The 72,089-nt window shown below is 35.3% G+C and overlaps 3 protein-coding genes and 1 non-coding gene across 4 annotated transcripts; 1 reads left to right on the plus strand and 3 right to left on the minus strand.

The window, feature by feature from the left end:
- Positions 1-640: 640 nt before the first annotated feature.
- LOC149541885 (Nucleotide-sugar transporter family protein) lies at positions 641-58,384 on the plus strand. The gene is made up of 7 exons (XM_089796956.1): positions 641-1,132; positions 27,901-27,949; positions 28,102-28,328; positions 55,761-55,956; positions 56,059-56,202; positions 57,581-57,655; positions 57,784-58,384. Exons 1-7 carry the CDS (start codon positions 990-992, stop codon positions 57,943-57,945), a joined length of 996 nt encoding a protein of 331 aa, XP_089653082.1. The 5' UTR covers positions 641-989; the 3' UTR covers positions 57,946-58,384.
- Positions 31,697-42,798, minus strand: LOC149541886 (uncharacterized). Its single transcript, XM_089796501.1, has 3 exons — positions 42,431-42,798; positions 42,019-42,296; positions 31,697-31,780 (listed from the first exon to the last, which is right to left on the minus strand). The coding sequence occupies exons 1-3, from the start codon at positions 42,780-42,782 to the stop codon at positions 31,697-31,699; spliced, it is 714 nt and encodes a 237-aa protein (XP_089652627.1). The 5' UTR covers positions 42,783-42,798.
- On the minus strand, positions 42,952-55,295 carry LOC149541887 (uncharacterized). The gene is made up of 4 exons (XM_089796502.1): positions 55,180-55,295; positions 43,788-44,020; positions 43,520-43,672; positions 42,952-43,379 (listed from the first exon to the last, which is right to left on the minus strand). The coding sequence occupies exons 1-4, from the start codon at positions 55,293-55,295 to the stop codon at positions 42,952-42,954; spliced, it is 930 nt and encodes a 309-aa protein (XP_089652628.1).
- Positions 58,385-70,689: 12,305 nt separating the features above from the next.
- TRNAY-GUA (transfer RNA tyrosine (anticodon GUA)) lies at positions 70,690-70,784 on the minus strand. Its single transcript has 2 exons — positions 70,748-70,784; positions 70,690-70,725 (listed from the first exon to the last, which is right to left on the minus strand). It is a non-coding gene; the product is annotated as a tRNA-Tyr (tRNA).
- Positions 70,785-72,089: the final 1,305 nt, after the last annotated feature.

Below are 72,089 nucleotides of genomic sequence, written 5' to 3' on the forward strand. Positions count from 1 at the left end.
ATTATAACACTTTTCCATTTGTGCATCAATTTACTAATTTGATGATTTGCCATCAAACCTATAAATTGAGCCAAATCTTCATTGATTTGCTAATCATTATCTTTCAAATCCTATTGCCATTATCAATACTTTCCCTTCATACTAAGTGCATTTGTCATGGGAGCTACATACCAAGTTTTTTAGGAGAAAGCACATTGAAGTTTAAGGGAGTGCTTTTGAGGTTACTTATTTTCACTTTGTGCATTCTTTGTCAATTGCTTTAATGGTTAGGATGTGTTATTTTTTGTTCTTCTAGAGGCAAGTGGTTGCCTTGACATGCATTTTTATTTGTTTTATTGTCTTACAAGTTTTAGGACAAGACCGACTTTTAAATATTAAATAATATGTCAAGTTAATGTAAGTGAATTTTGTAGTCAATCTAAAGTTGTCACTTCTTGTGTTGCATAAATATATGAAAACACAAATTATTAATTTTTCATCTACAACTCTTTCAGACATACATTATGCACCTAAATACAATTCCTAATATAAAATAATATGATTTCAACAATTTCAATATTATACTTAATTGAAACTCAAGTGTGCTAACCCACTCCTCCAATGGAGCTAATTAACCTTGAAGAAGTCAATGAAATTTTGTAAAGTGAAACCCAATTAATGAACTTGAAAGGCAATCCTAGTAGCCTTTGATGCCAAAGCAAAAGGAACCTGAAGCCAAGCCTTTAGTTGAGATGCCTAAGGAGAAGGGAGATGAGGAAGGCAAGGCAAATAGGAAAGGATAACTTGCTGACAAATAAAAGAGAAGGAAGGATGGGCGGCGACGGCATCAAGAAAACTTGTACAGAAGACCGAAAATTACATATTTAACTTGACCCGTTCCATTAAACTGAAAAGCCCCTATTTTCCACCGGGTCAGAAATAAGACGGTGAAGCCAATTGAGGCTCTGTGCATTTAGCCGCCACAGGAAAAGCTCCGGAGAGCCTGGCTCATGGCGATCAAATCAATGGCGAGGAAGAAATCTAATGTTAGGAGTGAAAGTGAATGGGGGCACCAGAGCAGGATATGGATTTATCTCTTACTCCTCACTCTGCAATATGGTGCACAGCCATTACTCTCCAAACGCTTTACCGGGTAACAATTTTTATTTTCTTGTACTTTGGATTCGAACTCTCGATCTTCTGCTTGGTTTTTCATAAGCTTTTTAAATTCGCAACCTATTAAAGGTGTAAAATATCATGGGTTTTGGGGTCTCTGCGTAAATGTTTTTAAATCTCTTAGCATTCCTCGGAATCGTACCCGCCACACGTTAGGTTCATATATTGTAAGGTCTTATGGGGTTCGTCTATGCTATTTTGACTTTTCATGAAGAATTTAAGCTCGGGCTTTAGACCGTTTCGATGTTTTATATCCCATTATTTATTTCCAGATAAAAGTGTAAAATATTAAAGGTGTAAAATATCATGGGTTTTGGGGTCTCTGCGTAAATGTTTTTAAATCTCTTAGCATTCCTCGGAATCGTACCCGCCACACGTTAGGTTCATATATTGTAAGGTCTTATGGGGTTCGTCTATGCTATTTTGACTTTTCATGAAGAATTTAAGCTCGGGCTTTAGACCGTTTCGATGTTTTATATCCCATTATTTATTTCCAGATAAAAGACAGTTGATTTCAGACATATGAGAATTTTGTGGGAACAACTTTAGAAGCACAGTTCTATTGTCTTGATGTGGGCTCGACTGCAGTCCTTTTTGGGCTTTGAAATTCTTTCACTTTTGGTTTTCAAAGAATTCAAGTTGGTGTTAGAGAACTTTGATGTTCATGTGATAGTTTGGAATTGAACTGTGGTCATATTATTTTGAAATTGCCTAGAATTTTTTATGATTGTTTGCTATATTCACTAAGTGTTGAAGAATTCACGTTCTGCGCTGATATTTTTATCGTTCGTTTTCCATGCCATCTCAAAATTACAGTTTATTAGGTTCAAGTGCCCTACATTTTGGTCGTAGAATGATATATTCTTCTATTTGAATTGGCTTCACACTACAGAGGTTCGAATGTACTCTTATTAGTTTTTGAATTTCTTACACTAAAGTTTTCCCAAAGAAATCAAATTTAGAATAGAGAATTTTAATGTATTTGTAACTCTGGGGAATTGAACTTTGAATTTGTTAGTTCCTTGAATTTTTTTTAAATTTTATGTTTAAAGACGTAACTACAGTGATAGCAAAGGGGCGGAGTGCAATGGTGTCAGAGTGTTATCAAAAGCTATCAAGAGTTGACATAAAAAATAAAATATAAAACAAATAAAACGTGTGGTGAACGCAGATTGCTTTTCCTGTTATTGCGACATCTTTCTTCATTGCAGGAGTTTGGTGATTGGAGTGAGTTACAGAATGGGTGGTGAGCCAAGGAAGCAAGAGCCAGCGAACTGTAAGCATTGGAAAGAGAAAACTATGGTCTGGAATGTTCTTCATAAAGGTAAGGTTACTGATTACCTTGAAAGATTTCATGCCTACAAACCCCATGTTACTGAAATTTTTTTTAGAGACTGGGCTAGGGATGTTGTGGCTTTGCATGGGGTTTTTGTGAATATTACGGAAGAGTTTAGCCCAGAAATAACTGGGCTTTCTGTTGGGGGAATAAAATTCAAGAAAGAGACTAAAATCTCGAATACTGCCTTGAAATTTTTTCCGAAGAACCCTAAAGAAGAGAGAAAACTGGTTAAGGAAGGGGACTTCTTCGATCTTAACCAAATGAAGGTTTTGCGGCAAGATGTTTAGTCATACATTCGCAAGTATTTCATCCTTGTTGGGAGATTTAAAAGAGTGCATAATTTTCATTTTGTTTTTTTAAATCACTTCAGATACAAGGACATGGTTTCTTTTCCATTCTACTTGAAGTATTCCTTGTTAAACAACCTCAATGCACATAGGAAAAAGATTTCTAGGCTTGTTCTTCATGAAGGACTGATACTTCTTATTGAGGAATATTGTAGGGAGAATGCTATTAAGCTCTCTCCGTTAACTGGTAAAAGAAAGAAGACTTTTGGGAAGGAGATTTTGGATAAATCTAGTATTGAAAAAGACAAAATGCACAATGTTAAAATTGAGGAGATTAAGGACATGGATACTGAGTCAGATAACATCTAGGCTAGTGAGAAGGAAAGTGCAGAGAAAAAGAAAAACATGAAAGTTAAAGGAGAAAGAAAAAGTAAGAACAAACTCAGGGTTAGAGAAGATAGCTCAGTAGAGGAAAAGGGCACCATGAAAGCAGAGAATGAGAATGAAGAGGAAGGAGAAACAAAGAGTGGAGATTTTAGCTCGAACAATGATGGGTACTTGAGTAGTCAGGATCATTATGTGGCTAAGTCAGGTGGGACAAGGAGTAATGTGGGTTCTCCGAACCCTGAAATTAAGAACTTCATTTGACATCTCCTGCTCTCTCATCCTGATGATGGATCACGTAGTGTGATTCGAAACGTTGATGACAAAAATCTCCACACAATCTAATCCAGAAAACTGATCAACATAATTAAGAACCTAGACAATTCTTTGATTTCAAAGGACAAAGATTTTGAGGTGACAGATATTACACCCACAAATGAAGTTGTGGAGGAAGAGGGGGCCCAGATGGAAACCAAGAAGGATGATAATACAATGCTTACTATCCACGAGCAAAATACTATTGATTCGACCCAGATGATGGATAAGGAGGAAATGTATTTTGTTGGGGACACAAAATCTAAGCCAGAAGAGGCTACACCGGAAGAGACCCACATTGATTCTAGTCACCATGAGTTGAAGAGTGTGAACGGGGAGACTGGTATGAAGAATTTCAGTGGAAGGCTTTTGTTTCTTGACAAAGCTAAAATGAAGGCGAATGTGACTCTGCAGGTTGATACATGGCTCTATTATGAAATCATTTCATTAAAGAAAAACGTTAAAGAGTTGCAGAAGAATCTGGATAGTGAAAGAAACAAAAGAATTGAGCTTGAAGGGAAAATTGGGAATATTCCTGAGAAATTGATGGCCTATGAAGCTGGCCTTAGGCAACTGGTCAAGGATTGCGGAAACCAGATGGACATGATAACTACCAGTTTATGTGTGGCGGTGGTTAGTTTGGGTAGGAGGAGCAATGAGGAAATGATCTCTCCTATGGATACCAAAATGATTGGTGGCCCTAGTAGAAGGACAAGACAGAGTACTAAAAGGGCCATTGAAGCTGCCCTTGTTTCCATTGTTGAGGATCTCCTTCAAAGGATTGCTGATACCACCAAAGATTTGACTAGGTTGTGGAGGAGCTCTACTGATAGGGTTTTCTTGTTTTTCTTTTGCTGGTCATGATCATTGGTTTGGGTTTCTGGTTCTAGTTCTGTACCTTTGCACCTCTGTGTTGGTTGTCTTTTACTGTGTTTTTACTTTCCAACTGGTTTTTTGTTAGAATGCTACTTGTACGTTTCAGGTCCTTGTAAAACTTGGTTTTTCGATGTTGTTACTGTAGGTTTCCAGTCCTTGTAAAACCGGGTAGACTCTTTCTCATTGATCTTTTTTATTTGTATGGGGTTTTGGGTACCCTCACCTCAAGAAATATTTTTACCTTAATCAGTTAATCCAAAAATAATGTCTATTAATTAATTATATACTTTTGGAAATAAAATAAATAGCAACATACTTTTGTAAACAATACTTTTAAAATAATTGTAATTGTATGTTTAGCCATTCATGGCATAAAGTGATGGTTAAATTTCACAATGTTGGCATTATTGTTGTAGCCAGCAAGGTTCAAATCCCTGTTAGGAAATTGCAATTGTGGGTATTGTGACCAAGTTAATCTATTTTGCTTGTGGTTTTAAAGCATTGAAATTGTTGGCACCCATGTTGGTGACTTCATGCCCCAAACTCTTAGTGGGCTAGTGTGCACATGGGTTTTGTGCACCTACTAGGCTATTGAGTTTACAAGTTTCAACTATTTGTTTTAATGTTGCACATTCATGTTGAGAATGAGGTCCCTTATTTGTCCCTCCCTTGATAAAACTATATGATCAAATATTATCATAGTAACACGGGGACGCGTCCCGCCCCCCTTTTGCCCCATGTCCCGAAGACTTCAATGCACTGGGGAGTTGGGGACACCGTCCCCCCGTCCTCGGCAGCGCTACCTCCATCGAGGATGGCGGGCATCCAGACGTTGACTATTTGCAGATTCAACTATTTATGTTTAATGTTCGATGTTCTAGTTCAATGCAATGTTCAAGTATTTACTCTTTTACATCTTTATATCTTATATTGCAATACATATTTTCATAACTAGCATTTTAAGTACCATATATATATATATATACCCCTCCTGTCCCCCGCCGCCGTCCCCTTGCCTTCCCCTACTGTCCCCAAACTAAGGCTCCTTTGTCCCCTTGTTCCACCGTCCCCCAAGGTGGTGTAACTATGAATATTATTAAAAAATTTATTTGAGATTATTGTAGAATACTTCTTAAATATAAAATGTTAATTAAATAATTCAGCTCTTGAGTCTTAAGTAAATAAAATTAATGCAAATCCTCAGCAGAAAAAATTGGCTCTTCAAATGCCATTCATGACATAGAGTGATGCTAGTGTGCACATGGGTTTTGTGCACCTGCTAGGCTATTGAGTTTACAAGTTTCAACTATTTGTTTTAATGTCGCACATTCATGTTGAGAACGAGGTCCCTTATTTGTCTCTCCCCCAATAAAACTATATGATCAAATATTATCATAGTAACACGGGGACTCGTCCCCCCCCCCTTTTGCCCCATGTCCCGGAGACTTCAACGCACCGGGGACTTGGGGACTCCGTCCCCCCGTCCCCGACAGTGCCACCTCCATCGAGGATGGGGGACATCCAGACGTTGACTATTTGCAAATTCAACTATTTATGTTTAATGTTCGATGTTCTAATTCAATGCAATGTTCAAGTATTTACTCTTTTACATCTTTATATCTTATATTGCAATAAATATTTTCCTAACTAGCATTTTAAGTACCATATATATATATACACCCCTCCCGTCCCTCGCCGCCGTCCCCTTGCCTTCCCCTACTGTCCCCAAATTAAGGCTCCTTTGTCCCCTTGTTCCACTGTCCCCCAGGACGGTGTAACTATGAATATTATTAAACAATTTATTTGAGATTATTGTAGAATATCTCTTAAATATAAAATGTTAATTAAATAATTCAGCTCTTGAGTCTTAAGTAAATAAAATTGATGCAAATCCTCAGCAGAAAAAATTGGCTCTTCAAATGCCATTCATGACATAGAGTGATGCTAGTGTGCACATGGGTTTTGTGCACCTGCTAGGCTATTGAGTTTACAAGTTTCAACTATTTGTTTTAATGTTGCACATTCATGTTGAGAACGAGGTTCCTTATTTGTCCCTCCCCTGATAAAACAATATGATCAAATATTATCATAGTAACACTGGGATGCGTCCCCCCCCCCTTTTGCCCCATGTCCCAGAGACTTCAATGCATCGGGGACTTGGGGACTCTGTCCCCCCGTCCCTGGCAGCGCCACCAGATTTCGCCACCTCCATCGAGGATGGGGGACATCCAGATGTTGACTATTTGCAAATTCAACTATTTATGTTTAATGTTTGATGTTCTAATTCAATGCAATGTTCAAGTATTTACTCTTTTACATCTTTATATCTTATATTGCAATACATATTTTCATAACTAGCATTTTAAGTACCATATATATATATATACCCCTCCTGTCCCCCGCCGCCGTCCCCTTGCCTTCCCCTACTGTCCCCAAACTAAGGCTCCTTTGTCCCCTTGTTCCACCGTCCCCTAGGGTGGTGTAACTATGAATATTATTAAACAATTTATTTGAGATTATTGTAGAATACTTCTTAAATATAAAATGTTAATTAAATAATTCAGCTCTTGAGTCTTAAGTAAATAAAATTAATGCAAATCCTCAGCAGAAAAAATTGGCTCTTCAAATGCCATTCATGACATAGAGTGATGCTAGTGTGCACATGGGTTTTGTGCACCTGCTAGGCTATTGAGTTTACAAGTTTCAACTATTTGTTTTAATGTTGCACATTCATGTTGAGAACGAGGTCCCTTATTTGTCCCTCCCCTAATAAAACTATATGATCAAATATTATCATAGTAACACGGGGATGCGTCCCCCCCCCTTTTACCCCATGTCCCGGAGACTTCAACGCACCGGGGACTTGGGGACTCCGTCCCCCTGTCCCCGGCAGAGCCACCTCCATCGAGGATGGGGGACATCCAGACGTTGACTATTTGCAGATTCAACTATTTATGTTTAACGTTCGATGTTCTAATTCAATGCAATGTTCAAGCATTTACTTTTTTACATCTTTATATCTTATATTACAATAAATATTTTCCTAACTAGCATTTTAAGTACCATATATATATATATACACCCCTCCCGTCCCTCGCCGCCATCCCCTTGCCTTCCCCTACTGTCCCCAAATTAAGGCTCCTTTGTCCCCTTGTTCCACCGTCCCCCAGGGCGGTGTAACTATGAATATTATTAAACAATTTATTTGAGATTATTGTAGAATATCTCTTAAATATAAAATGTTAATTAAATAATTCAGCTCTTGAGTCTTAAGTAAGTAAAATTGATGCAAATCCTCAGCTGAAAAAATTGGCTCTTCAAATGCCATTCATGACATAGAGTGATGCTAGTGTGCACATGGGTTTTGTGCGCCTGCTAGGCTATTGAGTTTACAAGTTTCAACTATTTGTTTTAATGTTGCACATTCATGTTGAGAACGAGGTCCCTTATTTGTCCCTTCCCTGATAAAACTATATGATCAAATATTATCATAGGAACACGGGGATGCGTCCCCCCCCCCCCCCCTTTTGCCTCATGTCCCGGAGACTTCAACGCATCAGGGACTTGGGGACTCTGTCCCCCCGTCCTTGGCAGCGCGACCAGATTTCGCCACCTCCATCGAGGATGGGGGACATCCAGACGTTGACTATTTGCAAATTCAACTATTTATGTTTAATGTTTGATGTTCTAATTCAATGCAATGTTCAAGTATTTACTCTTTTACATCTTTATATCTTATATTGCAATACATATTTTCATAACTAGCATTTTAAGTACCATATATATATATACCCCTCCTGTCCCCTGCCGCCGTCCCCTTGCCTTCCCCTACTGTCCCCAAATTAAGGCTCCTTTGTCCCCTTGTTCCACCGTCCCCCAGGGTGGTGTAACTATGAATATTATAAACAATTTATTTGAGATTATTGTAGAATACTTCTTAAATATAAAATGTTAATTAAATAATTCAGCTCTTGAGTCTTAAGTAAATAAAATTAATGCAAATCCTCAGCAGAAAAATTGGCTCTTCAAATGCCATTCATGACATAGAGTGATGCTAGTGTGCACATGGGTTTTGTGCACCTGCTAGGCTATTGAGTTTACAAGTTTCAACTATTTGTTTTAATGTTGCACATTCATGTTGAGAACGAGGTCCCTTATTTGTCCCTCCCTTAATAAAACTATATGATCAAATATTATCATAGTAACACGGGGACGCGTCCCGCCCCCTTTTGCCCCATGTCCCGGAGACTTCAATGCACCGGGGACTTGGGGACTCCGTCCCCCCGTCCCCGGCAGCGCCACCTCCATCGAGGATGGGGGACATCAAGATGTTGACTATTTGCAGATTCAACTATTTATGTTTAATGTTCGATGTTCTAATTCAATGCAATGTTCAAGTATTTACTCTTTTACATCTTTATATCTTATATTGCAATAAATATTTTCCTAACTAGCATTTTAAGTACCATATATATATATATATACACCCATCCCGTCCCTCGTTGCCGTCCCCTTGCCTTCCCCTACTGTCCCCAAATTAAGGCTCCTTTGTCCCCTTGTTCCACCGTCCCCCAGGGCGGTGTAACTATGAATATTATTAAACAATTTATTTGAGATTATTGTAGAATATCTCTTAAATATAAAATGTTAATTAAATAATTCAGCTCTTGAGTCTTAAGTAAATAAAATTGATGCAAATCCTCAGCAGAAAAAATTGGCTCTTCAAATGCCATTCATGACATAGAGTGATGCTAGTGTGCACATGGGTTTTGTGCACCTGCTAGGCTATTGAGTTTACAAGTTTCAACTATTTGTTTTAATGTTGCACATTCATGTTGAGAACGAGGTCCCTTATTTATCCCTCCCCTGATAAAACTATATGATCAAATATTATCATAGTAACACGGGGATGCGTCCCCCCCCCCCCCCCCTCCTTTTGCCCCATGTCCCGGAGACTTCAACGCATCGGGGACTTGGGGACTCTGTCCCCCCGTCCCTGGCAGCGCCACCAGATTTCGCCACCTCCATTGAGGATGGGGGACATCCAGACGTTGACTATTTGCAAATTCAACTATTTATGTTTAATGTTTGATGTTCTAATTCAATGCAATGTTCAAGTATTTACTCTTTTACATCTTTATATCTTATATTGCAATACATATTTTCATAACTAGCATTTTAAGTACCATATATATATATATAAAATACCCCTCCCATCTCTTGCTGCCGTCCCCTTGCCTTCCCCTACTATCCCCAAATTAAGGCTCCTTTGTCCCCTTGTTCCACCGTCCCCCAGGGCGGTGTAACTATGAATATTATTAATCAATTTATTTGAGATTATTGTAGAATATCTCTTAAATAAAAAATGTTAATTAAATAATTCAGCTCTTGAGTCTTAAGTAAATAAAATTAATGCAAATCCTCAGCAGAAAAAATTGGCTCTTCAAATGCCATTCATGACATAGAGTGATGCGTTAAACTTTAAAGCATCAAATTGTTGTTGTTGCCACTAAGGTTGAAACCCTTGCTGGGCTATTGTGTCCTAGTTGATCCAATGTGCTTGCAGATTTGAACTGTCACATTGATGTCAGACTTTCAGCGGGCTAGTGTGCTCATAGGTTTTGTGCCCATGCTAGGTTATTGTGCTTGCAGGTCCAAACTATTCATATTGATGTGTACATTCATGCTGGGGATGATGTCACCTGTTTGTGGGCTCACTTGGATTGGCCCTAGCTGAAAATCTCCTCTCACTGAGAAAAATAGATAAAACATTATCTCTTCAAATACAAATAAACTAAAAATGTAAATAAAATAATGTTTTTTATAAAAATGGTTCAAAAGTAAAAAATGCTGAAGTAAATAAAGTTACTCAAGATTGATATCTCAATATTAATAAATATATTTACTATCTACCATGTGTTGAAAATTGAAGTTCTGTGTAGGATATTTTTTTTGTTCTTGTTTCCATGCTGTTTCAAAATCACAACTCTTTAGGTTTAGGGTCCCACATTTTTCAGAAATTTTTCCTAGCTCAACTCTTTAATGAAGAACTCAAGTTTGGCGTAAACTTTAGTCTTGAGATTGAAGCACCTAAGATTTTTGTATTCCAATTTTCTATTATTACTGTTTGATAAAGGATTCAAGTTTGCCTTGGTGTTTATATGATACATCATTTATGACGTTGTGTTACCAAGTAACATAATTGTGTTACCAAGTAACATAATTGTGTTACCAAGTAACATAATTGTATAACAATTATACTTTTTATTTTTACTGAACGTTAAAGAATTCAAGTTTGTAAAATTTTCAGCTCTATAGGTTTAAATACCTTAAAATTTTCAAATCGTATCCATTATTTTTACCTTCTGACAAAGAATTCAAGTTCAAGGTAAAAAATTTCATTATTGCGATTGTACAAGATTTTTTGTGTTTTGTTATGCATGCTACTATGACCTTTTAATAAAGAGTTTAAGTTCAAGGTAAATAACAATATTTTTCTTGTTATTGTGCTGGTTTTAAGCCACCACCAATTAGGTTTTAAGATGTTCATTATTTGTAATAAATGATATTTTGATCTCATATTAAAGAATATAAGTTTGGAGTGCCCTGCACGTTTGGTTAAATCTGTTTTTTCTGACCTTCTTACTATTTAATTGAGTTTAATATTGAGAGAATGCTTGTAGATACAAGAGCCACAAATTTGGGTATATTGCATAGTTACACTGCCCTGGAGGACGGGGGGACAAACAAGGGACAGAGAGATACCATAACTAGAATCAGGGAATGGTAGTTAATGTGTGTGGCATATATGCAAGGCTCATCAATATTAATTTATAAATGGAAATAAGAGGGTTCCTTTTAGTTATTCTATGTTACATGTCAGACTTTGTGTGATGTTCGCACTCTAGGCCGGGGGGAGTGAGATTGAGACCTTGCATTTAGTGCCAGACAACTTTTTAGGGTTTTCTATTTTTCAAGAACTAAGTGAATTATTTTGACTTAGTTCTGGATTCACTGGGTGGACTCACTGGGACTCCAGCATTTGATGGATTCAGTTTTCGAGTTGTTTTGAGGGAGTCATGAATATTTATAAAGTTCTTGCAGGCAACTATAGTCTTTTTAAATAAATTAAAATTAAAATGACTTATTAAGTCATTTTAATTTTTATAACTTCAAAATAAAGTTCTCCTAAGTTGGGTGCCCAAGTAGAAAAACGAAATCAGGGTGAAAAAGGTCTTTCCAGCCCTAATTATGTTGGACGCCAGCCCTATATGGGCTGTTTTTGTTCTTGGAAAGATTATTCTTTGCACACTTAATATTTTTGTTCTCATTCTTTCATCCTTGCTATGGTGGCTAGGGTTTGGAGTCTTCCTTGGAGCGCATACTCTGCAGGATTATAGTGACTTTCAGTTTTAGAAAGATCAGACGAATTGTTGCAGCTGGTTGGCTTCATTTCAGAGGTCAAATTGGAACTATTTTATTGCAGATCTGGTTTTCTATAGGCTGAATTTTGCTGTGGTTTCTCATTCAATTATTGCTATTGTTTTTTTACTGTGGTTGGAGGTCTCTTTTCCCAAAGCACAGTTGGTCAGTCCTTGATGTCATCTACCACTGCTTGGGCATCCTGCTGTTTGAATAAGAGCAGATCTTAACGTTTGTTGTTTGCTGGAACTATATCAAAATTGTAATTTCCAACACTTCGATTTATTGCTTCTATAAAATTAGGCTATGGACACCGGGTATGTTGGAAATAAGCCTCAACTCAGTTGTTTTCCAGTGTTCAATTATTGTATTTGAATCTCAACGTGTTATTGTTTGGACAACTCTAACTGAATTCCAAAACCAAAAAACCTCATTCTGCAATTTCTGTCTAATTCTAAAAGATCACACAAAAAAAAATAAATGCAAAAAGTACAGCAGCAGTTGGGTTGAACCAATTGGGTTCATCATAGTGGTATCAGAACCAAAATCCTGCCAACCTGGGTTTGAAATATGGGTGATAGAGATATGATGAAGTGTTAGAGGCCAGGGAGCTACTAAGTGGACTTTTTACAGGTCAGGAATGGGTAGCTGATGTACTTCAGCAGTTGAGTGCAGTGGTACAGGAATTATCAGGACAAAGAAGATTTGGTCCAGATCTGGAAGAGGGCAGCATTCATGGCATACCATGCAGGTCAATAACACCGGCACTTGCCTTTGATAGGCCCATGTGCCTGAATTTCATTAGAAATGAACCACACATAGAGGAGGAAGGTAATATTGACTTTTACATGATCACTGGGATGCTCTACCTCAGCTTGTTAAGGATCAGCGTTACTTTGATAGGTTCATTAGCCAAAGGAGAGAGCACGGTAGAAACTGTAATGATAGGGGACCCAGGAATGGGAACTAGGAGATGAAACAGGCTACTAGTAAACTCACATTGGTCAACTTTGATGGCAGCTGTAAGTTCACAGCTCGGTCCTGGGTGAGTAAGCTAGACACCTTGACATTGCGGCCAATGGTAGTAGAAGATGCCATAAAATTTGCAGCCCTGCATTTAGATGGTGTAGCAATTGATTGGTGACACAATGGCATGATTACTTTGCATCATGATCAGATTCATGCTCATCACGAGTTTCCAAATATGTTGGTGGAAAGATCTGGCAGTTTGGATCCTTACATAAGTGAATTCCAGAAGTTATAAATGATGGTTACAGGAATCTCAAAAAGGCAGTTGATTATACTTTTTGTGGAAGGGCTGTATGAACCTATGAGAGGCTGGATCAAGGGTTTTGATCCCCCTACTGTGCAAGAGGCAATGAAGAAGGCACAAAGCATGGAGCTCACAACTCCACGGAATAAGTTTACTCCGAATGCATCATCCTCATCATTTAACAACAAACAACCAGAACCAAGGAATCTGATAATGAAGGTGAGAAGAAGAAATTTCCAGCCCCTTTTGGATAGGGAAACTTTGAATGACTTGCGCAAGAGAAAGCAATGTTTCTACTGCAAAGGTCCCTATGATCTTAACCATGAATTAGTGTTTTTATGAAGAAGAGGACATTGCTGTTGTAACAGACCAGCAGGCTGCTGGTCACAATGATTTTGAAGCTGAACATGTAGAAAATAGGGTGGAAGACGAAGAAGTTTTGCACCTATAGGAAGCCCACCTATCTAGTATGGCACTGGAAGGGTTATTTCAGAATACAGAGACTCTTGGCTGGTCAAAGAGTCATTTTGTTACTGGATACAGGTGCAACACAAAACTTTATGGATGCATGCTTGTAGATAGAAGGGGTATATACAGACACAAGGATTTGAGGGGTTCCGGGTAAAGGTTGCAGATGGCTGCACTCTCCAGTGTGAGAGAATAATTCCAGATTTACCAATGAAACTCAACAATTTTGAGGTTAAGGCTGATTTCTATGTTGTGAATATGGGTGATATCGATGTGGTCCTGGGTATGAGATGGCTCCATGCTATTGGCGAGTTCACATTGAACTTATATGAGAGGAAGATGAAGTTTGCGATTGATGGGTCTACATATATCCTTAAGGCCATCAAAAGAAGTAATCTGAAGACCATTTCACTTAGGAGGATTGAGAGGTTGATTTGGCATGACATAGTGGAGTGGGCAATGAAGTTCAAAGTGATGCCTTATACAAATGAAACTCACGAAACAACATGCCATCCAAATATTTAGGACCTTAGAATTAAGCATTCTAAGTTGTTCAGTGAAGTATTGCCAGGTAGACCACCTGACAGGGTATGTAAGCACATCCTCAAGTTGGAGGAGGGTGCTAGGCCCGTCATGATCACACCATATCGACATCCTAAGCGGTTGAAAGATGAGATTGAGAAGACATTTAAGGAATTCATTGCTATGGGGCATATCAGGCCAAGTAGGCCCCCTTTTGCTTCCTTAGTAGTTTTTGTTAAAATGAAGGATGACACACTTAGGATGTGCATTGATTACCATATGCTGAACAAGAAGACCATTAAGAAGAGGTACCCCATCCCTCGCATTGATGAGTTACATGAAACTTGTTATTTCTTCAAGATTGATTTGAGGACAGGCTACCACCAGATTAGTGTTAGGGAACATGATATTGAGAACACTGCTTTCTGTTGTCATTATGCGCATTTTTAGTTTATAGTTATGCCGTTTGGGCTAACTATTGCACCTGCTATGTTCTAACCCATCATGAATAAGGTTTTTCAGCCTCAGTTGAGGAAGAGTGTCTTGGTGTTTTTTGATGACATACTAGTTTATAGCAAAACATGGGAGGAGTACTTGGCTCATTTAGATACATTTTTGGGAATCCTAGAGAGAAAATCCTTGTATGCCAAGGACTCCAAATGTGAGCTTGGTATGGTAGAGTTGTTGTACCTTAGACATATCATTAGTGCTGTAGGATTGCGCATGGATCTTGACAAAATTCGTGCTAGTACAGAGTGGCCTACACTAGAGACATTGACACAATTGAGGGGCTTTGTAGGGTTGTGTACTTTCTACTATTGGTTTCTTAGTGGGTTTTCATGTCATACTGCACCACTTATAGACTTGACTAAGAAGGGAGCTTTTATTTGGACACCTCAAGCATAAGAGGGTTTTGAGAAGTTCAAGCAATTCATGATTGCGTGCCCAATGCTAGCTTTATCCAATTTCACCAAACCCTTGAGCTGCAACGTGATGCTTGTGGAGAGGGTATTGGTGCAGTGATTATTAGGGATGTCATCCCATAGCTTTCGAGACCAAGAAGCTGAAGGATCCTTAGAAAAGCTACGGTTGTTATGACAAGGAGTTGTTGGCTATCATGCACATATTGGCAAAGTTCAGACAATACTTAACAGGCAACAATTCTATGTGAAGACTGATCACAACAACTTAAAACATTTCCTTGGGTAATGCTATTTGAATGAGTGTCAACAAAAGTGGGCGAGTCAGTTATAGTCTTATGATTTTGCCTCATTTATGTCAAAGACACCCACAATGTTGTTCTTGATGCTTTATGCCGTCGGCCCCATTTGAGTGCCATGATAGAGATCTCAAAAGACTAGAGGCATTTGATCATTGCTGAGTATGCCAAGAATCCATGGGCTTCTAGCTTCATTGAGGGGATAATGCAAGACAACATTTACTCTATTGTGGATGATCTTATCATTTACAAAGAAAGGGTATTTTTAGTTCTAGAGTTGAGGGTGAAGAGCATTAAATCAAGGACTCTTCATGAATCACTTATGGAAAGACATCCCAGTTACTTTAAGACCTATAGGTAGGTATGAGAGAGATTCTCTTGGAAGTGTCTCAAATGTCCTTGAGTTGGTCAGAGAGTGTTCTGTTTGCCAACAGAGCAAGCAAGAGCACAATTATCGTATAGGGTTACTACAACCGCTTCCTATTCTTGATAGGAAGTGAGAATGTTTGCCTATGGACTTTATCACGGGCTTGCCTAAAGCTCAAGGGAGAGAACATTTTTGTGGTGGTTGATCAATTGACAAAGTATGCACATTTCTTTTTGATCACGACTACATATTCAACTTCGTAGGTGGCTGATCTTTTCTTTCATGTGGTATTTAGATTGCATGGATTACCTCGGACCATTGTCAGTGATAGGGACAACAGATTCATGGGGCATTTTTGGTAGGAGTTGTTCAGACTTTGTGAGATGGAGCTCACTCCGAGTACTAACTATCATCCCCAAACAGATGGATAGACAAAGATTGTCAACAAATGTGCAGAGGCATATTTGCAAAATTACATCTCAGGGCAACAGAATGCATGGGTGAAGTGGTTACATCTATGTGACTATTGTTATAATTCCACTTGCCACTTGTCTATACAGATGACACATTTCAGGGCCTTGCACGATTATGATGTGCTAAGTTTCCTAGATTTGTTATTGAATGATTGTAGAGTGACTAGTGCTAGGGATCTATTACAGGAAAACCAGGATATTATGAGGGTCCTTTGTGAGAACATCCAGAAGGCCCAGAATCAACAAAAGCATTTGAGGTTGATGATATGGTGTCTCTAATGCTTCAGCCCTACCAACAATTCCCTTTAGGAAAGAGGGGTGCAGAGAAATTCAAGCCACACTACTATTGGCCGTTCAGGGTTGTTAGGTGAGTTGGCCACATGGCTTATGAGTTGGAGTTACTAACAAACAATAGGATACATAATGTGTTTCATGCTATGTTCCACGGAGTTTCCGGGACGGGGACGTTTTAGGGGACGGGGATGTGTTTCCGGTACGGGTACGGGTCGAAGCCAAAATTTAGGGGACGGGACATCAGGGGACGGCGATTAAAAACATAGGGGATTTTTTTTACTATAGAGACAAAATTCAAATATGTATATCATAACATTGATAAACCATTCACCATAGACATTTTAGAAGATAAATACATGGAATATTATCAAATGGCAAATACTAAGTGCTTCCATTATAACAATATCACATACATATATAGCAAAAATTAAAATGCCTAAAGGCTTCAAGTATCATGCTGAAATCAGAATGAAATAAAGAGAAGTCCAACTAAAATAGTTGGTAAATAGTAAATACCGAACGCAGTCTTGCCTCACTAAACACAATCTTTGCTCATTGCTGCTACTGCTCTTATGTTTTTTTCCTTCCTCTTAGCAAGTATGTTAAATCGAAAAATAAGTAGAAGAGTTAGTGTTTTAATGGACCAAATATGGGTTGCATATTGTTATTATGTCTTTAAGATGACTAGGGGCCACACGAACAACAAAAATTAGGAAAAAATATTTTTTTGGGGATGGTTTGCCTTTACCAGATTGATTGGAAAAAAGGGGACGGCCAGCAGTTTCGGGGACGGATAGGGGACGGCAAAACTGTCCCCGATACTGCTGGCCGTCCCCAAGTTTCCTGCCCAAAAAAATTGGCCGTTTCGGGGACGTTTCTGAATTCTTCAAAAAAGGGACGTCGCAGGGTACGGCCAAAATCCGTACCCGCGTCCCCGTTTCGTACCCGGTACGGGTACTAGGGTACAGAGGCAGGAAACGCGTCCCCGTGGAGCATAGGTTTCATGTATCACTCCTCAAGAAGGTTTTAGGACAACACATAGTTCCTTCTGTAGTTTTACCATCCTTGTATGATGAGGGGAAGTTGGTGTTAGTACTTGATATCATATTGCAATTCAAAGAGCATCAACTACGAAGAAGTTTTATTAGGGAGTGTTTGATAAAATGGAAGGACCTGTCGGCTCAGGATGTTACATGAGAGAGTGACAATATTTTACAACATCCAACTTTGAGTTTGCTTGAGGACAAGCAAATTCGAGAGGGGTGGACTATGATGTCCCCACTCTAGGCCAGGGGGAGTGAGATTGAGACCTTGCATTCAGTGCTAGGTAATTTTTTAGGTTTTCCTATTTTTTAGGAACCAAGTGAATTTTTTTGACTTAATTCTAGATTCACTGGGTGGACTCACTGGGACCCCAACTTCTGATGGATTCGGTTTGGAGTTGTTTTGAGGGAGTTATGAAGTTTTACAAAGTTCTTGTAGGCAACTATAGTCTTTTTAATAAATTAAAATTACATGACTTATTTAGACATTTTTATTATTATAACTTAAAAATGATGTTCTCTTAAGTTGGGTGCCTATGTGGTTAAAGGAAATTAGGGTGAAAAAGGTCTTTCTAATCCTAATGAGGTTGGACGCCAGGCCTATAAGGCGATATGGGCCATTTTTGCTCTTGGAAAGATCATTCTTTGTACACTTAATGTTTTTGGTGTAATTCTTTCATCCTTGCTATTCTGGCTAGGATTTGGAATCTTCTTGGGAATGCATACTTTGCAGGATTATAGTCACTGAGTTTGTGAAAGATCAGACAAATTTTTCCAGCTAGTCGGCTTCATTTCAGAGGTCAAATTGGAACTATTTTATTGCAGATTTGGGTTTCTACAAGGTGAACTTTGCTGTGGTTTCTGTTGTTTTTCTACTGTGGTTGGAGGTCTCTTTTCCCGATGCACAGCTGGTCATTCCTTGACGTCATCTACCACTGCTTGGGCATCCTGCTGTTTGAATAAGAGCAGATCTCAACATTTGTTGTTTGCTGGAACTATATCAGAATTCTAATTTCCAACACTTTGATTTATTGCTTTATTAAAATTAGGCTACAGACACTAGGTATGTTGGAAATAAGCCTTAACTCAATTGTTTTCCAGTATTCAATAGTATTTGAATCTCAATTTGTCATTGTTTGGACCATAGTTGAAAAAATTGCCGGTCTCGCGAGATATCGCATAGAAAAAAGCCTAGCGATATAATCACGGTTTAACTTGACAGCGAGTTTAATAGAATATCACCGCGACATTTTCTGGAAAACTCCCTGAAAAAATGAAAAAATTGTCTAAAATAGCATTGAAAAAAGTTGCCAAATCATTGTTTGTGTTTTTAGGTTTTCGTTTTCAGCGGTGGTTTTGTGTCTATTCCTGCAGCGCGACAGTAAATATTATCTTCATTCAGCAGGGACACTTGAACTATTTCTCCGCGGAGGACTTCTGCAGACTATTAATTTTTTTTCAGTCTAATATATTTTAGTGTGTTTTGTAACTGCATTTGAGTAAAATATTTCCTAAAATATATTAGGAATTTATTAATGTAAATATATTCCAACTATTTCTCCCCCGACGACTTCTGCAGACTTTTGATTTCAGTCTAATCTGTTTTAATGTATTTTGGAAATGCATTTAGTAAAATATTTTCTAAAATATATGAGGAATTTATTATTGTAAATGTATATCCTAATATATTTTTAGGAGTTTACAGTTTGTTGGGCAAGTGTTTTACTGAAGTGGTAATATAAAGCTTGCTAATGTATTTAAAATTAATGTAAATGTAAAATGTGACTCCAGCTTCGTAAATGTAAATGTCTTTTAGTAAAATTATTGGGAAAATTAGAATACATTTATTAACATATTATAGGAATCTTTCAATTGCAAATGTATTTTACATATAATTCCTATAATTATATGTAAATTTATTTACTAATTTAGTATAATAGATTCATAATTTAGTATTTTAAATTTTAATAGACTCATAGACTGCTAAATTTTATTTAATTATCATTACAATTCATGAATTAAATTTTCTGTAAATGACAACTGTATTTACTAATTATATGTATAGATTCATTTAAGATGAATTAAAATACTATTAAGGAATATATTTATCTTTGTATGTGTATATTTTAATAATATTTTAAAAAAAATTGTATTTTCAAATATTTTGATAAAAGTGCCAATTTTTTCACTGTGTTTTTGACGATTCGAGTTTTTCAAACTTTTTCCAAATCCAAAATTTTCAACTATGGAACTTTGGACAACTCTAACTGAATTCCAAAACCAAAAAACCTCATTTTGCAGCTTCTGTCTAATTCTGAAAGATCACACAAAAAACTTAAAAAATGTACAGTAGTAGCAGGGTTGAACATGCTGGTTCATCGCACTTTGTTGCATACCTATGCTGCCTAAATTGGCAATTTTTAAGATTTTGCGCTTTTTAGAGAAATTTCAGGTAACCTGTTTTGCATGCTCTCAAAATTTATATATATGTTGCTCAAGTGGGATCATTTTACTTTTTAAGAGCTCAGGTTTTTAATTTACCATATATGTCTATTTCTGTCCTATTATTTTTTCTTGTTGATGTCAACTGAGGCATTAGGGATTATATGTCTGGTAATCTCCCCTAATGTGTCCTTGTCAGTTGTCTCTAGAATGTGTAATTTACATTGGGTAGGCATTAGGGATTATATGTCTGGTGATCTCCCCTTATGTGTCCTTGTCAATTGACTCTAGAATGTGTAATTTACGTTGGGTATATGTCTGGTTTGAATTTTTAAAAGGTAAATCAGCAAAAAAGAACTCCACGTGAAGGTTAAATAGTTTACTTACTGAAAATTTGATTTGTATTTAGGTTTATTAAGCATTTGGTCTTTCTTATATGAGGGAGCAACCATTAATTACTTTTTAAAGTAACAATTCTTTAATTACAAATCCTTCAGAACATTCTGATGTTGCTGAAACCTTCCCTGGATCTGCAGAATGCCAATGACCAAGAGTAGCCAAAAAATAGAGAAGGTTGTACCATTCTTTAGAGTGGTCTGCAACAAGAGACAAGAGCCTGCCACTAACTCTGCCACAGAGACAAGTTTGCGATGAACACTCTGACCAGAAATCATCACAAAACATCCAACTTGATGTTGGATAACAAAACTGTCCTTCCCTAGAGTTAGAGATACTGCTAACAATTGTCATGAATCTGAGGAAAAATCGGCAAACCCTCCAAACTGTTGTAGAGGAGCAGCATGGCAACTTTCTAATTATGTTCATCCCATTTATCTTGATCTGGCTGAGCTTGAGTAGGACGTGTTTCCATACCCAAAACTATCTTATCAAGACAATGATATTCAAATATTGTCATCATGCGCTTCTTCCAGGTGTTCTAATTGTGGCCATAAAATTGTTGATTCCCTCCAATGTAATGTTGGCCAAATATACCATCACTGAAATGAAGGTTGTTGGTCAACCTTGTGAAAATACGAAAGTTGAAGCAGACGTTGAGCTAAACATGCTGGAAAAGGCTGGAACTTGAAAAAATCAGATTGGATGAACACGATTTTGCAGTAAACCCTAGCTGTGGTCTGAAGCATAATGCAATTTTGAATTTATCATGACAAAAAATTTCTCCACTATGATACCATGAAAGAATTAAAAAACAAATGAAATTGTATTTAATAATACACAAACAAATAATAGAGTTTTACAAATGTTAAAAATAGTGTCAACTGAAAATCAAGCCGTCTAATAAATGTCTTAAAATGGACTGAATTATGACAACTAAAAGATAAAGTCTAAATATAGCAAGTGTGATGCCTACCCCTAGTTTACCTTTCATGTTTTATTGCCGAATTCTTTTAGGCCAGCTTTTATGGTTATGTGTTATGATTGAGTGGTACTTGGTTGCTTTGATTGGATGTTATTTCATACTTATTTATTTGATGAGCTACTTGATACAAACTTGTTTCATGTGTTCTTGGTTATTCTTTCATGATCTGTATGTTTCATATAGTGATTTCAGTTGTTTTATGATGACAGTTAGATGGATGATTTCTATGTGGTTTTTATGGTTACTTACCCTATATTTGCATGTGTATGGTGATATGTATGTTTTACTTTATGTTTGACATTTCTGATGTGGTTGAGGGAGAGAGTCATAGTCGTCTGTTAGTTGGGATCTACACGATGGTACCCCGCCATTGCTTGTTTAGTTTAGATATATATGCATATGTACCTACTGGTTAGGATTTACACGATGTACCACTCTCCGCCATTGTCTATTTAGTTTAGATATATATGTAGATGTACATGTTCGACTTTTATGTGGATTGCAGGTATTGGGCATCGACTTCCCTGAATTGCCAGGATGAGTGTACCCTATCGCAGTATCTCAATGATAAAGAGGGGAGATAGTTCTCAGAGTCCAAATCCTTAACTTGAGCCAATTGTCCTAAAATATAGGACAAGTATCTGAGTTATTTACCTTTCTGAATTTGTCAAGTGACGTGAATTCGAGATTTTGACCCGTAAGTTTGAATTCGTACTTTGTCTTTTAGATGGGTTTTCTTATTTAGTTTGTGGGTATGTTGCGATTTTTAGTTATAATTAAATCAAATAAGATATTATTAAATGATTTAATTTAATTGAACTTTCATAAAGAAAAATCAAAATATAATTATATTTAATTAATTTTGAAATTAATCAAATAGAAGAAATAAATTTAAAGATTTAATTAAAAGACCAAATTTGGCATAATTATATTTATTTAATTTAATAATAATAAGTCTAGAAGTTTCATTTTAATAATGAACTTTAAATATTATTATTAGTTAAATTAATAAATATATCTTCTAAATACGTCTTATTATCTAATAAAAACAAAGTGAGAATAATTTAAATAAACTTTATTATAAGTAAAATGCAAAAAGTATGCAAAAAGAATTAAATTATTTAAAAAAAAAAAAAGAAAGACTTTTGCATGTTCGTAAAACCGAAACTCTAAGCTGAGAGATTTTTTATTAGGAGACTAGAGCTCATTTCTCCACACATAGGTTTTGGGGAGCAAAATTTGGAATTGGAGCAAACGAATTGTTGAAAGTTTCTGAAGATTTTGATTTGCATGCATTCACAGGTTGTCTCATATTTTAGTTGTTGTTTTGAGGTATGATTTGAAAACCCATTGTAGAATTTTATTGAAATATTTGTCTACTTCATGTCTTCTTGGGTGCTCGCATAATGCTAAATAATTTATTGTATTAATCTTTTGATAAAGAATTATGTTGTAGATTTTGAAAAGGAAAACTTATTAATCAAGAAAATGTGACTAAGAAAATCTGTAGAAAATTATAGAAAATTATTATGGTTGTATTCTTTTAAAACCATTTCTAATTTGATTGTAGAAAATTGGAAGAAACCAGCAAATTGAAAAGCTAAGGTCTGAACTTTAAATTTGTCATGTGATTATCATGAGTTTTCTAAATAAAGGTAAATATTCTTCTTATATTTAAAATAATTTAATTGAAAAATTTATTGGAAAAACAAAAGATTAATTGAGAGGAAAGCATGTTGGAGCTAAACTTATACATGCATGTGAACAAATATACTAAATATAAAAAACTAAGTATATTATGGTTGCATGATTTAAGACATGTGAAAATATTAATTACATGTTTATTTTTATTTCATAAAAATATAATATAATTTTCGAATTTATTTATTAAAAGAAAGAACAAGTTTTTTTAATGATTAATTGTCAATTTCGAAAATTAAAAAATAAATTATTTGTTTATTTTGAAAAATAAATAAATAAATACTACTTATTTTCTTGGAAGTGGATTTTTAGTATTAATCCTTTTTTAAAAACTCTGAGTGGGTTATAACTTGTTATATATTTATTAATGCAAATGGAGTTATAAGTTAATAAATATATTTGTGACGTAGCTATATTTTAAGAAGAGTTATAGTTGAGGTAACTATATAATCATCTAGTTATGAATATTTAAACATTATGAGAGAAATTGTAAATAGTTTAATTGTAATTATAATTATAATTTCAAGTTTGAGTTATCTCGAGTTACATTATGAATTAAAGGAAAAGTAAATATTAGTATTAGACTTAAAGAGAAGTCAAATTAATATTTTAGAAATAAAATTGATATTAAGACTTAATCTAATAATATACATTTATGTTATTGATTTAGGATCATTTATATTAATAACATTGTAATATTACACGATTGATAACCTTTATCCAACTGTGAAATGATTATGAAATGAAAACTTGAATTAGATGCAAATCAATTTTATGGAATTATATTAACAAAAAAAAAAAAAAAAAAAAAAAAAAAAAAGCCTAAAATGGCTAACTAACTACACGTTTTAAATGAATGTCGAGATGTCATGTTTTATTTTGTGGTGGGTTTGGGGGAAACCTAGTAGTTTGACTAGATAGGCATGTTTACCAGAGGCTTGGGAAGTGGTTTTTGTGATGCTTTTATGTGATGTTTTGACACGATTATTTTATTCCCAACCAATGTGCTATATCCACGTGTTTGTGTGATTAGATCGAGTAAGCTCATGTATTGTGATTTTCTTGGTGCAACCTTATGAGGTTTTTAATTAGTTATCTATTGGTGCTTTCTAGTTGCTTGTATAGGACTGAGGTGAATATTGTGATATATCTATTGGTGCTTTCTAGTTGCTTGTATATGATTGAGGTGAATAATGTGAATTATCTATTAGTGCTTTCCAATTGCTTGTATAGGATTGAGGTGAATATTGTGATTTTATAAGATATACTTCAATGAGCTTAGGGTAGGTTATTTATGTGTATGCTGGGAAGTGGCTTGCAATGGAGGTCAAAACTCTAAAGAGGCTGCATGGGTAACCCATTGTAAGTTGTATTAATAAGTGATAACATTTCATTAATGGGGTTAAAATGAATTAACAAGAGTCAGTGTTTTACCTCGCCCCTGCCTCGAGTGCTAGTACAGGCTAGGATGGGAGTAGAGAGGATGATTGGTTGTGACCTTGCTTCATCATTATGCCTTGTCTATAAGAAAGGATACTGATGTAACATAGAGTCACTAGGGGGCCGGAGTCCAGAGAGACTGCTAGGGTAATCTTAGAGTTGACTCATGTGATGACACTTGCCTACATGAATATTAGGTATCTTACGTGCCTTTGTTGCCTCTAAGATTAGATGTTACTTGTGTACTTGGTACCTTTGAGATAGATTGCTAGCAGGATTCCTTGACCTAGATTCTTATTATGACTTTTGAATTGTTATCCGTTTGAGACTTGAGATTATCTCCTCAACATGGTGGGAGTGGGCCATTTAGGTTCCATGAGGTCGAATGGTAGTGTTTCTTATACCATTGAGATCCGACAGCTGGATGCCGATGCTGGATGCACCTTGTGCAGTTGTTCTATTCTTTTGATCTTGTGATTATGTTTTAGGGTCATATTTTGATTTATTGTACTTTGGTTATTTGGGATCCAATGAGATGTTGTATCTTATCATGATGTATATTCTTTTAGCATTTCATACCATGTGACACGTATAGAGGATGATTATGTATTTTGATTATGCCATGTGGCATCTTCTGTACTTGTATATTATTTCATTTGATTTTGTACTTATGGTTATCCTATGATGTGGACTTTGTTATGTATCAGATTTAATCTTATTAAAACTTATGTGTGTGATTCAATGTTATGGAACCCTTGAGAGATGTAATTGTTATTGTATTGCTTCCACTATGTTATCTCTTGTTTGTTTTAATCTTTAAAAAAAAATCTTTAGAAAACTTAGTAACATTATAGGTTAATTTCTTTTGGGTTCCCTGGTGTGGTGTTACAACAAGACCTAGGATACTAAAAATAACTCATTAATTAACATAAACAAGTGGTATTCTATCTAGGATACTAAAAATAACTCATTAATTAACATAAACAAGTGGTATTCTATATCCAAATGTATAGTGGTTGAAAGAGAAATTCAGAATGGTGCGTTGAAATAGCGAAGGTAAAGTTTTATTTGTGTTATGTTACTGTTTTGATTTAATGGATGGATTTCTAAGTGTCTTTTGTTATCTGAGTTCCATTCCCTCGCCAAAAGTAAGCATTTATTTATTTATTTTATATCTTTTACCTTTTAAATTGTGAATGACTTGTTTTTGGTTCTTTGAACTATTGGTTCCAACTTGCTTCTTGTTCGTAGAGTATGGCTTGGAATATCAACCTAAAATAAGGGATGAATATAATTAGTTATTTCAAGACCAAAAAATTAAGTGACAAATATAATGAGTTATATAAAGACAAATTAATTACATGACGATTATAATTAGTGATTTGAAGGTATTAATAAAATGAGGTGTTCTTTCTCACCAAATCATTTGCCTTCTTTTGCATCTTAGGGAATTTATGTGTGAACATGACCTTTGGAGGGGACAAAGAGACTTGTTTGAGGGTTCCTTGGCCACTGGTGTCACTTGAGTGGTGTAGGTGGCGATGTTGGTTATTGAGCTACTTAGGTCATGTCATGGTGTTGTAGAGGTGGCTCCATTGGTGGTGCACTTAGGAGTGGTGAGAGTTAGAGGAATGTTGAGTGTGATGAATGACAAGAGGGAGGTAGGGAATGATAGCATATGAATGGCGAGATCAGCATTGGGTAGGGTTGTAGGATTGTAGGGGATGACTAAAGGATTTTTTCTTCACAATTTGGGGTCACTTGCTTCAATTTTGGCAAATAGGTAATTGATATGAAGATTTTAGGTGATGTTGGATGCAACAGTGAGGTGCTTTTTGTGGAGAAATGCTTCAAAAAGTGTACAACTTGCAAAATGAAACCCTTCAGGAAAATCTAAATTAAGTTGACTTCATGGTGTTTGATGTTGACAAAATGTAAGCTTTACCTAGATATTTTGGACCTTTTGAATGCAATGAAGTTGTTTGCTTCTTTCATATCCTCCCACAATAGATCACCTAAGATATTCAATTTGTAAATGATAAAGCTTAACTAAGTTTTTTAATTAATCTCTCAAATTGATTTAAATGGCACTTGAATGGTCTTGCTCTAATGCCATGTAAGATTTAATGAAAAGTAAATTTTCAACAATTAAGTCTACCTTGGAACGAAACCAATATAATAACGAGATGAATTCAATTGCATACAAAAAGAGAATGATAGAATAACACTAATTTTATTATGGAAATCAAAGGAGATGACTACGATATATAGTCTTTGGGGTGAACAATTGAAGATGTCAAGTGTCCTAGAGTAGTTGAGTTAGCCACAATAATCTAGTGGACTGAATCAATATGTAAGAGCAAGGGTATGAGGTGATTTCAACTTGATGTCATACTGGTGGCAAATAACTACCTTTCAGTCCAGGAATGATTGAGGTGATGGTGGCACAAGACTTCCATCAATCAAGGAGATTGACAATGAACAATCTAATTTACCTTAATAATTATTAGGTAAATACAAGGTGCAATATAATTTTAACAACAATTTTAAAAGCATGGTACATGGTACTGAGAGGTGACTGCATTTTCATTCAGTTGATAAATTTAGTGCATGCATATATCTTAACCCTTATTATTGTCTCTCTCTCTCTACAATATGTTCTTTTTGGGGTTCAATATGAAAAGCCCTTCTACAATTTTTTTTGCTAATATTCAAGAAGACATTGAAATTTTGCGTATACTGAATGCCTGAATGATCAAGGTTCTCTCATCCCACTATGCATATTTTGAGCGTCAATTAAAATGTCATTCTATGATGTGGGGCTTCTCCAAGCAGAGCCAAGAGGTTATAGTGGATCACCTTGCCTTTTATTGCCTTCTAAGTGAGTGCTAGGCTGGACTACTTGCTTGTTAGTTCCTCCTATAGTAAAAAAGGAAAAAAGGAATAATAGAAGTCTAATAGTGATTCTTTAGTTCTTTAGTGTAATTTTTATGATATTACTAAGAAACTTTAGGTAGTTTTCCTTTTTTAGGAAACACTTACATGAAACATATTGAGATGCAAATTTCATGCTCCTACTGACTGGAGATCGTGCATGTATCTCTATTTTGGGGATATATTTCTGATACAGGCGACGAGAACCAGGTGTTAGGATATGATTCCTTGCATAAATGAGATAAATTATTGTATATGCTATTGACCTAACAAAGATTGATTTTTTATTAGTGAGGGCTAATCTTAATACAATTGAAGTTGCATCGGGCACGTAATATTTGACACAAAAATTGATAAGGTTGATTTTCCCATTGCTCTTTCATTTTATGAATTTTATTGATAGAAACAATAAAAAGATCTTATTCAATAGGCTGTAGTTTGAGAAATGAAAAGCAGATATGTTTTAACTTTAATGCCAATTAATTTGTTCCAGTAGCAATAAAATACTATTATCCCTTTTCAAATTTAATTTATTGATGGTTCTGGCATTCATTTGATCTTACAGGAAGGAAGTAATTGTGACTACTTCTGTGCTGGTGTGTGAGTGGGCAAAGGTATTTCCAGTTTTTTGCTTTTGTGTATTCAATTCCTTAGGTATTGTAATTTTTACTGAGTTCTGATCACTCATGTGCACTTTGTTGTCATGTTCAGCCAAGTAATTGCTGATATTCAAACTTTTATCTCTGCACCTTATGCCTATACACAGGTTCTATGTGCTTTAATACTTATATTACGTGAAGGCAGCTTGGGAAGACTTCACAAAGAATGGACTTTAATAGGTTCATTGACAGCTTCTGCTCTTCCAGCTGCAATATATGCTTTGCAGAACAGTTTATTGCAAGTTTCTTATCGAAATCTTGATTCTCTCACTTTTACAATGCTTAACCAGACAAAGTTGTTTTTCACTGCGCTGTTCATGTACTTGATTTTGGGGTATGTATCGTAACATTTCTCAAGAGTGGAAAGCTCTCTGTTTCTGTTTGTTTCCTTTAGTTTTGGCATTTAGAATTTTAGATATATTGTGAACACCTAAATTTAATAATATCTTTTGCTATTTTTCTGCTTTCGTTGTTGGATGGCATTGCACATGTCTTGAAGATGCAAGTCATTTCTATTTTGAATTCCTAAGTTCAATAAAATGATGGATATTGGGTCTCTATTTTGTGACTTGTTTGATTGAAGTGACGAGATTACAAGTGCTCGAGTGTTCCATCTTTAGTCTCTTGTCTATCTATACACATTTATAAGATGCCAAAACTTTTCTTATCAAGCAACATTGATTTCCCAATGGATCACTTGAAAGGCTGAGCAGATAGTTTCTGATGTAGCTTTTGAACCTGTGTATCCTCTTATTCTTTTTCTGAACTGGTAAATCTGTATAGATGGGATATGTAGGATATGTTCTTTTTTCCCACCATCTTCAAATTAGTGAAACAAGGTGCTAAACTTGATCCTTTGTCTTGGTTGACTCCTTTCAGCATAAATTTCCTTAATTATACTATTTTGACATGCATATCCCTTTTATGTTATTACTTTTAATTGCAAGTTGTTACTATTATTGAGAAGTGATTGATAAATTATTTGATATATTAACAAATGATCAAATAGATCATTATAAAGAGCTTACAAAGTTTCTAATAAGAAACTTAAGATACAATCCTATCTACAAAGATTTACAAGTATTACATAGATGACCATTTAAGTACCATTTAAGTAATTAAATGATATTCTAATACCCTTCCTTAATGGGCATTCTATCAGCAACACCTAGTTGGCCCCTGAATTTAACAAACTTATTTGGTGAGAATGTTTGGAGTCTACTCTGCTATTGGGACTTAGTGCAACTGAACTATCTCGCCTTAAACCAACTACCGAATGTAATGACAATGAATGTCCACATGTTTGATTTTTTCATGGAAGACCAGATTCTTGGCAAGTTTGATAACTCCTTGATAATTAGAGAGAAAGGGAGTCAGACCTACTTGAGATAAATGCTTATCTGCAAGCATCTGACGAAGCCAAACTATCTCACAAGTTGCCCTAACAACTTATTGATACTCTAATTCTGTGGAGGAGAGTGAGAGAGCATGTTGTTCCTTGTTAGTCCAAGCAACAACACCATATCCAAAATTGAACACATATCCTAAGGTTGATGTTTTATCATCAATTGAACCTGCCCAACCTGAATCTAGGAACCCACCAAGTCTCGAATTATGACTTTTAGTGTAAAGATGTTCATAATTAGAGGTGCCCCTCACATAACACAACACATGCGTTGCTGCTACTCAGTGATCAACTTTGGGTGCTGTCATGAAGTGTGAAATGTAGCTCACTGCAAAACTAAGATTAGGTCAAGTGGCAGCGAGATAGATGAGGCTGCCCACTAGTTACAAGTAAGTGGTTTCATCAACAATAGGATACTTGAACTTGACTGGCAAGTTTAGTCCTTTCTTCACGGGTGTGGAAGCAGATTTACAATCTTGCATTTGAAACCTGCCAAACATGTTCCTGGCATACTTGGATTGGGAAATAAAGATGCTACCATCAGTCTGCCAAGCCTCAACACCTAAACTATAATAGAGAAGCCTCGTGTACGTCATATCAAAATCCTTGTAGAGATCTTGTTTATTTTTTGCAGTCAAATATGTTGAATTGCCAGTGATGATCAAGTCATCCACATATATAACAAGAAAGAGAACATCATTACCAAAGCATTTGGTATACAAATTATTATATGAGGGGCAATGTTGAAAACCATGAGCAACCAAATACTAATCAATCTTGATGTACCACACTCTAGGGGCTTGTTTAAGTCCATAGAGTGCTTTCTGGAGTAGAGATATTTGGTGAGCTTTTCCAGCAACCTTAAAGCGAGGAGGTTGTGTCATGTATACTTCTTCCTACAACTCACCGTTGAGGAAGTACTCTTAATATTCATCTGATGGACTTTCCATCCAAATTGAGCTGCAATGGTTAGAAGAAGGCGAATTCTATTCATCTTGGCAGTAGGAGCAAAAGTCTCCTCATAGTCATGCCCTCTTGTTGTGTGAACCCTTGAGTAACTAATTTGGCTTTGTATTTATCGAAGGTACCATCTACATGATACTTGACCTTATACACCCATTTGTAGCGAATGGGCCTTTTCCCTAAAGGAAGATCAGAGATAACCCAAAGACTTTGGTATTCTACATCCATAGCCTTTTCCTATTTTGGAATCCCTTTTGCCTCTTTAAATATTTGAGGCTCATAAATACTATGAAGGTTGGTCATGGGAGCAAAGTTAATTATATTTTGCTACTTGCCCTTATTTCTAGAAGATTTACTCTTAATGAGCTCACTAGGACAAAGGGCACTGATGGTCTTAGCCCATCATTTAGGTTGGAGAGTAGATGCTCCAACATTAGAGAAAGGAGTAACAACTAGAGTTGGAGGAGGAAGAGGATCTAGAGGTGGAAGGTTAGCATCATCTGGAGGAAAGTTAGGTAGTGCATCATCAAATACAGACTCTGAATCATCCTCCCATCAGGTGAACCCAATGGTTAGACAAACACCTAAATCATAAGTCTTCAAAGGATGATCCTTAGAATTTTGCTTGGACAACATTTCGACTGAAGATAAGATGATCAATGTGTGCATTAATTAGTAGTTAAGCTTTATGGCTTTATGGTTGTCACTGCATCTTGTAAACATAAGCTTTTAACTCTTGGAATCCAACTCGGAGCGTTGGGCATTTGGAATCCATACATATGCTAAAGAGCCAAAAAATTTCAGATGGCTGATCCTAGGTATGGGACCAGTCTAGGCTTCCTCAGGATTTTTCCTTTAACTTCATGTGTCGGAGTCCGATTATGGAGGTAGACTGCAACAAACACTGCTTTTGCCCAATATTTCTTAGGAACATTTATGTGTTCCATCATAAACTTGGCCATTTCTGTAATGGTGCAATTGTGATGTTCTACAACACCGTTTTGTTTAGGGGTGTATGGTTTGGTTAACTGATGGTTGATGCAATGTGTATCACAAAAAGCAAAGAAAGCAATAGAATTAAACTCCACCCAATTATCAAACTTAAGAGATATAATAGAACAGCCAAACTCTTTTTTTGCTAAGGCCTTAAATTACTGAAATTCAGTTAACACATCTGATTTCTATCTAAGAAAATACACCCGCATTTTATGACTGAAATCATCAACAAAAAGAAAAAAAAAACTACACCCAATAACGTAAGAAGTATTCATTAGACCACATACATTAGCTAGGACCAACTGTAGCACCTTAGAGGCTCTCCATTATCACCATCCTTAATGGCGTCCTGTGCTGCTTTCCAGCTTGACAAGCTCCACAGACTCGCTGATTCTGAGTTTAAATTTCAAGTAGGGCAAGTACTATCGTCTCGAACAAACTGAGCAAGATAGTGAATATTCAGGTGACCATGTTGCTGAGACCAAAGACTACTGATAGAAGATGATTTTGCTGCAAAGGAATGCTAAAGAGAATCACCTATATCCACAAGTTTGTATAGACCATGATTCTCAATGGAAACAACTATAATAGTGTGTGTCACACAATCAACAATCGAACACTTGTGTGTAGTAAATACCACATCAAGCTAAGGAGATTGCTCCACGATCCGTCTCAGTGATAGAAGGTTAATTTCCATGCAAGGAACATAATATACATTGAGGAAAATGAGATTCCTCCCACCAGACGGTACGTGAATGTTGCCCTTGTTGACAATAGTATACTCTTCCCCTACTCCAAATATAACTGAATCATCAAAGGGAGAGAATTTTGTAAACCAATCATGCTTGTGAGTGAAATGTTGAGAAGCACGAGATTCTCTATACCAGGTAGAAGATTTTACATGGTCTATGGGCTTTTTAGCCATGAAGGTGTAAACGATAAACTCTTTCTTCTCTATGTGCTCAACAACTTTGGCTTTAGGTGAGGACCCTCCCTACTTCTGTTGTTTAGAAGCCAATTGATTGCGACAATCCTTGAGCAAATGGTCTTATTTGTCATAGTAGTTACACTAAACCCTCTTCTTCTTTGAACCATACTGAGACTGATTGGAGCCCTTCTACTGAGATGATTGAGATTAAAGAGATCAAATTTCCTTTATCTTTGCTTTATTGAGATTAAAGAGATCCTTTATCTTTGTGAAAGGAATTAGTTGCAAAGTCTTGCTCTGAGGAGGTGACACTGCAACTTGCTTTGAGGAGGAGGTGACACTGCTACCAAATTGTTGTTTCCAACAATCTTGCTGTAGAAGGTTGGTGCACAACTCTGGAAAATTTCAAATCTATATTAGTAGAAGTAATCTTGAGTCTCTATAAAGTGCTCATAAGATATAGGTAGACTCTTCGAGGTGATGACTACAATATCTTCTTCCTCCATTTTTCAATTAATAGCTTTGAGCTGATCTTGGATGTCCTTAGTCTTTGAGAGATGCTCCTATAACGATATGTATTCATCCATCATAATGGAGAACAATTGGTTCTTTATGAAGAACCAATGGCTCTTGTCAGATGTCTCATGCCACTCCTGTAGACGCTGCTAGATGTTTGATGCTGACTTGCTTGAAGGAATCTGAGGCAACTAATCATTTGTGACGGAAAGCTTGAGAAGCACAATAACTTCAAGATGGTCACCACAAACTTGTCCTAGTTTGCTTGGAGTGTGGTAGGACAAGTCTTTGTTCCCCAAATAATTGTGTCAAGTTGACGATTTTCAAAGATTGTCAGTGTGTGCTACTTCAGGTATTATAATTTCTACCGTGGAATCTTTGATTGCCCTCCAACATTAAGTTGGTTAATGGTGCCATCATGCACATCTCCCAATGCACAAAAAAGAAAATCAAAGAAGTAACGATAACACAAAATATGAAACACAAATCCTAATGTAGAAGACAGACAAATGCAATTACAAACTTCAAAAAATAATGAAGTATGGTTGGCACAAATTTTGAGAGAAATTTTCAGCTAATCCAGAAAAAGTTCGACGAAGTAGCAATAGAGATTTCAAAAAGTCCAGAAGGAATCTGAAATTAGAATAAAATTCCGATTCGTAACAAAATTCGAGGCATAGAAACCAAGATACCCACAAAATGTTGATGATGACCTAGTTGAGATTTCAAAAAACCCACCATGAATCTACAATCAATAATTTTTCAACTTGACCTAAAGGATCAAAACCCTAGTTAAAGGTTGTAGAAGCCCTGGGCGACCATGAGATATTGAACATGGGTTTTGAGAAATTCTGAGAGAAAGAGCCGACTAAAGAACAACTAAATGGAAGCAAAAAAACTTCTAGACAAGTGTGGAATGAAATATAGTTGTAGGTCTGAGCAAAATAGTTTTTAACCTTTGCAAAAAATGACCAGAAAATCTACGTGGGAGTTGCAGAGAGCCGAGTGGGTTGCAAGAAATCTCGTCGAAGAGAGTTTAAGGCTAAACTTGCAGAAAACTGATGTCAAGAAACAATGCCTAAGGGCAGAAAAAACACACACATTTTGCACAGAATGCAGAAAACGCCTTAGGAAAAATGCCCATGAAGATGAGCACCAAAGTCAGGAAAATCGTGCAGGTTGAAGATCTCTGTCTGTAAAACAAACCTTGCGAAAATGGCCTGAGATGTTTTCCAAAGATCTTAAAAAATTTCAAAAATGAATTTTGTTTTAGAAAACAAATTCCCAAGCTTTGATACCTTATTACTAACAAAGATTTGGTAAATTATTTGATGTATTGACAAATGATCGAAGTGATCATTATATAGATCTACAAAGTTACAAGAATAGAAAGTTTCTAATAATAAACTTAAGAAATGATCTTATTCACGAAGATTTCCAAATATACATAGTTGTAACCATTTAAGTAATTAAATAATATTCTAATAGTTACATATTGTCCTACCTCTATGTACATACATACACACATTCTAGAGACAATGAGCAGAATCAGATATAGAGACAGGGATGTATAAATCTGTCATCCTATATATTGTTGGACTTAGCATTGTGATGTGGTTTACAAGATACCTGCAAAGTCCTCAAAGTGAGGATTGCAGTGATCAGCAAATCTTCAACATATAGATGTTAATGTGTTTTATCACTGCCTGCCTGTCAGTGTGCACTGATTGGCAGCATCATTCTCATAGTTGGAAAATTCGCCAAAGCCAAAAACTTGCCAAGCTCTGGAAAAAATATTCAGGAAAACTTAGCTAGTTTTTTGGCAAAATCTCAGCAAAAATTCAGGAACTTCAAAAATTACTTAAATTTAATTAGAAATGCTTTTATTTTTGTAAAATACAATGAGAAGATGCATCCAACGAGTCATTAAATGAGAACACAAAAGAAACAAGCTTATTCTAGATATATTTAAAACAAAATGGGTACATAACTGCATTCTGGTGAGGAATGCTGATGGCTGGAAGAGAAACAGTTAGCAGTTTATGTAAAACTAAAAGTAAATACATTATTACAATTACATCTTCCTCTTCCCAGCTCTAGTAAAAACTAACGGAGAGGTAGAACTAGTGGGTATAGTGCTAGAAGTCTGCACTGGCCATGACTACTTCCTCGCTCGGTATGTCTGACTCAGTCTGTGGTTCGTCCTCCATCCTTGATGTAGCTCTGCCTCTAGCTTCTTTTGGCACTAGCATTGATCACTCATCCAACTCAATTTCAAACCAAATCCACCCCCTTCCTCCATGGCCAACCTCTCGAAATCATCGATGCCATCCTCTTCAAGAACCACCTCAAATCCGTTTCAAATCAGCCTAAAATCTGCTTCAATTTTAATAGAAATCAGTTTGCAAGTGTTTGGAAGATTATTTTTTCCCTCGCAGTAAAATACAAGTCAAGAAATGAGAAATGAAATTAATTTGGGCTGTTTTTTGCTTTTAAGTGTTGTTATAAAACTATGACCAAATTATTAACAAAAACTAGGCAAGTACTCAATGAGTTTTTGGTGCCAGTAATAGTCATAAAAACACGCTAGGTGAGAAAACTCGGCCAATTTTTGCAACTCAGTGAGTACTTTGCTAGTAGTACATCTATTATCATTCTTTTTGCTAATGGTCTCCATACAATCCTAGATCAGTATAGCTGCCAAAATCAGACAATTCTATATGACATATTATTCTGAAAGTTGGAACTTTGTAGCACTATTTCATTTATGTCATTACCCTTCCTAGACTAATTTATCTTAGGTCTATACATGTGAGTTATAGTATTAATCCCCAGTTCATTTTAGTAAGTTTGGAAATGTTGCAAGTCAAAAAGTAAAAAGTTGCATGAAATGCAAAAGTTGTCATTTTGCAACTTTGCAACTTTTGGAAGTTGAATAATCAACTTTGTCCAACAATCATGGGAATGCAAAGGATGGTTGGGGAAGTTGAAAGAAGCTTGGATAAGATATGTTAGTTGATATACAAGCGATTGAGCACATGTGCGTACAACTTTTGACATGATTTGGTATAAAAAATTCTCAGTATTTTTTTGTAACCAGTCTGTAGTTTGCTTTGCTAGCAGTGTGTACGTATTGGTGAATTGTTTTGAATGATTATAGTGATTTGAGATATGTGTTAGCTTTCATTTAGTTCAAGTTGGTTGAGTTTTACTTGTTCAAATAGATAGTTTCTCAAACAAGGTTTGAGACCCTTGTTTTGTCAAGGTTTTGAAGTTATGTGGCCCTTTACTTGACCTCCCATCATAGGAAAATTACAGCCTCTTCGAATTTATAAGTAGAGGGAATGTGTTTTCATTCCTAGTTGGTTTCATGCAAAGATCTATTGAGATGAAGGAGAATAAGCCAGCCCTACCTAGGCATCTTCATGTGACCAACTTCTTGGATTGTGCAAATTGAGTGGTTGAACTCCATTTAGGGTGGTTGGGTGGAAGCAGCATGGTAAAATGTTGTTTTGAAGTTGGGACAAACCTTTTGCAAGTGTTGGTTTGGAAGGATAGACCGAATTCATAGTAGTTGCTTTGAAATTTCGAAAACTAATTAGGCCTAATGTCCTGAATGGATCAATAGGTTTTTGCCCACATATGTAAGGTTCAAAATTAATGACTTTGGAATCTTGTAGAAGTCCCAAAAGGTTATTTGAAACATTTTCAAGAGTGTGATAGTGCTATCAGGATTTAACTATCTGATTCTGAGTCAAACTCATTGACCCATTTTTCATGAGTAGTGATTCAACATGAATCCATCTCTCATGAGAATAAATGGAACACTTACCACTCATTGGATCTAGGTGCTGCTCACAGGGGTGAAGCACCGGGACTTCCCAGGAGGTCACCCATCATAGTACTACTCCAGCCTGAGTGTGCTTAACTACGGAGTTTCCTCCATGGTTAAACCCAAAGCTTGCAACCCCATTTTCAAGAGTGTTGGGATACTTAAAACCCCATTGACAAGTTGTATTGAGTTGATTAAAGGTTTTGGAAGGCGAAGAGGAGTGTGGTCATGGTCTTGGTAAGATGAATTGTTCTATAGTGGGTTGAGGAGATGGAACTAGTTCACAAGTTTTTCCTTGCCCAAAAATGCAAGCCAGGTGTGATTGCATCTTGCTATTAGCATAATAGGAATTAGGGTTGCGAGTTCGTTGCTTCGACTTAATGCTGCATCAGAGCAAGGGGATTTAATAAATCGAAGCATATGTCAGGAAGTGAAGAGGAGACTAATAATATGCATCCAAAGGGACGAGTGCTGAGGTGGCTAGAACGCTCCAAGCGATGGAGGAACAGGACCAAAAGTTGGTTGAGGATATCAAGAGATTGAGTTATAAGGGAAAGAAGGTTGAAGGACCCAAAGGGACGAGTGCTGAGGTGGCTAGAAAGCTCCAAGCGATGGAGGAACAGGACCAAAAGTTGGTTGAGGATATCAAGAGATTGAGTTATAAGGGAAAGAAGGTTGAAGGACTATCCGAGGAAGAAGAAGAGGAAGAAGGGGATGAAGAGGAAACCCTAAGCGAGAAGTTGTGAAGAGCCATCGGTAACAAAGTAGAAATTCCGATCAATTAGAAGAGGAGCCATCAATAATAAAGCAGAAATTCCCATGTTTTGTAGAAAGATGAACCTTGATGAAGTTATGGATTGGATAGAAGCATTATAAAACTTATTTTGAATGTGAAGAGATAGTAGAGTACTAGAAAATCAAGGAAGCAAGGTAAAAAATGAAAGGATATGCTCTTACTTGGTGGAATCATCTCCGGGATGAGAGAAAATATGGGAAGATTGTGACTTCTTCATGGCGCTGAAGGCCTCAAAAATCAAGGAGATGTTTGTACCAGATGATTATGAGGTACAATTGCATAGGAAAGACAACATTTAAAGTAGAGAGATATGGATGTCAGTTTTAAGATCAAGGATATATGAAGGGGAAAAGGACAATGTGGCAAGATATCTCAATGGGTTGAAGTTTAGCATGCAAGATGAATTGGGTCTACTAGGCCTGAATATAGTCCGTAAATGCTTCCAATTAGCTATGAGGGTAGAAGAGAAGCTGAGAAGGAAACAAGAACAAAATGGTGGAGGAAGAGACAACAGGAATTTCAGATGTAGAAATAGATCAATTGGTAGACAATAGTCATCTAGATCACCAAATGAAGTAGGTCAAGGGGAGTCACACGGAGGAGCAAATAACAGAGGCAACTTGAGGGGTAGAAGACCTAATAGGCTAGGAAGGTTTGGAGGTAGGAGATTTGGAATGTTAGATGTTACAATCGCAATCAAGAAGTTCACCCTACACATAGGTGTTCTAAGAAAAAGTAATTCAAATCAACAAGGAGAAAAGAGAGCACAATTAATCCAAGAAGACTCTCAAAATATCAATTCACCATCTAAGTTAGAGGACCCAAAAGAAGGTGAGTGTCTAATGATGATGACATTGCGTAAGGTACCAACTATACAAGAACCACCAAAAAGAAAGACCATCTTGAGGACCAACTGTAAAAGCAAGGAAGGTATGCAGACTTATGATTGACTCTGGTTCTACAAAAAATCTAGTTTCTCTTGAGATGGTTGAAAAGCTTAAGGTAGCAAGAATTCCACATCCTTGCCCTTACAAAGTATCATGGTTAACTAAGGGACAACAAATGCTTGTTAATGAGAAATCTTGGGTAGATTACCAAGTAGGTGAATACAAGGATAAAGTACTTTGTGACATTTTTTCTTTTAGGCCGTCCATGGCAGTATGATTTGGAAGTCCAACATGATGGAAGGAAAAACACTTCCACTATCCTCACAAATGGAGTTAGGTATACAATGAGACCAATGCCTAATAACAACCTAGACAAATAGAGATAATTTATTGTCATGTGTGTAGGAGGAAAGGAGTCTTTGAAGGTCGTGAAAGAGAAATGTACCCCATGATATGCCTTAGTCATTCTACCCAAACAAGAAGAGAAGAAGGAAGAAAAATTCAAGGACAAAAGGAAAGAGATAGGCTCTAAAGAAGTTAGAGAGTTACTAAACTAGTACAAATGAATAATTGCAGAAGATATGCATCCCACATTATCACTTGTTAGAGAGATTATTCATCAAATTGATTTTATTCCAGGGTCTACATTACCTAATAAAGCTGCCTACAAAATGACTCCCATGCAGAATGAGGAGATAGCCAAACAAATACGTGATTTTTCGGATAGAGGTTGATAAGGAAAATCCTAAGCCAATGTGCAGTCCTTGCAATCCAAGCACCTAAGAAAGAAGGAACATGGAGGTTATGTACAGATTCTAGGGCCATTAACATGATTACAATTAGGCATAGATTTCCTATGCCAAGAATAGAAGATTTACTAGTCTATCTAGGGGAAGCAAGATATTATTCCAAGATAAATCCTAAGAGTGGTTACCATCAGGTTAGGATAAGGGTGATAGATGAGTGGGAAACAACTTTTAAAACTTACAAAGGACTCTATGAGTGGATGGTTATGCCTTTTGGCTTATCAAATGCTCCTAGCATATTGATGAGGTTAATGAATGAAGTGTTGAAACCATTTATTGGAAAATTTGTGGTAGTATACTTACATGACATTTTGGTCTTTCGCAAAACTAGAGAAGACCACATGAAGCATTTGGATCAGGTTTTGAGTAAGTTACATTAGGAAAGGCTAATGATAAACTTGGACAAGTGTGTTTTCTTGCAGGAGGAATTAGTATATCTTGGGTTTGTAATTTCATTTAAGCATGGATCCTGATAGAGTAGAAGCCATACTCAATTGGCCAACACCTAAGACTATTGGGGATGTCAAGAGTTTAAATAGACTAGCCATATTTTATAGGAAATCCATCATGAATTTCAGCCACATATGTGCTCCAGTATTGGATACCATCAAAGGAGGACATAAATGTAAGTTTGTATGGACAATCGCTGTAGAAGAAGCTTTTGAGATTTTAAAGAAAAATGTAGCAGAACAACCAATACTTACATTCCTTGATTTCAACAAGATATTCACAATTGAATGTGACGCTTCGAATTTGGCTATAGGGGCAATAATCAATCAAGAGGGAAGGCCCATTGCTTTCTTTAGTGAAAAACTAAATGAAGCAAAAGGAAGTATTCATCTTATGACTTGGAACTGTATGCCTTAGTTCAAGCACTCAAAAAGTGGAGACACTATCTACTGGCAAAGGAATTTGCAGTGTTTACTGACAATCATGCCTTCAGTTACTTAAATAGCCAAGACAAGTTAAGTCATAGACACATCAAATGGGTAGAGTCAATCCAAGCCTATACCTTTATTTTCAAACATAAGAAAGGATGAGCTGACAAGGTAGCTGATGCACTAAGCAAAAGGATTTTGACAATACAGATTCAATTGCAAAGTTTGAGTATCAAGGCACTCAAAGACATGTATGGCTCTAATGAGGACTTCCAAGAAGCATACAAGGTTTGTACCAAACTCTCAAACTCCCATGATGATGAATTCTCTAAATATCTGATACAGGATGGTTTACTGTTGAAAGGGGGACAATTTGTGTACCTAGATGGTCTATGAAGTAATGAGAATCAGAATCGGCAAGGCTGAATTGAATTGCGAATCAGCCATGAATTGACAAATTAAAAAAACCCTTGAAATTTTAGAAATTTTAACAATTTATAGCTTATTTCATGCACCCTTTATTGAATATAACTTAAACACACTATAACATTATCAAATAGAAGTTAACATACATAAACATGAAACATAAATGATAAATCCATCACATACGTAACTACGTTACATGTAAAATGTAAATTGTATGCTGTAGCTGAAGTAAATAGAAATCATAGGATCATAATGATTCAAATCATAGAATGTAGGTAAGATAAAGATCCATAAGACATCAAATCATAAATGTAAGAATCTAAGATGAAGATCCATGAAATGTATGTCTATCAGTATCTGTAAACAAAATGAAAAAACGAGGTTCTAGCTCAAGCCTCATCATCCTCATCATCATCCTCAAGCTCGGTCGCAACCTTAGCCTTATCCTTTGAGTATCCTATCTGCCTTCTAGATAGGCGTCTAAGGTAGGTCCTAAAGGACTGCTGAGCCATAGCCTCCGCATGCAAGATGGGCTCATGAACAACATCACAAGGGCCTATGTCTTGCGTGCGCGTGTGTGTATCAGTGCCTAAACATGCTCTAGCTACCTCCTCTGCCATGGCCATAGCCTCAACCTCTCTATCTACTTGGTCAATCCACTCATGGTCTTCCTCAGTGAAGATTAGATCCATAGCCTTAGTGAGCCACTCTGATTTTGGATGAATCTCCTCCAGAATGATCAGAGAGGAGTCAGGGCCCAAAATTTGTCTGATCCTAAGACAGAGGTTGTAATGAATAAAGACAAGATCATTCAACCTTTGCACCAAAGAAACGTGAATCGGAATCGGATTGGAATCGGCAAGGCCGAATCGAATCGTGAATCGGCAATGAATCGGCGATGAATCGGCAAATTTGAAAAAACCCTTTAAATTTAAAGATTTTAACAATTTAAAACTTATTTCATGCACCCTTTATTGAATATAACTTAAGCACACTATAACATCATCAAATAGAAGTTAAAACTTAACATACATAAACATGGAACATAAAATCCATCACATACGTAACTATGTTATCTAAAATGTAAATTGTAGGCTAGCTGAAGTAAATAGAAATCAAATGATCATAATGATTTAAATCATAGAATGTATGTAAGATGATCCATAAGACATCAAATCATAAATTTATGTAAGAATCTAAGATGAAGATCCATGAAAGTTTGAAACATATGTCTATCAATGATTCAATATCAATATCTGTAAACAAAATATAAAAACAAGGCTCCAGCTCAAGCCTCAGGCTCATAGTCATCATCATCCTCAACATCATCCTCAAGCTCGGCTACAGCCTCAGCCTCAGCCTCTGAGTATCCAGTCTGCCTAGTAGCAAGGCGTCTAATGTAGGTCCTAGAGGACTGTCGAGCCATATCTCCCGCATATAAGATGGGCTCACGAATGTCGCTAGGGCCTGTGTCTGTGCGTGCACGTGTGCGTCTACCAATGCCTGAAGAACGTGCTCTAGCTGCCTTAACCTCTATATCCACCTGGTCAATCCGCGCACGGTCTTCCTCAGTGAAGATTGGATCTACAACCTCTGTGAGCCACTCTGATTCTGGATTTATCTCCTCCAGAATGATCGGAGAGGAGTCAGTGCCCAAAATCTGTCTGATCCTAAGACGGAGGTTGTAATGAACGAAGACAAGATCATTCAACCTCTGCACTGTCGACCTGTTTCTCCTCTTCGAGTGGATGTGCTCGAACATGGACCAACTGCGCTCACATCCAGAAGCGCTGCTTGGCTGACTCAGAATACGAATGGCAATTTTTTGAAGTTTTGGGGTTGTGGCCCCAAACATTTGCCACCATCTATCTGAAATAAGGGAAAATAAAAATAATTAGTCTCATTTACAAATTACAAATTACAAGTTAACTCTAAAATTACATAATCAACTTTAAGTTTAGAATCTAAATTCATGAACATTGAATATATTATTTAATTTTTACCTGGCTGTATTGTTTCCCGAGCATCTATGGCTACCCTGCTAGAGAAAAGTGGCCCTTCTTTATTATTGAACTTATCAAGCTCAATAATTGCAGCACTGCTATCCTCATCAGTACTCAACCTCTGGATCACTGTATATAATCCGGTGAGAACCTCCTCATCCGCCTTGAAGTCAGGACGGAAACGAAATGCCGAATTCAAAAAGTAAGCTGCTGCATGGATGGGTCTGTGGAGCTGATTCTGCCATCTCCTATCAATGATGTCCCAAATAGGGGCATACTTCTCCTGCACTCCTGCATACTGAGCTCTAATGGCCTCCTTGGCCCTATCCATGCCCTCATATATGTAGCCCATAGAGGGCTTCTCCCTATCAGCAGTTCGTAGGAGAGATACAAGAGGCTTAGTGGCTTACATATAAAGTAAAACAAAAATTTGAGTCAAAACTTAAACATAGAATAATTCAATAATATAACTTAAGGTAAAACTAAATCATTAAACAATTAGCATAGTAAACTGTAAAATATTAAATGTTAAATTGCACAAAAATTACATTAAGGATTTCTCTAGCAGGTTTCCAAAAACCATCATCATCAAATATGCAATCCACCACATCTATCCCTGCAGTGGTCGTAGCATAGGAAGATGAAATCCACTCCCGCCCAACAAACATGCTCCTCAAATCATCCCTTGATGTCAACAAGGACTGCAAGGTGATGAAATTCGAGGCAAACCTCGTGATCCCTGGACGAGCTAACTCTTTGTCTCCTGTGTACTTCCTCATTGTGCTAAGGACAAATGAATGATTATAAATAAACTTGCATATGTTTTTTGCCCTTTCCACACATGACTTGACCCACTCAAGTTTGCCAATTTCCTCCAACATGAGGTCAAGGCAGTGTGCTGCACAAGGGGACCAAAATATGGTGGGGTGCCTCTCCATCAAAAGTTTGCCTACAACAATTTTAAGATAATTAGAAATTCAAATTTCAAACATGTTAGAACTTAGGAAACTTAGAAATTCTAAGTTAGAATTAGAAAAAGTTCAAAATTCAAATAAATTTATTTCAAAACTTAAAAAGTTAAAAGTTTACCTGCAGCAACATAACTTGCTGCATTATCCGTCACCACTTGCACCACATGTTGTTCCCCCACCTCTGCTATAACTTCCTCAATAACCTCACATAAGTATGTGGCGTTTTTTACATGAGCAGAAGCATCAATGGATTTGAGGAACATGGTATATCCTACAAGTAATAAAACAACGAATTATAATTACTATTAGCAATCAACAAATCAAAATTTGAAATAGTCAATCACGATTCAAAATTATGTATGTAGGAAAGTAGAATGATCAATCACCTCCACAGGATACAAGAAAATTGAGGAGTGTTCTTCCCCTCCTATCTGTCCAACCATCAGTCATGATGGTGCAACCCTTTTCGATCCACTCCTTTCGGTTGTCCTCAAGCTCATGCCTCATATCCTCAACCATTTCCTCCAGGAGGTATCCACTCAACTCAGCCTCAGTTGGGGCTTTAAACCCCGGACCACAAATGGTAACTGCATCTATCATGTTCTGCCAATAAGGAGTCCTGTCACAAATAGATAATGATATTGATTAGAAATTTAGATGTCAAAAACTAAAATCATAAAACAAGTAGATATAATTAAAGTTTTACTTTTACTTTTAACTTTAACTTTGAAGATAACAAAGAAAAAAGAATCAATTACTTGGCTGCAATAAATGGAATGTTGCAAAAGTACCAGAATTTGCAAATCTCTTTTCTGGCAGCATCATGAATCTCCTTGTTCAAACCCATGCCCTCAAGCGTGGGTTGGGAGCCAGGAGTAGTGCGGGGCACAAAGTAACTATCCATTCTGCTTTTCCGCACTCTAGGCCGCAATAGGTTGGTGTTGGACTCTGTCTCAGTATGAGACCGACTACCACTAACACTCATATGAGCACTAGCACTAGGATGAAAAGGAGGCCTAGAAGAACCCTCTCCAACACAACCTATGGATGCGGAAGCTGATGTAGATGCACTTGCAGATGTAGATGCGGTTGCGGATGTGGGAGCACGGGAGCCAATACCTCTTAACCCTTCAAGTTGCATTTTCTTAGTCAACTTGTCTTGTTCAATTTTTTCTAATGCCACTAAACAAGAGCGTTTTGCCTTAGCGGTTTGTTGAGTGCAAACTGTGACATCATGGCCAGGTATGCCAGCAATGTGGTATTTCAATCTATAGATACCTCCCGAATTTATTTTTTCTTTGCAAAATATACATTTTGTTTGATATTTGGTTCTCCTAGGAAACTCTTCATTATATTTCCAGCATTCATCTTTTTTACCCATTGTGGAAATTGGAAAATGAAAGCAAAGGGCTGCTGCAATAAAAAAATTCATGTAAAAAATCAAAGTTTGCAACTAATAAACAAAAACTACAAAACAACAAACCCTAGTTTGCAATTTAGTAAAAATAAAAAACATTCAAGATTTGCAAATGAACACTAAAAAAATTTAACAAAAAATGCATACTACACTAACATGCAAAAAAAAAACCAACACTTACCTCTTGCAAATGAGTTGAGGAGTGTTGATATTGACTCTTTAATGCTCCCAATGCAATTTATGGCCTCCCCAAATGGATTTCTGATCTCTTTGGTGCTCTTCCTTTTTGCCGGTTGGAAACCTATGGATTCTCTTTTCTCTTCTTCTCTCTCACTCTTCCTCTCTTCTACTCATACTAAGCAAATAGAAGGCTCTTTAGGGTTATAACAAAGAGGAAAGTCAACTTAGAAAGCAAATAAAACATGTGTTTTTTTTTAAAAATTGAACTTTCTATCCTTGCTGCCGCGGCCGATTTCTGAAGATTCACGATGGCGATTTTGGCGATTTTTGCCATGAATCGCCGATTTTGGCGATTCAGGCGATTCACAAGAAAAAATCGCCACCAGTGATTTCCGATTCCAAAAAAATCGGGAGCCATGAATCTTATCGCGATTTCGGCGATTTCATGGCGATTTTTGGAACTATGCTTTGCACAAACAACCTATTTCTCCTCTTTAAGTGGATATGCTCAAACATGGACCAACTGCGCTTGTATCTAGAAGTGTTGCTTGGCTGACTCAAAATACAGATGGCAATTTTCTGAAGTTTTGGTGTTGTGGGCCCAAACATTTGCCACCATCTATTTGAAATAAGGGAAAACAAAAACAATTAGTCTCATTTACAACTTTCAAATTACAAAATCAAAAATTAAAATACACAACTTATAAGCCATAAACTTAAGATTCAAGAATATATTATTTTTACTTGGCTGTATTGTTGTCTGAGCATCTATGACCATCCTACCAAAGAAAAATGGCCCTTCTTTATTATTGAATTTTTCTAGCTCAATGGTTGTAGCTGCGCTATCCTCATCACTACTCAACCTCTGGATCATTGTATATAGGCCGGTGAGAACCTCCTCATCCACCTTGAAGTCAGGACATAAACGAAATGCTGGATTCAGATAATACGCTGCTGCATGGATGGGTCAATGGAGTTGATTCTACCATCTCCTATCAATGATCTCTCAAATAGGGGCATACTTCTCTTGCACTCCTGCATACTGGGCTCTAATGGCCTCCTTGGCCCTATCCATGCCCTCATATATATAGTCCATAGAGGGCTTCTCCCCATCAACAATTCGTAGGAGAGATATGAGGGGCTCAATGACCTGCATATAATGTAAAAAATACAGTTGAGTCAAAACTTAAATATAAAATTAAAAGCAAAACTAAATCATTAAACAATTAAATAATAAATATTAAATATTAAATAATTAATACTAAATGTTAAAATCTAAGAAATTTACCTGAAGGATTTCTTTAGTAGGTTTTCAAAAACCATCCTTATCAAAGATGCAACTCACCACATCTACCCTTGTAGTGGTCGTAGCTTATGAAGATGTAATCCACTCCCGCCCAACAAACATGCTCCGCAATTTTGCCTTTGATGTCAACAAGGACTGTAGTGTGATGAAATTCAAGGCAAACCTTGTGATGCTTAGAAGAGCTAACTCTTTGCCTCGTGTAGTCCCTCATTGCGCTAAGGACGAATGAATGATTGTATATAAACTTGCATATATTTTTTGCCCTTTCTACACATGATTTGACCCACTCAAGCTTGCCAATTTCCTCCAACATGAGGTCAAGGCAATGTGCCACACAAGGAGACCAAAATATGGTGAGGTGCCTCACCATCAAAAGTTTACTTACAACTATTTTAAATTAATTAGAATTCAAACATGTTACGAAACTTAGAATTAAAAAAGTTCAAAATTCAAATAAATTTATTTTCAAAACTTGAAAAGTTAAAAGTTTACTTGCAACAACATAACTTGCTGCACTGTCCGTCACCACATGCACCACATTTTATTCCCCCACCTTTGCTATGACTTCCTCAATAACCTCACTTAAATATGTGGCATTTTTTATATAAGTGGAAGCATCAATGGATTTGAGGAACATGGTATATCCTAGAAAACAATGAATTATGATGGATCATCAACAAATTAGCAATCAAGTCGTCAAAATTTGAATTACTCAATCACAATTCACAATTCACAATGTATGTAAGAAAGTAGAATGATCAATCACCTCCACAGGAAACAAGAAAATCGAGGAGTGCTTTATTTCTCCTATCTGTCCAACCGTTAGTCATGATGGTGCAACCCTTTGTGATCCACTCCTTTCAGTGGCCCTCAAGCTCAACCTTCATATTCTCAACCATTTCATCTATAAGAGGTATCCACTCAACTTAGCTTCAGTTGGGGCTTTAAACCTCGGACCACAAATAGCAACCACATATATCATGTTTTGCCAATAAAGAGCCTTGTAACAAATAGATTATGATTAGAAATTTAGATGACAAATCATTATGTAAGCTTGTAAAGTGAATCTATGATTAATCAATGAATCATAAAACAAGTAAATATAATTAAAATTTTATTAACGTTAAAGAAAATAAGATAAAACAAAATCAATTATTTGGCTGCAATAAATAGAATGTTGCAAAAGTACCACAATTTGTGAATTTCTTTTTTGGAAGCATCATGAATCCCCTTGTTCAAATCCATGCACTCAAGCGTGGGTTGTGAGCCAGGAGTAGTGCGGGGCACAAAGTAACTATCCAATCTGTTCTTCCACACTCTAGGTTGCAATAGACTGGACTCAATCTCAGTATAAGAATGACTTGCACTAGCATCAACATTAGCATGAGCACTAGAACTAGGATGAAAAGGAGGTCTGGAAGAACCTGATGGAGCTCAAAATTCTTTTGCTTTCATTTGACAAAAACAAGTGAACAACAACTCCATACACTAAAGAAACAGTAGGAACATTTATTCCTGAATGTTTTAAGCTAAATTTGGACTGGATAAATATGATGATTCTGCCAGTAACAAAATATTCAGTGATATATAATACAGCAAAAAACTACATATTGATTCTTCATATATTCAAGGAGTTTGAGATAGGATCATTGGAGACTAAGAATTCGATGAAGTCCAATAATGAATTGACACTATTGATAAGGAGGAGGTATTGGAGTCACTAGTCGAATGAAAAAACCAATCTTTTATACAGTCAGCATTGGAAGTGCTTAACATTAACTGCAGAAAATAACATCAACATTCCAGAAATAATTCTATGAAAAATATTATATTTCAATGGCTCTGTAATAATATATTATCTCAGCACTAAATCAAAGTTTTACTTTGTTAATCAAAATAGGCATATTGCTACCAAGCTAAGCAAATGGACTGAAGAGGGAATTTTACATGACATATATTTGAGCCATCAAATTTCTAAAATGTGAGCCAAAATGAGACAAGTTTTGAAGAGTGAATTTAATTGGAGTGTATGAATGATGTGGTTTACATTATTCAAAGGAATACAATCTTGATGAAGGGGACAAGCTCGAATGGATGACATCACAGGTCAAAAGTGTTGTCAAATTCGAAAATTACAAGCATGCTTGCCAACAGAACAAATAGAAAACACCAGTCAGCGATGTGTGAGCAAGACAGTGGCAGAGGAATACATCATAGACGATGTCCATATATTAGCAAAAGCAATGAATCTCAAGGATGAGATGCAAGTAAGAAATCCACGTTATATGGAATATCAGGATATTTAGTGAAACAACAAGAAAAAATAAATATAGTAAACAATGATATATATATGTAGAACACACATGAATCAACGGGATAAAAGCCACCTTATGCAGCGTCGTCGAGCATAGACACCATATGCCACCAAGATGTGGAGAGAAAATGAAATGACGTGGACCTGAAGAGTTTGTTTGGAGTCTTATGACATTTAATACTTATCGATTATAACTTGATTGTGTGTTGTGTGTCCCTTGCAGGTCTTTTCAAACGCCTAAGAATGAGAAGATGCGTGCTTGCTATGTGCCTGGAGATGTCACCAAACTTGATTTGTGAAATCGAGCATTACAAAGACGAAGTTTTACCATGGAATCAAAGAGAACGAGCACGAGATGAGGACCCTGCATAGAATCATGTCATCTTATTCAAATCATATATACAAGGTGATTATCGGCATCTAATACGGGAAATATTTTAAAGTTTAAATAATCACTATGTGGCTCCAACAATGCTGTCTATGCACATGCAATGCATACATAGAGATTTACTTCAAGTTTGGAAGATGGAAATTACATCTATGGTATTTCTCGTTTGTTGAAACCATGCTGCCCTGTCTGCCATGGAGTCCAGAGGTTCACAACCCAGATTCTCAGGTTGGAACTACGCAAGGAAATAGAACACAATTTCTTATGTTCGGAGGCTGTAGCATAGATTTGTCATTAGTTTATCAAATAATTTTGGAAAATCTATTATACTTTCCAAGCCGCCTCTTTTAAATTAATTATTATAATTTGTTTTGGATTTGTTATAAAGGCGGTTGTAATTAGGTGTTGTGAAGGGGTATACCTGTTCATTTCACACCTTTTTATTGTTCATGTAATACAAATGGAGAAAAAAAAATTCATATTCATATTTTAAAATTTTATATATTGAAGCACTTATGATGTATTATATTCTTTGATTGGCGAAGAAATGAATTCTTGATCAAAGCCTGTGGATTGAATTATAGAGAAAATTTAAATGCGATTCTGGATTTGAAATGCAGTAGATAGATCATCTGTAAGGAGTGTCTTTATTGCGATTTTATTTTTGGCATTATTATTTATTTTAAATTTTGGAGTTTTAAATTATTATTAAGTTGTGTCCTTTATAAATATTTTTATTTATTTTCTATAAATATTTTAAACTTCGGATAAGTGGATTGGGCCATTATTGCATTTAAATTTGATAAACATAGATATTGTGAAATATTTAATTGTTTTTGTATTTATGTCTAGTTTGTCTCTGTAGGAGTTAAAGTGCATCTTAGACTAGTTTAAAATTGCGTTTATATAATTGATCCGTCGCGTCTGAATTATTAAAATTGTTTATAGTTCAAATATATTGAATTTTATAAAATTGCACGTTTCAACTTATAATATTGACTTTGATTGCCCATTTAATTAAAACACTTGTCTTTTACTCTTGATTCATAATCCATATGCTAGCAACTATTTCATTTTTTTCCCTTGAGGAATTAATATATTTATTTGTTGCATTCATTTTTTATTTAAAACATTATCATATTTATTATTCTTAATTCGTAATTTGCAATCTTAAAGTTTTCTATAATTCTTGCCATTAGGACAGCTTTCATTATATTCGTGTTCTAATCAATCTGCTATAAGCATCCTGGGCTTAAGTGTTTTGTTTAGGATTAGGTACACTCGCCTTGGTTTTGCAGAGCCAGAAGTGCAGGGGATTTGGATCGCATCGATCAATCCTGTCAAGTTGGCCTTAATCTGTTGGATATCCCAGCATCGAGCAAGCAAGGCTCGTAGGATTCCAATCTGCGGTTTTGGGAACCAACAAAACCCTCATTAACATAACCTATGGATGCAGATGTTGATGCGGCTACGGGAGCCAATAGCTCTTAACCCTTCAAGTTGCCTTTTCTTATTTAATTTCTCTTGTTCATATTTTTCTAATGCCACTAGACAAGTGCATTTTGCCTCAGCAGTTTATTGAGTGCAAATTGTAATATCATTTCTAGGTATAGCAGCAATGTGGTATTTGAATTTATAAATACCACCAAAATTTATCTCTACAAAACATGCATTTTGTTTGAAATTTTGATCTTCCAGGAAAGTTTTTGGTATATTTCCAACATTCATCTTTTCTACCCATTGTGGAAAATGAAAGTTAAGGCTGCTACAATAAGAAAATTCAAGTAAAATCTCGAAGTGTCAAACTAATAAACAAAACAACAAAGCCTACTTTGCAATTTAGTAAAATTAAAAAACATTCAAGATTTGCAAATGAAAACTAAAAAGATTTAACAAAAAATGAATAATACACTAATATGCAAAAAAAAATCAACACTTACCTCTTGCAAATGAGTTGAGGAGTGTTACTATTGACTCTTTAATGCTCCCAATGCAATCTTATGGCCTCTCCAAATGGACTTTTGATCTCTTTGGTGCTCTTCCTTCTCGCTAGTTGCAAACCTGTGGTTTTTCTTTTCTCTTATTCTCTCTCATTTTTTGTGTCTTCTACTCGTGCTAAACAATTAGAAGGCCCTTTAGGGTTAAAACAAAGAGGAAAGACAAAAAAAATAATTAAAAAAATGTATTTTTATTAAAAAATTACTTCACTTTTTGGCTACTTGCGTAGCCGATGCATGCGATTTTTTGCATGAATCGCATGAATCGGTGATTCATGACAAAAAATCGATGATTTGATTCATCGGCTCCAAAAAAATCGAGAGGCCTAAACCAAATCACCAAACCGGCAATAACGATGACTTCAGGGCGATTTACGTTACTATGGGACTTAGAAAACATAACAAAGGAGAAACACTGTGGGAATCTAAGTGGACATTTTGCTCTAGATAAGACCTTAGAACAAGTTATAAGGCTTACTACTAGCCTAAACTCCAAATTGATGTGAGAAATTATGTGGAAGGATGCATTGTGCGTTAGAAGGCTAAGGGAGTAACTACAAATGCAAGCCTTTACCAAATATTACCTATTCCATTGAGGCCTTGGGAAAGTGTCTCAATGGATTTTGTCATGGGGTTACCTAGAACACAAAAGTTTTTGACGATATATATGTTGTTGCAGATAGATTTAGTAAGATGGCCCACTTTCTACCTTGCAAAAGCACAAGTGGTGCCTCTTATATTGCAAACTCTTCTTCAAAGAAACAATAAGAATCCATGGTTTACCTTTGAACAATGTATCAAACAGGGATGTCATTTTTTTGGGACACTTTTGGCACACAATTTGGAAGAAATTGGGTAAAATCTGTCATTTAGCTCTTCATAGCACTGAGGTAGTCATTAGGTCATTGGGAAATCTGTTGAGATGCCTTACCAAACGGTGCAGTGAAAAATGGGATGCCGTCCCACCTCAAGCAGAATTTGTGTATAATGACTCAATCAATAGAAGTACAATAAAGTACAGGGATAAGTCCTTTTCACATAGTATATGGTGTGCATCCAAGAGGTGTATTGGAACTCAAAGATTTACCAACAAGTAATCCAATTAGTGCTTACGGAGAGGAATTTGTAGTGGTTATCAAGGAGATCCATGATCAGGTCAAAGAAACCCTGCAAAAATCTACAAACAAATACAAGGAGCAAGTTGACAAGAAGAGAAGAGATGTACAATTTCAGGTAGGTGACATGGTTTGGGCAAACTTAAAGAAAAAAATATTGCCAAAGGGAAAACCTACCAAGCTATTAATGAGAAAATTAGTTCCTTGCAAAATCCTCCAAAAGTGCGGACCAAATGCTTACAAAATTGATCTACCTTCAGACATAGGTCTCTCTCCTGTTTTCAATGTTCCAGATATGACTCCATATAAGGGAGGTATTACAAGTGATACAACAAACATCCACACAAAGGAGAAAGAAGACATGGCTAAAACTAGTCCTTCACAAACACCTCTTAAGCTTCAAAGGATCCTATTTACTAAGATTGCAAAGTAGAGAAGAAAGAATACTTACAAACAGTTTTTTGGTAAAATGGCACCTGTTATTGTAAACTGAAGCAAGCTTGGCTGGATGAGATAGACATCAAGAAACATAGGCAACCTTCAAGAATCAACCTGGGGAGTACGAGGCAGGGCCAACCCAAAAACATGAAGACTAAGCAAAGAAACTCATGGAGTGCCATTGAGTATAAAAGGTGTAATAGGATTAGGAAACTGTCATGAATAAGGCTTGTTTTGTAAGACCATGAGTATTGGTCAACCTTGGTCAAAAGGGCCATTAGAGCCACTTGAAGGTCATTTGAGTCATAGTATTAGTCCTTCGTTCATTTTAATAAGTTTGGGAAAGTTGCAAGTCAAAAAGTTGCAAGTTGCATGCAAAATGCAAAAGTTGTCATTTTGCAACTTTGCAACTTTTGGAAGTTGAACAGTCAACTTCATCCAACAGCCATGGGAGTGCAAAGGATGGTTCGGGAAGTTGAAAGAAGCTTGGATAGGATATGTTAGTCGACATACAAGTGATTGAGCACATGTGTTTACAACTTTTGAGATGATTTGGAATAAATATTCTCAGTGTTTTTCTGCAATCAGGCTGTAATTTGCCTTGCTAGTAGTGTGTACGTATTGGTGAATTGTTTTGAATGATTGGAGGTATGTGTTAGCTTTCATTCAGCTCCACTTGGTTGAATTTGGCTGAGTTTTGCTTGTTCAAATAGATAGTTATTTGAGACAGGGTCTGAAACCCTTGTTTTGTCAGGGTTTTGAAGTTATGTGGCCCTTTACTTGACCTTCCACCGGAGGAAAATTACGGCCTCTTGGGATTAACAAGAGGGAATGTGTTTTCATTTCCAGTTGGTTTCATGCAGATATCTATTGAGATGGAGGAGAACAAGCCAGCCCTAGCCAGGCATTTTCATGTGACTGGCTTCTTGAATTGTGCAAACTGAGTGGCTGAACTCCATTTAGGGTGGTTGGGTGGAAGGAGTGTGGTGAAATGTTGTTTTGCAGTAGGGACAGACCTTCTGCAAGTGTCAGTTTGGATGGATAGATCAAATTCTTATAGTTGCTTTGAAATTGAGACCTAACTGGGCCTAATGTCCTAATTTGATAAGTACATGTTTTGCCTTTATATGTAAGGTTCAGAACCTAAGACTTTTGGAATCATGTAGGAGTCTCAAAAGGGTATTTGAAACAATAACTGGTTTGGAAAGTTCTTTGGATGTTTTGGGAGTTTTGTCCTAAAAACTCTTTAGGTCAACCTGATTCTCAATTAGGCCTGTCCTAACTGAACTTGTTCGAGAATGTTGAGATACTTAAAACCCTATTGACAAGTTGTCCCGAGTTGATTAAAGGCTTCGGAAGGCTAAAAGAAGTGTGGTCATTGTCTTGGCAAGATGAATTGTTTTGTAGTGGTTGGAGGGATATGGAAATAGTTCACAAGTTTGTCCTTGCCCAATATGCAAACCAGGTTTGATGGTGTCTTGCTAGTAGCCTAATAGGAATTTGGGTTGGGAGTCCATTGCTTCCACTTAGATTTGCATCACTTGAGGCCATGCAATTGCATAATATAGACTTCTTATAGTCATTGGGGTTATAAATGGAAACATATTCCAATATTTTGAACCTGTTTTCATGATTACTCAACGAACTGTCACATGGGGAGAAACTATGATGGGTTACAACTGGTGACTTGACTACTTATTAGATAACATCATAACAGAATGACATGCCCCTCCTTTCATTTATCATGTTGAATAACATATTTAGCTACATCTGTTCATTAGAAATTCAATGTACATTCAAGATGAAAACTCACAGATATGACTTTTTGGAGTAACAAACAATCATTCTTACATATACTGTTACAAAAATTCTAAGAACTGCCTTCCTATCATATGCTTCTAGCCCCCTGACATTCTGGCTGACACATTTGATCCTCATTTACATATTTGGTGAGGAAGAATTTAGGGCCTTTGTACGGCCTCTCAAAACACACAGGCATTTTTTTGGCTCTGTTATTCTTAATCATGGTCACACGTTGGAATGGTTGCTAGGTTTCTTTTTTACTTTCCGGCTATTCAGTTGTTTCCTCATCTTGGATGGATTTCTTTTTAGCATAGTTGAAAAACTCTGGAATGGATGTGTAACCCTGCTGAATGGCAACATGTGTTTGTTACATTTTTCATCAAGATGCAATTCTAGTTGAAGAGGAGACAATTTTAAAACGAAAGTACACGTGTAGAATGAACAAAAGTGTGACTATATCAGGTGTAAAGTGGAATCATTCACATTTTAAAGAAGGTATGCAATTGTAAGAAATGTATGTTGTCAATGGTCATTACACTTTCTTTAGTAAGTATCCTCTGGGACTTCTGCCGCAATGTAAACAATGAACAATAACATCAGAAGTTTCTATTATTTATGGCTTTTATACTTGAATCATTGTCCATTTTAATTTAAATTTCAAATTTCATACATTAAATAAATACCTAGACTCGAGCTTTTTTTTTGGTATTGAAGCCTAAACTTGAATTTTGATGTTATGTATAGCTAGGCTTGTAAAAATTTGAATATCCAAACTCACTCACATTCATTCATAGTCACACCCACACTCACACTTAGTCACCCACACTCACGTGCACGCTCGTGCTCACGCTCACACTTAGTCACCCACACTCTCACATGCACGCTCGTGCTCATGCTCACGCTCACGCTCACGCTCACACTCACACTCACGCTCATACTCTCTCACACTGTTGCCTTGCCAAAAAAACAAAGACTCCTAAGACAGCCATCTCTGAAATGCATTCCCTGCTGTTCACACCCCAAAAATGCTGTAGAACTTGTGTATACTGTGGGCCTCTTTCTTTTACATTCTGATGCAAGATGTCATAAAGGCACTTGCTGGCCCCGGTGATTGGACCTACAAAATGGATCATGGAATAAATTCCATTATATATCCAGAGAGCTTTGGAGCTTTTGGCATTATCGAACTTTTTGTTGTGCAGCATTTATGTGCTCGGTCTTTTTTAATTGCTCAGTAACTATTTGCGCTACCTTGCTCTTCAAAACCTGGTTACAGTCTGCACATTGTAGCCTGATCAAAGCTTCACTTAAAACTGGCTTTACATTTGCAGGTCAGAGAGATTGACTGAAGTAGCTGTGATAATCATTTGTTCGTATTTAGCTGAGCACAATCTCTTGCAGGCAGAAGCAGACTCTTCAACAAGTTGGAGCCTTAGTGTTATTGGTAGTTGCTGCCCTGCTTCTTAGCATTGGAGAACACTCTGGTCATGGTTCAAAAATAGACCGCGAACAAGCATTTTTAATGGGTATTATACCTGTAATAGTCGCATCTGTGCTCTCAGGTGTAGCATCATCACTATGCCAGTGGGCATCACAGGTGAGATTGTGTATCTCATTGTTTTAGACTAAGTTTTTAAGTGCATTTTCAGTTTCATTTCATCTGAGAATCTATTCAAAATTTCCTTGTACTTCATTTTAGGTGAAGAAAAGAAGTTCATATTTAATGACCATAGAAATGTCAGTTATTGGAAGTCTATGTTTGCTGGCAAGTACTTTGAAATCACCTGATGGGGAAGCCATCAGGCAGCGGGGTTTTTTCTCTGGGTGGACCATATCAACTCTGGTATGGTTGTTCTTGTGACCATTCTATTTATTTGAACAGTTTCATGTATAGTATATGATATGGAAAGGCTGATCATGGAAGTTAAAATTTAGAAATTCTCAATTTTAGTTGCTTTTTTTTAATGGAAAATAGTCTGACAATTAATAGTATTCAAAATATGCAATGCCAGTTAATGGCTCAGAAGTATGGCTAATTAGAAATATAATTTTAGGCTTCATCTTAAATATAAGTGTGAGTCCAGTCTGAGGGTTTCCCATCTGGTTCAGTGGCCTAAGCAACCTGTCCAATTCTGCAACATAAGAGAATAGTAAATACCATGAATGATTGTCCACTACACACAATCCTGACAATGAGCTGTCTTGTAATCCTTTATTGTTAATAAGCCACTTTAATTTATTCACTATTTCCTACAACCTATGGTTAGTATCCTTTTGTACGCTTATGTGAGGCTCATTATCTTATAGCTTATATAAAACTCTCTTTACGCATCCTCATGAAAACTACGTATGGGCATTTCAGCCAAACAACAATTCATATATCCAATTAGAAACAAGTCTGACCTAACAATTGGTTGTATCCTGTCTATTTATTGCTATTTCTGACTGCAATATGCACATCATGCTGGCTGCCTTTGATTTTGAAGTGAGATTATGCTGTAGGAATAACCATTTTTAACAAAATAAGAAATTCTTCTGCTATCTTGTTGTATGAAGTGTTGAAATTTTCTGATGCTTGATTCTTTTGTTGCACGTCTTAAGGAAAGATTAATGCCAGATTGATTAACGCAGACAAACAAACAATCAAAAACTTATGCAATATAATGTAACACACTGATAGATGCATTATCATTGCTCAAATATGGGAAGCAAACGGAAGATTTCCAGGTAAAAATGAAGAGCTATGAAAAATAATCTCAAAGCATTATTATTTGAATCATTCAAGATTTTAAAAAATCTGAAAGTGCTGCAAGTTTCATTTACGCCTCTGCATGTCAGATTCACAACACAATCTGGAGCATAGCCATTTCTGTGGAGCTTGGTGGCATATCCATAGAAAATTGATCGTTCTCTTTCAGTTCCATTCCTTACTGACAGTGGCTTTACATCTGTACATTTTTTAAGGAATTGAGTTTGGAACAACTAGTTTACTAACTGGTTAAAGACTGTCAAATTGTAATCTTGCTTACGAACATAGCTGCAGAGAGTTGAATTAAAGGAATTATTAAAAAATTGGTATTGGTAGACATTATATGATTAGATTGACCATCTGATGGTATGCTGATTTCTGTTTTTAACTACACTTGTTTCAATCAGTCAACTTTGGAGCTGCAATTATCCTCACTTATATAATTCATTTTGTACCTTCTGCTGATTTGCAGATCCCAATTTTCACCAATGCAGTTGGTGGGATCTTAGTTGGACTTGTTACAACACAAGCTGGTGGTGTCCGAAAGGTGACTTTGCAGTTCATGTTCATTTTTTAAATTCACTGCACTAGAAGACATTTAATTATAATGTCTCAAAGTGACCAAACATTGTTTTGGAATATTTGATGCTTATGCCTCTTCTTCTTTCTATACAGGGATTTGTTATTGTATCTGCTTTAATGGTGACCGCCCTTCTTCAATTCATATTTGATGGCATACCACCATCTTCATATGTTTTATATGCTCTACCTTTGGTGGTCAGCAGCATAGTGGTATATCAGAAATATCAATTTCAGCCTAAAACAAAGACATCGTGAGGTGATTGTCTTGTAAAGGCTAGATAGAGTTGTTTCTTGAATGCTTTCTGTGGTCAAAATGAACATGGAAGGTTTCATAATTCCCACGCATAACCTATCCCAATATATTTTTTCATTTCGGCATGAGAGGCTATGCAATATATATACATGTTTGTTTGCCAGCTGTGAGAGGAAATGTTCAATTACTTAAAAAGAAAGCAAGCTTTAGAGAAAACTCTCTTTCAGACAGGCATTATCATGTCTAATGAACCCTTTAGTTGTTAGGAGAACTAATGGTGAGGTGAAAGGATATAATTTTGTGTAAAGTTGTTCAGGGGTTGTTACAGAAAATGCAGGGCACGGTTGTTAAGTATTTTCATTAGGATATTTGCAGATGATTACCTATTTTCAAACACATACATTTCTCACTGATATTAATGCATTGAAAAGCTTAAAATAATTTCACGAAGTTGTAATATTCTTCTTACCTAAGGTCATATGCAAACTAAACAAGTTTTACAAACAAAATTATTTCTGCCATACGAATCACTACCTTACAAATTCCTCGATTCTAAATTGCAATCATATGATTTACATTCCCAGTAATCTTAAGCTCAGAGATTGCAGAGGCTACAGGACATTGGATATGATTGACCATCTTTGCATCTTAAACCCCATAAAGAGATGTTTAGATGAGCTAGACATTGAACAAAAAAGTTCAATACATAATATAATCATATATATGAATGTTCAAAAAGAAATTTGCAGGTTTTTGATAAATAGAGCTTTCAAAAACAGCCAAAATACAGACATTAAAACTTGATCAGACATAAATGTAAACAGATTTCCAGCATCTTGCACTTCCTGTCTAATCAATTTAGTTGTTTCAAGCATGACACCAATGGCAAAGTTCAATTTTGATATTTAGACTGATGGGAGTAAAATAACTCTGTAGTATGTATTGGTGCTGCTTGCAATTGTAGTGTTCCAATCGATTTTTAGGTGCTTCATTTCTCATTTGGATTGTTTACTCATTGTAAAAATGTGTATCCTTTGTAACCAGAAAAGTAATTTATTAAAGATAATTAATTCTTCAAATTCATGACATCAGGATATATTTTTTGGTTATCATTCTGATGGAGTGACTTTCAAAAACATTAAATGATTCAGAGTACAATTTATTACAAATTACACAGATTTTCCAAGTTCAGTCATTTGCATCTCTAACAATAAATTTCTTGACATTTTTATTTGGAATGGTAATAGTTTGTGAACTTTGGGAAATACATTTTGTCAAAATTGTTTAGTGCGGAGCTTGATCAGTCCCCAAGTGGGAGATTGTTAGATTGTGGTGATTGATTTTAGGCCCTATTTTATCGGGATTTTGAGCCAACATGTAATTATTAATTATAACCTAAAGAAGTAAAAATACTTGTATAAAAGAGCTTAGGATTAGGGATTGTTTCATTGTTGTGATGTGAAAATTGGTTCTTGCGGCAGTATTGAGCTGTAAAAGATTACAGAGTGTAATAAGGTTGTAATCACTAGATCATAATAATATTGGACTTGTTGTTTGGTGGACGTAGCCCAGGGATTGGGTGAACTATGTTAAATTTTGGTGTCTTGTGTTCTTTTCTGATATTGTTTATATTTGTATGTAATTGTTATTTCTATCCGTGGTTTAATCCTAACAAGCGGTATTAGAGTGAGGTGGTTTTTTTAATTATCCTATGTAGGAAAGTCTCACGGTTGAGTGGGAGCAATGGCAGACAAGGGTTAGCTGAGGGTTGACAGGTTTAATGGACAGAACTCTTAGTTATGAAAGACGCAAATGGAAGACTATCTTTATCAGAAGGATTTATGGAAGCCGTTGGAAGGCAAAACCAAGAATCAGGGATCTATGTCAAATGATGGCTAGAATCTTTTGGACAAAAAAACATTTGAAAGCATTCGATTATGCTTGGCACTATCAGTGACATTTAATATTACAAAAGCGAAAACAACAGAAGAGTTGATGCAAACTCTAACAAAATTGTATGAAGAACCCTCCGCTTCAAACAAGGTATTTCTCATGAAGCGTTTATTTAATATAAAAATGATAGAGGGTGGATCTGTTGTGGAGCATTTAAATGAGTTTAACACTATTACTAGTCAGTTATCTTCCGTGGGTATCAATTTTGATGAAGAAATTATGGCTCTCTTGATTTTGTGTTATTTGTCTAAAAGCTGGAAGTGGTAATGGCTGTGAGTAATTTTATTCCTGGATCTAGTACCTTAAAATATGATGATATGATTGGTGTTATTTTGAGTGAGAAAATTTGTAGGAAAACTTCAGGTGGATCTACATCAGGGAGTGCTTTGAACGCACAAAGTTGAGGTTGAACGCACAAAGTTGAGGTAGAACGACTGAGAGGAAGTAATTCTGAAAATTGTGGGAAATCAAGAGGAAAGTCAAAGGGGGAGGTCTCAATCGAGAGGATCGAATAATTGCTAGTATTGTGGGAAACTAGGGCATAAAAAAAAAGATTGTTGGATTTGAAAGAAAAATAAAAGAGACAAATCAGATGGAGATAAGGAGACAAATGTGATAACAAATCCAAAGAGGATGCTTTGCTTATGTCTTTAGAAAGTGTTGACGATTCATGAGTTTTAGATTCTGGTGCTTCATTTTATGCTACACTTCATAGAGATTATTTCATCGATTATATTCAAGGGGATTTTGGGCTTATTTATTTGAAGGATAATGAACTCTGTTAGATTGTTGGAAAGTGAAAAAGTACGATTAAGTTGCAGAATGAGAATCATTGACTACTATATGAGGTAAGACATGTTCCAAGGTTGAGTAGGAATTTAATTTCAGCAGGGCAATTCGGTGATGAGGGTTGTGTAGTTACTTTTAATGATAAAAATTTGAAGGTTTCAAAAGTTTCCCTTATAGTAGCAAAATGTGTGAAAGTAGATATCTTATATCTTTGTACAGGTCATATTGTTCCTTCTACTTTAATTGTTTCAGAGAAAAATGAATGTTTATGAATAGTTGTTGCAGTTGAGTAGAGAGAAAAAATAGTTGCTGAAGATTCTGATACAGCGCGGTGACACAATAGACTTGGACATATGAGTGAGAAGGGTATGAAAATACTTCATTCAAAGAAAGTTTTACCAGGTCTGAAATGTGTTAATGTAGATTTTTGTGAAAGTTGTATGGAAAACAAAAGAGAGTGAGTTTTGTGAAAATTGGGAAGGAAAATAAAAAAGAGAAATTAGAGCTTGTGCATACTGATGTATGGGGACCAGTTCAGGTATCTTCCCTGGGTGGCTCTCATTATTATGTTACATTCATTGATAATGCAACTAGAAAAGTATGAGTTTAATTTTTTAGACAAAAATTTGATGTATTTCAAACTTTTAAGAAATGGAAATGTTTGGTTGAAAATGAGACTGGTAAGAAATTAAAATGTCTCAGATCTGATAATGGTGGTGAGTATTGCAATAATGAATTTGAAGATTATTGCTCCACTAATGGTATTTATAGACAAAAAATTGTTCCAAGGACTCCACAGAAAAATGGAGTGGCTGAATGCATGAACAGGACTATAATGGAACATGTAAGGAGGTAAGTCAAAGAAATGTGTATTTGTTGGATATGACATTAACGAATTTGGTTATAGGCTTTGAGATTTTGGAAATCATAAAATTGTAAGAAACGGGGATGTCATATTCAATGAGAAAGTGTTGTACAAAGATCTGTTGCAACAACATGAGAAGAAAGAAGATGATTATGTAGTGCTGGATGATACTCCAAAAGATGATGTTCCAACCATTTCTCATGATGTGCAACAACCACAACAACAAATACCACATACCAGTGAATTTTAGACGATCAACAAGACTAATTAGACCTTTAGAAAGATTTTCTCTCTCATTATATTCTATTTTACTAACAGATGCTGGTGAACCTGAATGTTATGATGAAATTGTTCAGGTGGATACTGAGATTCAATGGGAGTCTGCAATGAAAGATGAAATGGACTCTTTGTTGAAAAATAAGACATGAAATTTATGTAAATTGTGTGCTAGTAAAAGGGCTTTACAAAATAAGTGGGTTTACAAGTTAAAAGAAGAGGATGCAGGTAATTTTTTTTTAAAAGCCAAGTTAGTTGTAAAAGGATTTGCACAGGAAAAAGGTATTAATTTTGATGAGATATTTTTTCCTACTGTTAAAATAACTTCTATCCTTGCTATTTTAAGTATTGTAGCTACTGAAGATTTGCATTTACAGCAGCTTGATGTTAAAAGAACTTTATATATATATATATATATATATATATATATATGACTCAGCCACAGGGATTCGAGTTCAAAGATAAATAGAACTTAGTGTGCAAATTGAAAGAAAATTTATATGATTTGAAACAAGCACTTCGACAATGGTATCTGAAATTTGACAGTTTTATGTATGAGCATGGATATAGTAGGTGTCATTTAGATCATTGTGTTTACTTTAAGCAGTTGGATGATGATAGCTACATTATTTTATATTTATATGTTGATAATATGCTTGTCGTTGGGTCTAACATGGATCCGATTAAGGAGTTGAAACGTCAGTTAACACATGCATTTGCTATGAAGGATTTGGGGGCAACAAAACAAATCCTTGGTATGAAGATTTGCAGAGATGGGAAGAATATGAAATTAACGTTATCTCAGGTTGATTATGTTGAGAAGGTGTTGCAATATTTTTTTATGGAGAATGCTAAAGTTGTCAACACACTTTTACTTGGTCATTTAAAATTGACTAAGGAGATGTGTCCCAAGACACGAGAAGAGGAGAATAAGATGTCAAAGGTACCCTATGCTTCAGCTGTAGGAAGTTTAATGTATGTTGTGGTATGTACAAGGCTAGATATTGCACATGTAGTGGGAGTCGTTAACAAGTATATAAGTCATCCAAGAATTGAGTATTGGAATGCAGTCAAACGGATTCTCAAGTTAGAGATATCATCCAATAAGTGTTTACACTTTGGGGACTCTACTACTGATTTATAGGGTTATGTTGACTCAGATTTGGCAGGAGATATTGATATCAAGCGGAGTACTACAGGTTATGTCTTTACTCTTGGTGGGGCAGCCGTTAACTGGGTTTGTAGGTTACAAAAGGTTAATGCTTTATCCACTACAGAGGCAGAGTATGTTGCTGCTACAGAGACAACGAAGAAGATGATATGGCTTCAGTTCTTCTTGGAAGAATTGAGACACCCTCAAAAGAATAATTATTTGTTTACAGATAGTCAGAGTGCCATTCATCTTGCAAAATATTCAATTCTACCTTCAAAGACCAAACACATACAATTGCGGTACAATTTCATTTGGTCAGTTTTGGATGATGAACAGTTAAAGCTGGACAACATACAGATGACAATCCAACATATATGTTTACAAAAGTAGTAACTAGGGAGAAGCTGAACTCCTCTTCAGCTTCAGTTGGTCTTCTAGACTGAACATGAATAAATGAACAACAGAGTTCCGGGTGTTATGATTCAGTTGGAGCTTCATGGAGTAGCGGCATAGCTACAAGATTAGTCTCCAAGTGGGAGATTGTTGTTTAGTGTGGAGCCTGATTAGTCCCCAAGTGGGAGATTGTTAAATTGTAGTGATTGATTTTGGACCCTATTTTATCGAGATTATGGGCCAACATGTAATTATTAATTATAACCCTAAAGTGGTAAAAATACTTGTATAAAAAGGGCTTAGGGTGAGAGATTGTTTCATTGTTGTGATGCGAAAATTGGTTCTTTAAGGGATTACAGATTATAATCAGGTTGTAATCACTAGATCGTAATAATATTGGGCTTGCTGTTTGGTGGACATAGTCTAGAGATTGAGTGAACCACGTTAAATCTTGGTGTCTTGTATTTTTTTTTGTGTAATCTATTATTTTATGATTTTTTTATATTTGCATGTAATTGTTATTTCTGTCTGTTGTTTAATCCTTAAAAAAATTGTCACTGGAAAACAACATCATTGATACAGATTTTGGTTTTGGTTGGGGAGTTAATCTATAGTTATTTAATAAAATGCATGACATTCGTGCTTGCCTTTTCTTTAAAATTAACTGCAGGCAGCAATCTGAAGCGGAAACCATACTGATTTGGAATGCAGGTGATAACACAATCTGGTATGAACAACACTTGAAGGCAATCAGTAATTCCGTGGGAATTGTGGTGAAGCTTTGATGGATAAAATAAAAACAAGTATATCAAACAACAACAAATTAGACTTGCTATAGTAAAGCAATGTATGCGAACGATCTCTATTATCATCAATTCAGTTATAAAAACTACATCGTCTGACATTTTAGAAAGCAAAAATACTTATAAACTATGTTCAGTAGAGCCACACAAGATCTGTTCTGAGGAAATTACATTAACATTGGAAAGTGGGGAGCCATAAATGAAGCCATGATCAGAAGATATTATTTTATGAATAATCACCAAAACCTTGCAGGGGCGCTCATAACTATTTTGATGATGATGGATCATATGAAACCAGAGCTAGGGCAGTGGAAAGCATTTGACCCCAAGAACATAGATCTTAACCAGTAGGTTAAGTTTTAACACAAGAATTGACCCCCCATCATTATACAGATGAAGCATAACCTCCCTAATTACTTACAATCATCTACAGGATAATACAACAATAAGATTTTTTTTTATGATTTATACTTCATTTGAATCAATATACTGAAAGCTCGTCGTTGGGTAGAAATAATCTAATTGTTATAAATCATGTATAATCTTGTGAGGGTTAAAGTGCATTGTTAGATAACGAGTTATAACAGAAGACTACTTGAACAACATTTAACCAAAAGGAAAATGGCAAGAAGGTGGATATACCTAGTCTCAATAACTATGCTGTCATGTACATTGGCGAAAGAATTTCTAACAGTATTTTGAATCTCCGCATAAACTTTTGGAGGTACGAAATTAGGGCTAACAATTATATATCTTATATTATAGTTCGCAATCTTTTTAATTTTCTTTCATCTCCAAATATGAATTACAATTGCTTATACGTTTTTTTTTCCAATTCGATCAGTTGGACAAACATTTTGGAATCTTTTATTTTCTTCGAAGACTGGTAGATTGGTAGACTAAAAGTAGCTCATAAAACCAAAAGCAAAAAAGTAAAATTGCACAAGTGTGCCATCCTTCGTCAATTCCATAGCTCAGGTTTCATATGATTCTTTGGGGTATTTTTGAGAATGTCTACATAGACTATAGTTAAACAATGGGGTATTCATGTGCTTCTGTAAGTTCAAAATTGTTGAAAAATTATATTTGATGATGATGATTAGTGCTTTCAACGTTTCAATAAATTAAGGAGATAATATTTTGTTTAACTTTATCCAGAAACACAACTGCATACTTCATGGATTGTGAATAATATTTTGTTTAACTTAGTCCAGAAACACAACTACATACTTCATGGATTGTGCAAATCTCTTATCTTCAATATTTTGTTTAGTAATCTCACAATTTATGATTTAGTAGTTGGGGTTTTTTTTTTTTTTTTGACAAATTCAATTTGTAGTGGGATTTTTAGTTATAATTTCTTTTCAAATTCTATTTGGATAATTTGTTTATATATATGATTTAGTAGTTAGGCTTTTTTTAAAACAAGTTCAATTTGTAGTGGGATTTTTAGTTATAATTTCTTTTCAAATTCTACTTGGATAATTTGTTTATATATATATATATGATTTAGCAGTTGGGCTTTTTTTTGACAAGTTCAATTTGTAGTGAGATTTTTAGTTGTAGTTTCGTTTCAAATTCTATTTGGGTAATTTGTTTATGTGTGTGTGCACTTAGAACTAATTTCATTTTGTAAAATAGTAGTTTCTCACAATTAGTTAGAGTTCTTTGCTGTGTTTTCTGGGTAGATTGTGTAAATTTTTTTTGCATCAACATTTCGGATTACACTTTGTGATCCATCAAATATTGATGCAATTTTTTTAACACAATCTACCCAGAAAATAAGCAAATAAATTCATTTTTTTTTTCAAATAGATTTTGAGATATAAAATTTGATGTTATGTCACATCTCATTATAGAAATGAACAAGATATTAAATTTTTTCAAATTAAATTAAAAAATGAACAATGTACGTGTACACGATGCTCAATTCTCCCCTTGTCTTTTAATTTTTGTGTACACATGATAATATACTCCATATCTGCTCCATGTGTATTGTACCATGTAGAATTGCAAAAAAATGATATGAAAAAATTTAAATGTGAAGATGAGGATATCAACATGTTGAAAAATTAACAATATTTTTTTTTGATGGGTAAGAGGCTAAAGTGAAGATAAATTATTATTTATTAAGTGCGAGTAGATTCAAACTCAAGACCTCCTCAATAAGAGACTCACAATTTAGTGTTGTGTTGTGACTTGATAATTAACAATATTTCTATTGAAGTATAAATTAATATATTTATAAAATAAAATAATATTATAAAAATCAAAATCATGTTGTAATATATTGAAAAATAAAACTTTTGGAATCTAAAAATAATAATTTATATTACAAATGAAGTTTAAATTTTGAGAAACATGGACAAAATTAATTTTATTTAATAAAAAATAAAAAATCTTAACTATATGTATATTTCAGGGCTACATTTTGAAAACAAATATTCTTAAGTTATGTATAAATTTAATTTTCTAACTTACTTTTGAATATTTTAAAATATATTTATTGTTTAAGTCTTCCTAGGCTCCTTTTCATATCCCCTTTTAATAACCCCTTTTATGAGGTCAAATTTAATAGGTATATCACTCCTTATAAGAGATGCTCCATGTTGATATTAGTAACTTATAAGCTCATTTAGTATGAACAAATCTTTATTCAAGTTGGCATCTATAAATCTCTCACATTGCCACTAGCTCCTATTTATATATATCCTATACATGTCATTCAACTTTTACCACTAGCTCCCGTTTATATATATCCTATACATGTCATTCAACTTTTAGTTTCTTTTTATCTTTTTGAGAGCATCATAGACATATACAATGAAAATATTAAAAACATTATAGATTTAACTTAAAAAAATGTAAGTAATAGATTTAAAATAAATGTATAAAGTTATCTTAAAAAAGTTGTAATTAATAGATTTGAAACTCAAATAATGGAAAATTACACATGCACTAGATGAATATGGATGAAGTCTTTCAATTATTTTTATTTATTAATGATATAAAAGAATTAGTACTCCTCTTCATTCTAAAAATATCCTAACAAAAAAACATACATAATTAAGATAACACTGTGAAATTTTTGATAAATAGGAAATCACAATAAATGTTAAAAATTAGTGACCACCAAAATCATGGCCTACACGAGAATATGCATGTTTCATTATGAAACTACTAATGCACTTAAGGTACACATAAATTAATATAACATTTTAAACCAATAATTCTTGGTAGACACATCTTACCAAATTCTAGCACCATATGATGAAAGTGATTATTCAAATGACTCCACTATTATGTAAGGTGCTCTGCAAACACAAAGGTTAACTCCCTATCACAAGAGAGATACTCATTTACTTTTAAAATTATGATGATTAAAACTCCCACTCTGATATTTATAACTCTCCTTTTGCAAATTTGTTATAACTATATGACAAATATCTTAGAGAATACTAATAACTAAAGAATGCCTACTAACCTCTCATGGGCATCCAATGCTCCAATGTATCTCATTCCAAAAATGTTGAAACACTAATGTTTTAGATAGTTTGTTAGTGTGTAACATACTAATACAAAGATTTTTCATTTGATGTTTACACCATAATGACATAATATAAAATAAACTAAGTACATGATGAAACAAGGCCTGTAGCCTCCATACTTGTTTATGCTCACCATTTTTAAAAGAGAATTTGAAACATCATCTAACATATTGAACCTCTAAAACTTGGTCTCATCATCTTCAACCATCTTATGAAAAGTTGATACCAAACATATAGCTTAGGATCAATATGGGTATGACATATGAGCTTTTCACCATAAATATATCACTTTGATTGTAACAATTGATTCTTACATTATTGAAACTAAAACTAATGTTAGAAAAAATATATTTATAACCAAACCACTTCCTTATAAAAGTGTATTGCAACAACATAATATACTTCTATCATACATACATCAATTGAGGGTTCTCTCTTATTCATCAAATTCGTATCCATTCCAAACAAAGTGAATACATGATCACTTGTGGATGTTTTGCTATCCAAATAACTAGTCCAATATAAATCAACGAAGCCTTGTATAAGACACATCTCACCTATATAATTAGTCCTATCATAAATAATAATAAGAATTTCCTGGTAGGCATCTTAACACAATAAGATTTCAATACTCTTTTCCATATTTAAACATGAACCTACTTAGAAAAACCATTAGTTGGGTAATATGTTATTGGTTGTCTTGCAAAATCATGTGTCCATATCCCTAGAGTGTAAATCAAACTACATGACCATGGGGCATGTCTTCAAGAGGAAAATGTAGAGTCCCATCAATAAAATATGAGAAACTACAAGCTAATGCTTGAGAGGGATTAATACCTCATTTTCTAATGCTCAACTAAACCTAAGAGGAGTTCATAAATGTATCCTTAACATGGAAATTTAAGATGCACAATATAGCAATGCAAGAATTGGCTACGGAGATAGCCATTAAAGATCTAGAGGCCTAAAAAAAAGAATAGTTACAAGTGAAGATGAATATGACACGAATAAATTGTATTCTCACCAAGAATACAACACAATTAATGATAGTACCTAAGAGATCCTTAGTTAAATAAATCAAGATGAAAAAATAGAAAGGTATAAGATATGACAAGTGTCATAATCGTATGACATGATAACCAAGAGACAACTTATCACCCACCTAATATGGAAAAGTGGAAGTGTCACATGTACACTAAAGGTGGATCACCCTCCAAAGTGGAATAAAGTATCATGTCCACTAAAGGTGGAAAGTGATAAAGTGATAAGTGCACTAGAGGAGTCACCACATAAAGTAGAACATAATAACATGATAACATGATAGTACTACCTAAGATGGGATGCTCTTAAAAGATTCTATGTGGTCCCTATAATGTTGGGGAATAGGGTTCACTAACCTATGCATGCAAACTAGGAATTTTAGGTCTATTTCCCATTTACATTAGTACAAGAATAATCCACTTGGCTAAATATATTTTCGGTATAAAGTATATTTTGATGTCCTTCATGATGAGTTGTAAGTGACTATGCAATTGTGGAAGATGAATACAATATCTAGAAAAAATAAATATGATGAATAAATGACTCTTAGCATGTACAACAAAATAGAAAACAACTACATAGATTCTAATAGAAAATATGGAAAGTATTGATGAAGACTAAGTTGTGATCAAAATCCTAGGAAAAATTGATGTAATTTAATTAAGAAGGGAACATACTTGTAGAACTTAGTCAAGAGGCTAACCTACTCTTGACTATTTCATACCTAACAAGTATTCTTTAGCTCTCCAAATGTTCAATTTGTAACCAAATCCGTGCAACCTCCACCTATTTCTCACACACAAAAGAGATAAATTATTGGGTTAAAAGGGGTTTGTCTAAGTTAAGCCTCAATTTAGGAACACACCTTGACATATAAATGATCAAAATTAAAGGTACAACAATGGCCAATCACTAGAGTTGATGTAATAACACGACTCCACAAGATCTGATGAAGGCCTTGAATTAATGATGCTTCAATGCTTGAGTTGGAGTGAATAGAGAGAGATGTCAAAATGAGGAAGGATATTTCTTTAATATGTTTTCCTAATATTTCTAATTTCATAGAAACTTGATAAGATTGAATTTCAAATTCCCATATGCTAACCATTACATAGTTTGAATTTGGGGCACAATTAGTAAATGCAGGTCATCAAAGGTGACCTAGTCCTAGGAATGAATCACAAACATAAAAAAAAAGCTATTAATTGAGGACGTTAAATATAAAGTTGTATAATGAATAACAAACAAAAATCAGCAAAGATAATTAAATATAAAGTTGTATTATAAATAACAAACATAAAAATCAGCTATTAATTAAAGATGTTAAAATTAAAAAGGCTTTTCAAAATTCAAATGAAAGAGCACCAGGCATCCATTGTTAATAGCTACAAACTTAAGTATAACCTTGAAAAGAAGTTAGATTATAATGAAAACTAATTAAAATATCAAACAACAAAATTGGAAAGATTTATCAAAATAAAAATAAAAAACATTAGTATCTTTTTGGTATTGCAAAATTTTAGTTGGCTCAAAAACTTAAAAAATATAATCACTAATTATAAGTTTAACCCTAAGAAGTTATAGATTATAATAACTAAAATATCAAAATTGAGAAAATTTATCAAAATCGAAATAAAAGAACACTAGATATCTTTTTTGTATTACAAAATTATAATTGATTTGAAAAATAATAAAAAATAAAATGATTCAAAAAATAATTAAAAATTTGTATTACAAAATTATATTCGATTTGTAAAATTATGAAGTTATAGATTATAATAGCTAAAATATCAAAATTGAGAAGATTTATCAAAATCGAAATAATTGATTTGAAAAATAATAAAAAATAAAATGATTCGAAAGATAATTAAAAATTTGTATTACAAAATTATAATCGATTTGGAAAAGTATTAAAAAATAAAATATCCGACTTGCCGGAATCGAACCAGCGACCTAAGGATTCCTTAAGGATTTTGTTTCCCACTACAGTCCTCCGCTCTACCAACTGAGCTAAAGTCGGTTTACGTAAAATTGACACCACAAATTTTACTTATATTCTAATATTCTGAAAGCCTATGGGAAAATGAGGTTCCCCCCATTCGGACAACTAATTGATGCAGTTAATTCAAAACATCATAAAAAGCAGAGTTTCTTTACAGAATAGTTATATGACCGAATTCCATAAAAGCGCACTGGCCTCTATAATTTAAAAGGATATTAAAAAAGGGAAAAATAGAAGAATAATCATTTGAATTCTTTTTTATAGTCTATTAAGGGAAAGGGAGTCTTGGAAAAAGAAGTTTTCCCACTTGTGGATTCAAATCTAATAATCACCATAATGATATTCCTTTAATCTTTTATTTAAAAAATTTCACATATACCAAGAGTCTATTATTTGTATGCTAATAGTCATCTTCTAATTATTACTTTTTTTATTCATGATCCATTTTTGCATCATTATTGAGACCAGTGAGCCACTTCTAAGATATTTGTGCATTGCGATTGGGATAGTTGTCCACAAGTACTATTGATTTTGAATGAGCAATTATTGAGACAATGAAGGTCTATATCTGTCGACACTAGGAAATGATCAATTTTTGACCCTTTCCTATATAATGACTCTTATTGAAAGGAAGCCTAAGTGCAAAAACACTTCCAAATGCTAAATCAAACATGAGAGATGATGCTGAAAAATTATCTTAGAAATTCTTACACTGGAAAATTAAATAAACACATATAAAAAGATTCAACAAATAAATACAAAACACAAGATATATGTGGGAAATCCTTTTCGAGAAAAAACCCACCACTCCAAACCCAGATTCAATTGTATTATTAGCAACAACAATTACAATACAATATATAGAGCCACAACTCTCCAAGAGTATTCAACTGTGATATCAAATCTAGAACAAATTCAATAGCATAACAACACTCTTCAAACAATGTTCTCTCTCACATCATTCTCTACAACAATGCCTTATACTTATAGAGTTTTCGTACAAGAGGAAACAATTTCTAAAGGGTCTACATTCAACGCATCTACAAAAATTATTTTCTAAACTTATGCACAACTCTTGCATAAAAAAAGCATAAGAGAACAAATCACCAAAATATATTTCTTTTTCTATTCCAAGTCTTTTCTTTTGGAAGATTCCGACTTCATTTAGCAACTTTCCAAGAAAGCACAAATAAAACAGTAAATCATGGTAAGGGTAGGTCACCTTATCCCAACACTTACAACACACACTATTAATACACGAAAATTGAAGCCTTACCATAAATACTTAAGTCACATGTGGAACAACAAGAAATATTCATTATT

The sequence above is a fragment of the Cupressus sempervirens genome, chromosome 8 (assembly GCF_028749045.1).
Source record: "Cupressus sempervirens isolate cs-2001-9-10 chromosome 8, ASM2874904v1, whole genome shotgun sequence".
Taxonomy (NCBI): Eukaryota; Viridiplantae; Streptophyta; class Pinopsida; order Cupressales; family Cupressaceae; genus Cupressus; species Cupressus sempervirens.

Coding starts and splice junctions, on each gene's coding strand:
- LOC149541887 (XM_089796502.1), bottom strand. CDS start 55,295: ATGAGCGTGAGTGTGAGTGTGAGCGTGAGCGTGAGCGTGAGCATGAGC. Junction 44,021..55,179: donor GAGCGTGCACGTGAGTGTGG/GTGACTAAGTGT, acceptor TATTTGTGACAG/GACTCCTTATTGGCAGAACA. Junction 43,380..43,519: donor AGCAAGTTATGTTGCTGCAG/GTAAACTTTTAA, acceptor AAATTGTTGTAG/GCAAACTTTTGATGGAGAGG.
- LOC149541885 (XM_089796956.1), top strand. CDS start 990: ATGGCGATCAAATCAATGGCGAGGAAGAAATCTAATGTTAGGAGTGAA. Junction 1,133..27,900: donor CTCTCCAAACGCTTTACCGG/GTAACAATTTTT, acceptor TTGATCTTACAG/GAAGGAAGTAATTGTGACTA. Junction 57,656..57,783: donor AAGCTGGTGGTGTCCGAAAG/GTGACTTTGCAG, acceptor CTTTCTATACAG/GGATTTGTTATTGTATCTGC.
- LOC149541886 (XM_089796501.1), bottom strand. CDS start 42,782: ATGGGCTACATATATGAGGGCATGGATAGGGCCAAGGAGGCCATTAGA. Junction 42,297..42,430: donor TCGGGAAACAATACAGCCAG/GTAAAAATTAAA, acceptor CCCTTATTTCAG/ATAGATGGTGGCAAATGTTT. Junction 31,781..42,018: donor AATCAGAGTGGCTCACAGAG/GTTGTAGATCCA, acceptor TCGAGACGATAG/TACTTGCCCTACTTGAAATT.